Source organism: Equus przewalskii, chromosome 28 (genome assembly GCF_037783145.1).
Source record: "Equus przewalskii isolate Varuska chromosome 28, EquPr2, whole genome shotgun sequence".
NCBI lineage: Eukaryota > Metazoa > Chordata > Mammalia > Perissodactyla > Equidae > Equus > Equus przewalskii.
Genome location: NC_091858.1, coordinates 4,533,056 through 4,605,144, shown reverse-complemented (window position 1 = coordinate 4,605,144; position 72,089 = coordinate 4,533,056). Strand labels below are relative to the sequence as shown.

General features: G+C 39.6%; 1 protein-coding gene across 1 annotated transcript; it reads left to right on the top strand.

Annotated features, from left to right (window-relative positions):
* Positions 1–30,781: 30,781 nt before the first annotated feature.
* Positions 30,782–32,079, top strand: TCIM (transcriptional and immune response regulator). The gene has a single exon (XM_008525294.2). It carries the CDS (start codon positions 30,841–30,843, stop codon positions 31,159–31,161), a length of 321 nt encoding a protein of 106 aa, XP_008523516.1. The 5' UTR covers positions 30,782–30,840; the 3' UTR covers positions 31,162–32,079.
* Positions 32,080–72,089: the final 40,010 nt, after the last annotated feature.

Below are 72,089 nucleotides of genomic sequence, written 5' to 3'. Positions count from 1 at the left end.
TCAACCTGTGGTTAGACGGGTGGGGCTTTGAGCCAGGTGAGGTCAGCCCAACCTCTGACCTCAGGAGAGGGAAGGTGAATAGAGATTGAGCTGAATACCATGGTCAATGATTCAACCAATTGTACCTACACAATGAAACCCAAGAACAACTCCAGATGTTGAAGCTTGGTGGCACTTCTTGATGGATGAACGAATCAAAACACATGGTGAGCTACACCAGAGAAATTTGCTCCTCTGATTCAAGTGATAAAAAGGTATATTGGACAGTTTGAAATAGGAGACAGTGTGCTTCTTTTCAGCAAAAAGAGGTCACTCTTGTCTGTGTTTCTCAGATCCTTTCTCCTGAGCTGAGACCCACTCTGTTTTAGCATTGGCAATTCAAATCACGTCAGTGAGAGAGACTTAATGACGACGAAATCTTTTCATCTTAAAACTTACTTTGGTGTGAGAACAAGAGTCTGCAATATATCAATTATATGCAAATGACAAAGAGAACATGTGAACTGAAACTTTGGAACCCGAAAGGTCACACACAGCCAAAACGTTCTCTAAATTAGGAATGAAATCACCATTTCTTTTTCAGGTTGAAAGAAGTTATATTCACAGTTTTGACCTGGTTATTACTCAGATGACTGTGTTTTTCATTTAAAGTCCATGAGTAAATGTATTTCATATAGTAATAAAGAAAATTATTGAAAATGATTGTAGTTGAACCAACCAACTATTACTGTGCATGCCAAGAGTTCTGACAGATAACTCTGAGTTATATCCACAGATCTAACAGATAGATGTTGGAATATTTTCTAATATTAGATTGCTTTCAAAATGACAGAGGAGAGTCAGGTTTCACTCAGTGTCAGCACCAGGGGAAATAACCAAGGTACCAAATAAGAAAGATTAAATCCATCAAATTTTACAAGATTTAAAGGATAGTTCATTGAACCTGAAAAAAATAAGCAGTACTATGCTAAACAAAAATAAACTAGGTGGGAAGGGTAGAGGGAGAGAAATAGTAACTTACATAAAATGAATTCAAAGTTATCAAATAACTGGACTTTGGGCAAAAATAATTGACAAGTGTAAATTGTTTTTTGGAGCAGCTGAATTGAAAAACAAATTATGGGATGGACATGAGCACCAAGTTCGGTTTATTACCATGGTGTTTTTAATGACATCCTTACATGTACAACTTTGTCAACATACTACAACCTAGAGCATAAAACCGGAGTTTACTATGTTAAAAATCTCAATAATTCACAATAACTAGTGGAAAGACCTAGTTTAAGTTTAAATTACAAGTGTTTTTAAAAAAATTAAACTGTGTGACCTGCATCAGGCTATCTATGCCAGTGCGCATTTTTTTTTTTTTAAGATGATGAGAAACATACTATAGTGAATAGCTGAGAGGAAATTTTTCATCAGAAATGTTATAGGATTGAAAGAAATAATTGCTTTTTTTTGTCCTACTGATGCGGGGTCGGTGAGCCGAGGAGTCGAAAGAAAGATTTCTTAGACTCTCAAGATCTGGCAGTAGTGCTCTTTTATTTAGAGAATAGTGTGGAATAGCATGGGGACAGGACCCATGGGCAGTCAGAGCTTCTGCTGCTGCCCGCTTCTGCTGCCCCGCTGGCATGGGGACAGGACCCATGGGCAGGCAGAGCTGGTGCGTGGGGACAAGACCCACGGGCAGTCAGAGCTCCTGCTGCTGCCCCGAGTTGAGGGTTAGGGCTAATTTTATAAGGCATGGGTACGTGACTTATTTTTACTGGAGAAAAGAAAAGATGATGTAAAAAGTCATTAAATGATTTCAGTGCAGATGGGGTCTGGTTATTGTGCAGTCATATAACTTTAGATACAAATCTGGTCATATAGATCGGCATGTAGGTGAGGATGCCCTGGGCTTCTCTCCCTGGGGCGGTCCTAATTCATACCATAAAAAAAGTCCACTGGGTCGTATAGTTTGGCATGTAGGCCAGGTCACCTTGGGCTTCCCTAGCTGGGGCAGCCTTAATCCACATCACTACCAGTTTCATTATTCTGTCATCTGGACATAGCATCTTAATTCTCCATAAATAGATTCTTTAATGTAAGTAAACAGCTTATCCTTTTAAGTAATTTTCAACATCCCTACATTAAATTTTAATATTTATTTTCTTTGTAAGCATTATATTAATAATTAATGAACACTTGCCAAATGTTCTTGAACGTCGTTTCACCATGTTCCTTAGCATCTCTAAAGGCTCTCTGTTTCCTGGTGGATCTAGCTCACTGTCCACATCGTAGGGTCGCCTAAACAATTTAAAATGCTGCTACTTCTCTTTGTAAATCCTCTTCTTTTCAGACAGCATTTTAATTTACTCTTTTCTGACAACATGTATTCAATCTTGATTCCAAATGTTTGTACACTCCGATTCTCACTGGAATTGCTTCCCCCTCCCCTTCTGTTTTGGAACCTACATAAACTTTAACCCCTCAAGTCATATATCACCTTCTTAGCGGATTCCTCCCTGACTACAGCTTCTCCTTGAATCCTTATGGTTTTCAGTTGCACTTGTATGAGGAAGTGGTTTGTTCTAAGCCATACCATTCTCAAGGTGTCTTATTCTTTTTGTCTATTTAAGGCAGACATTGTGTCTTAAACTTTTTTTGTTTCACCCCTGTAAATTGAGGAGAGTACTGTTGGGCTCATGATATTAGAAATGATTGACAATTTATACAGTATTTCCTTAATATGATAAAATAAATAACTGAAAATTGACATAGAGATTTCCTAATATGATGAAAAAGCTGAGATTAACTCTTCCTGAGAATGACAGGTGAACATGGGAGGGTATTCCCATGAAGATCTAGCTGAATTGTCCCAGGTGAGTGGAAAGATGTACACATGCATGTAAACACAATGCTACCCAGTGTCAAATCAACAGAAGAGGAAAATGTCGCCAAGTTCCAATGACATGATTTATGGAAGTGACCTGAAACTTGGCACAATTGTGTCTGGAATAGTGGCACCAAGGCTCCAGTAGAACAATAAAGCGCCTGCCTCTCTTAAGCAAGATTAAACTGAAAGCCCCAGAGAGGGAAATACAGGATTTCCCTTCGCCATCAGGACAGTGAGTCAGTGTCGCCTGCACTAAACAATAGATGGATACACAGCCACTCGGGGACCTTTCATCTTTATCCTTTTTTAGCAAAGCTTGTGCATATTTTCATAGGTAAGATCACTGACGCCTCACCCTCTGCCCCTCTTCGCTATCATTTGTTAAACAGGAAATCTGCAACATTCTTTTCAGTAGTTGGGAGGAGGCTGCTGTCATCCAAAATTAAGGCAAAGGGGCAAAATGTTTTGACTCAGGCTGGTCTTTCAGAAACCGGGTAGAATTCATGGGGATATGTAAAGCAATTCCTGGAAGAACTGGCGATCAACTCCGGAGAATAACTCATCCTTCTAAGTGAATTAAACTTTATCAGGAGCCCATGCCCTGGATTGCTTAAACATCTGTTTACAAAGGACATGTTAGATAAGATTATCCAGAATCACATATCTGACCCTAAAACCTGGAAACTCATTTTTCTAAAAGATATATGTGTGCCATAGTTTTCAGCAGGAATCGTTCTATGTTCAACCCAAGATACAAAAGAAGAAACTGTTTCTTAAACTCATATTTTCATTGACTCGATGCCGTTATCTATTACCACCCAGCAATGATCATGTAAACGCACATATCAGAGCAGTGGAAAGACCCGCAACCTATTGTTTTTATTTCCTAAGAAGATCAAAAGTCCTGAGTATGTTCCACACAGGGACCTACTAGATACTCCTGGGCTCCAGTCAGGGCTATCATCTTTGGGTCTGTCTGTCAATTAGGAATTGAATTGGCTGCTAGTAACAGAAACCCCAAACTCAATGGCTTAAAGAACTAACGATTTATTTCTTTTTCTCACTGGAGGTAGGAAGTCCAGTGTTGGCATGGAGGCTTGACAATTTCAGCAGGTAGTCAGTCTCCTTTGAGCTTTGGGCTCCTCCATTCTTAGGGTCTCACACTCTCAAGATGTCCTCAAGTGCCATCATATAAGCGAAAAGGGAAGGAAAACAGTATGCCAACCGTGTTAGTTCCCTTTAAAGAGCTTTCCCAGAAGTCCCACTCAGTGACTTCCAGTTATACCTAACTCCCCAGAGCTCAGTCACATGACCACATTTTACCACAAGCAAAGCTTGGAGTGTCCTGTTTTAGTCATACTCTGTTAGAAAGGAAAGGAGGGAGATTAGGTTTTTCACAAGTAACAGTCTCTGCTACAATGGAGAAGTCCACTGCAAGGCGTTTTCTGGGTCAGAAGCCCACATAAATGAAGTAGTCTCAAAAGGTCCTCCATTTCCACATAGATTATTGTTTGGCTCACAACTGGGGTGAAAATATTAGTAATTGCCATATATTAAACATTATCTACCACTTTATGTGTCTTATTCTTAATTTTTGCAATAATCCATTTATACGACACCTTTAACATCCCTTAAAACAGCAAAATCCTTTTAGTATCAAACGGGTATAAAAATATCTCATTATTTTTCTACCTTGCCTTATGTTCATTGTTTTCTACTGCATTGTTTAGCATTTTCAGCAACATTTGGTTACAAACTGCTTGGCCTAGCTAACATGAGCTCTTTCAAATAAAGTTCTGTGCTAAAATTTATTTACTTGGACTCTTCAAGACATTAATTTGGGGACAGTTCTATTTCTTTGGATATTTTTGGCCTTACCTAAAAGCAAGGTCCAGATTCCCTGTAGTTCTGCCCATTTGCTTTTTCAGAAATGGTGTCTGATGGTTCACACCAGCCCAGGGACACTTCAAACATCACTAAAATAGCATTGGGCATAACTTTCCTCAAGAGACATCATTGATGGTTTCACTTGTCAGCTCACCATTTAATACTCTCCAGTCATGCCATTGGGTTTTAATTCATAGGCATTTTTTCAGAATTCTCTTTGCTATGTCAAGTGGGTAAGCCTCTCACTCAGCACACATTTAATGAGAAAATACATCTACTAGGAAATGTGTCCTAGGAACCATTCGGTTCTGCTTACTCTTGAACCCATGTTGATGCATAAGAGGCTTAATTATAAATGTAGAACACTGGTTAGGATTCATTTTAAGGGGTCTCTATATGCCCACTAATGTGTACAGTCATGTGCCATATAATGATGTTTTGGTCAATGATGAACAAGATATACAACAGCAGTCCCATAAGATTAGTACCATATATAGCCTAGGTGTGGAGGAGGCTGCACCATCTAAGTTTGTGTAAGTACACTCTCTGTTCCAATAATGACGAAATCGCCTAACGATGCATTTCTCAGAATGTATCCCCATCGTTAAGAGATGCACGTCTGTGTACAGTTAGTCCTCATTATTCTTGGATTCCCTATTTGTGAATTCACCGACTCACTGAAGTTCATCTGTAATCCCAAAATCAATATTTATGGCACTTTCATGGTCTTTTGTAGACATGTGCAAGAGGCAAAAAACGTGTGTGGCCTGACACACGTGTCCCCAGCTGACGTGGAGCAAGAGGACACTGCCTTTTTGTTCCGGCTCTCATACTGTAGACAAGTGTCATTTTTGTTGATGATTTTTCTGCTTTAAACGGGCCCCAGATGTAGCGCTAAGTGCCTCTCAGTGTGGTCTCCCTGAGGGAGACGAGCCTCGTCCAGGCGTGAGTTATAGTGTTGCTGGCTGTGGGGTCAACTTTAGTGAATCAACAATGCGTGTTAAAGAAGATGTCTTTAAGCAGAAAGACACGTAAAACACGGTATGTGTTGATCGATTGATGAAATGTTGTGACCAGAGGCTCTCAGGAACCTACCAGTACATTCCCCACAGAGCGACGCTTCGATATTCACTAATTCAGTGTTCACAGTAACTATGCAAAACATAACTACCACGAACAATGAGAATCAATCATATTCTGTTCCAATCAGCTCTTACAGTGGCTCTTTCTCTCCACAGTCACACCAGAGTGTTTAGACTCTTATTGTTCTTGATTTCCTGCCTCCATGATCTACCTACCTATGCTGTTGAACCCTGAAAGTCATTACTGTTTGCTATCGAAAAAGAGCTGAGGGGAAAAAAAACAAAGATTTTCCAATCTCTCTATTATGAATAAGAAGAAAAAGGAGTGAGAGCGTGTAATTTCGCGCTCTATTGTTGGGTCTATCTTTTTACCACTTCAGTTTTTCAGCCATTATCTATTCGGAGCTGATTTTCAGAGAAAAACCAAGTTGCTCTCTAATAGCAAGCATACATACACTCTGGTGGCCAAGGGCCTCCAGCAGTTCTAGCTGGTGGTATCACTTGAAGCAGACAATACCAAATTTTCTCCTCTCTCCCTTTCTATTAAATACTCACACACACACACAGGAACGCACACACAGAGAGAGAAACACACAAAGGGTTCTGCCCATTTAAGACAATTTATATTCAACTTCATTAATTCATTTAATGAACGTTTATCTATCTGTTGTGAACTATGTAATTCATTGTGGGAGATAAAAAGATGCCTGTGATCCAGATGAGGTCCTCAGGGAACTTCAGGTCTAATGGAGCAGTAACTAAGAGAAATTGGGGAATACTAAAGAAAAGAAATAAATAAAAACAGTGGTTTGTGCTTATCCCTGGCCCCCTTTACATTACTGCTTCTTGGCTAGATGAAACTAGATGCCTGTAAGCAGAAATGCCTGCAAAATGGCAAAGGAGGGGTGGGGGAAGTTTGCGTGTGTCCCTGTGTATATGTATCCTCAGCTCCTCTGTGACCTGAGGGGGACCTGTACAAAAATGTTCTAGGCAAGGAGACGACTTAAAAAGAACATGAAGTAAGACCTGTGTGTAGGCTCCTGGTTGCCATTTTCTTCAGCTTTGATTGGAAGTTCTTTCATATTACCTTGTGAACACTTTTAAAATGTCACACATTTCAGCTTTGCTTCTAAGATCAGTAAAACTCTGTAATTTACTTAAAAGCCGCTGGCAATTTATCTTGTCACGTACTGCACTATTAGGAAATCAAGAGATGGCACTGAATTTATTGGAGATATCAGACTATTAATTCTCAGTAAGAATCTAAAATTCATCATATTCTTTTCTTCCTGATTTTGCATAATGCGGTTAACTTTCACTTGTAGAACATTAGGAAAAGCTGAAGACTGGTTGGCAGAACCGAAGCCTCTGGTTCATGGAATTCGCTGGAAGAGTTATGCTTCTTCTGGGGTTTCTACTGTCTTCCTCCTTGTATGTAAAACTCTGTTAAATGAAATGAGCCCTTAGACCTTGCCCCCTTGAAAAATCATCTGAGCCCATCTGGACTTGATGCAAGATGTCCTTCTCAATTCTAAGAACTCAGATTTGCACACAAGAGAGAACAAAAAATACAAAGACAAAGGAAAACAGAGAAGAGTCCATCAGACAGCGTTAGGGAGAGAGAGAGAGAAAAGCGTGGGTCGCAGCTGTACAACTGCCACAGTAACACATTGTGTGTACACTCAACCTACTTCCAGAAGTCATTTGAGACGACCTACAAAGTTAAACATTAAATAATTAAAATAGCGATCAAAATTTGAAAAAATTAATAATAAAGGGGAAGAAGTTATTAAAGCCGGAAAACACTGACCAAGGATAATTGTGAAAACGGAACGTCACAATTTAACTGAGCTTTCTGCGGCCAAAGCAAAAGTTGGAAATCCATAAAACACAAATCTTTTGTTAGCCTGTTAGTGCAGAAAAAACTATTACATTTGGAGATTTCTCTTCCTCTTAGAGTTTGGTCCCATAATAAGAAGTGCACTGTATGAAGCGTGATTACAGCAGTCATGTTAAATCAAGTGTCCTCCCACTGCCTTCAGCCGTGTGAACAGAGCACAGTCACTGTCCATCGAAGCACTTTTTATTGGACGGTGGAAGTGACACAGTGGGTATTACACTCTGAAGGTGCAGGTGCCAGGTACCACGGCACCTCAGCACTCGTGATCTCTGTCTCCCGACTTACCCTGTGGGCCTGGGGCAGCAGCTGGTCTGCAGCTTCTCCAGCTTCCACTGGATCTTGTTTTTCAGCTTCTTTGCATCCTAAATCAGGCGTGCGTGTGTGTGTAGTTCTGTGGCAAAGGACACGAGTTTCGATTGCAGGTCACCAGTGCGGTCAGAGTCAGAGGTGGTGAGAGATATGGGTTGTAATTTATTCTTGTGGATTCCGATTTGTTCCTGTAAGTTTCAGTTTGTCTACATTCTTCCCCACTTTGCTTCTAGTTTTTCTTCCTGACAGTTGGTTTGACCTGGAGGAACTTTATTCCCACCACCAGAGTCAGAGTAAACAGTCTTCTATAAACTTCTTCACCAGCTCCTATAAATGTATAAGGGCTAATTCTTATAATAAATCCCTTACTTAATGTCATTCTTAGTTCTTCTTGCTTGATCAAACCCTACCTGATACCTAAGCTGGTGCCTGGAATTGGGATACTGTCAAAATTAAAACATGTGGCATTCTGTCTAACATTAGCTAATGTGGAGGGGGTTAGCTAATGTATTTACAGATTTACAGATTTAGAGAAAATGTCCTTGAGTTACTGCATAAAGAAGCCACTTCTATACCTGTACTTGATTTGGATGAAGACATCCTGGATTTCATGATGATCCTGTAATGATATGGTCCCTCTCAGAATCATGACATTTTAAAAATAGTTTTAATGAATTGCCATTTAAAATCTTATGGATTTGTGTGTGTGTGTGTGTGTGTGTGTGTGTGTGTTGTGCGTGTAAGAGAGGAGATTTGAGGAAATGTTCCAAAGATCACCTGAAAGAAAAAAAAGAAATAGGATTGGCCAAAAAATTTTTGAAAATATTAAGCATAATGATGGAGGAATTTATGAGAATTGAAACATATGTTAAAGCTGCAGTAATTAATATGGTGATACTAGCACAGGTCAATAAGGCACAAGAGAGAAACAAACCAAGAGAGAGGAGACTTCATCTTTCACTTGAAGATGGAGTAAAAATTAATCACAATAAATAGATTATTTTCAAATAACTATAAATTTAGCTAACTAAAACCTTAAAAAAAAGTCTATGGCTGCAACCCTAGACTAATCTACCATAGTCTCTCACTTCACATATCTCACATATCTTTCATATCACTTTCAGGCTTAAAACTCTCCACAAGATTCTGTTTTTTATTTTGAAATCCAAACTCCTCGTGATGAGCCATAAAGCACCATGGGATGTGATCCTGTTATCCCTCTGACATCACTTCCTGTATCATCTGACATGTTTGAGTCACACTGGCCTTCCCATCATGGGACACACCAAGCTTGTTCTCATTTCGAAGTCCTTTCATGTGCGGTTATTCTCTCTACCTGCCTCGAGGCTTCCCTAGACGTGCCTGGGGCTGTCTCTGTCTCATCATTTGCCTGCATTTCCAGTATTCTCTCCTCAAGTCTTCCCTTGTCACTGAGTTTAAACATGCACTCCGTCACATGAACAGGCACACAATTTTCAATTGTCCTATTATATTTTCTTCATGAACTTATCACTATCTGAAAACAATTTAGTTAGTTAACTGTTTACGTTGTTTATTGTGAATCTAGCACCACCAGATTGTAAACTCAGTGAGGGTAGGGACTTCGTCTCTATCATTTTTACAACCCCAGGACCTAGAACACGGTCTGCCTCATAGTAGGTGTTCAATAGAAATTTCCTGAATCCTTTCATGATAAGGATAGTCTTTCCAACTTACAAACTGAAGAGAATTTAATCAAAACGATTGAGAAACTTGATTGTAACCTTTTTTTAAATTAAGATTTTACTTTTTTTCGAGTAGTTTTAGATTCACAGCAAAATTGAGGGGAAGGTACAGAGATTTCTTCTATACCATACCCTCACACATGCACAGCCTCCCCCATTATCAACATCCCCCACCAGAGTGGTACATTTTTTACAATTGATGAACCCACGTTGGCAAATCATAATCACCCAAAGTCCATAGTTTATATTACAGCTCACTCTTGGTGTTATACATTCTATGGGTTTGGACAAATGTATGATGACATGTATCCTTCATTATGATACTGTATCATATAGGGTATTTTCACTATCTGTTTATCCTAGAAATAAAATGTATATGTATATATTGTATATATAGAGACATTAAAAATACTTCTGGAAGGAATGGTAAATTGCTACAAAAGCCTTAAAAGTGTTCATATACTTTGACCCTACAATTCCACCTGTATGAATTCACCTCAAGGAAATAATCAATGATGTACCAAAGGTTTATAGACAAAAATATTTACTGAAACATCATTTATAAATTAGCAATAGATTAAATTTTCAACAATACACTGCTTGTTAATTTATAGTGCATTTAAGTATTTAAATGTTGGGCAGACATTTAAAGTCATATTCACAGAAAATTCACAAAGAATGTAAATAAAAGAAACCAATTTTATATAGCTCCAAAGGAAAGCAGGATACAAAACTGTATATTGTATTTCATATGTTCTTAATTTTGTGAGAAACACATCTGTATTTCCACGCATGTATTTTTCATGAATATGTGCACACAAAACTAACTGGAAGGAAGTAAACTAAAGTGTTGACAGTCATTGTCTGAGGCTGGTAAGACTGTGACTAATTTATATTTTTGGCATTATATTTTTTGTATTTTATAAATTGTTAATAAACCCCTATTACTTTTATGATAATTTTTAAAAGAAAACAAATAATGTGATAAACTATCTGTCCTGCTAAAAACATTAGAGTTATTCACCCATGATTACACGGTGCATCATGACAGAAATCAGAGAGTTTTGATTCTTGAAGCCTGAGCTTTAGCCACTGGAACAAACTTGACTTTTCTGCATTAGGACTCATCTATGATTCCTAACACGTCTGCGAGGCTTTATACTTAGGAAACGGAAAGTGACATCGGTACAAACTTAAGCAGATCACATGATGCGTTAGAGGGCAAACTGCCACACTCGATTTAGCCAAATCTAAACTCAGATTCAAAAATGAACTTATTTGTAGCAAGTCATAGGAAAAATCACAGCTGTATAGAAATCTCCTGTTTCAGTACGTAAGCAATGGGGACAGCTAAAAGTAAATTAATTGTATCTTTTCATCTGATATATTTGATTTAATTTGCCTCCTCAATTCTTTTGAGATTAACTAGTTATTGTTATAGTTTGGAATCCAGACCTTTGCTGTAGGAATCAATCCGAAACCTATATTTTATATCCTTTAACTGATATAAAATCACTTCATAACTATTCTCATTTCTCTTGGAGTTGGAATAAATGGAACAGAATTTGAGTTCAGAGCTCACAGAATTAGATTTATCAAATAGAGTGTTGAAATAATGTTATGCATTTGAGATAACCCGGGCTTCACGGAGGAGAGAGGTCGCAGCGCTTAGGATCGAGGCTGGTTCAGAGGCGGTCTAACCGTCTTCTATTACTGCGCTCACAAAGCTCAGGTGTTCGTTCAGCAGACGCTCATGTAGCCTTGCTGTGCAAAGACGATCCCCTAGGTGCTGGGAGAACTAGATAGATAAATTTCGTGCTTTCAAATATCCCTGTATTGTACATATATATAGATAGATAGAAATACTATAAATATGTAAGCATAAATATTATGAACGTATCTATTAATTACATACATAATAACAATAGTAATTTTTGGAGAGAGATCAATGCTATAGATAAAGTAAAATAGGGTTATGGGATAGAGAGTTAGCTGGGGGGAACTTTCGATCAAATTCTGTATTAATTTCCAGCATTGCTGTATAAATTATCACAAACTGAATTGTGTAAAACAACAGAAACATATTCTCTCATAGCTCTGGAGGCTGGAAGTCTGAAATCAAGATGCTGGCAGGGCCGTGCTGCCCCCACAGGCTCTGGGGGAGGATCCCTCCTGCCTCTTCCAGCTTCTGGTGGTGGCCGGCGGTCCTTGGCTTGTTAGATGCATCACTCCAGTCTCTGCCTTAGTCTTCACATGGCCTTCTTCCTTGTGTCTGTGTCCAAATTTTGCCTTTTCTTGTAAGGACACCATCAATGGGTTAGAGCCAAACCTAATCCAGTATGGCCTCATCTTAGCGTGATTATATGTGCAAAGACTCTGTTTCAAATAAGGTCACGTTCACAAGCTCTGGGAGTTAGGACTTCAACATACCTTTATTGGGGACACAATTCAACCCATAATAAATGCTAAGAGAAGGCCCTTATGGGAAGAGGACATTAGAAATGGAATCTGACTGATGAGAAAAAGGAATGCACATGGTGGTCTGAGAGGAAAAGGATTCTATGCAAAGGGCAGCGTAAAGCAGGAGCTCTGTTAACACAAGAAGGGGCAGAAAGGCCGGTGCGGACAAAGGAGAGAGAAAGAGGAGGAGACAGAAAGAAACAAGGCCATATATATGAGCAGGGACCAAATTACAGTGAGCTTTGAAAGCTCACATAAAAAACTTCAAATTTTATTCTATTCAGTGGAAAGCTGCTGGAAGATTCTATCCAGGGAAAAATTATGATGAGATTTATGCTTTAAAAGAAACATTCTAGGTGTTGTGCATGAGAATAGTAAAGAAACTTTTGTGGTAGAAATGAGGGCTTTGGATTCAGGTAGATCCAAGCAAAAACTGAGACCCTGTGCATTTAATTATTAAGCAGCCTGTTTCCACACATATCCAACTACCCATCTCAAAGGACCCTGAAGACAATTTGTGAAGTGTATGAATGATGCCTGGAAGAGGGGGACTCATGAAATATGACTTTCCTGTCCTCTTTCCTCTACCCGGACTTGGAGCGCTGCTTGCCAGATGCTGATTATGTACGGTAATCCTTTATCTAGTGTTAAATTCCAGACAGTAATTTTTCAGACTTTAACTTTCCCCCAGAATTTTTCTTAAAAAGAAACGAATTCTCCCTCTCCTATCAATATCATCAAAGCAAAAATAAGTGAAAAGTCAAGAGAGAAGCTATGCCCAGGAGTATAGGAACAACGTTAGGAGAACTTCTTTTTTGTCTGCTTAAAAAGATGATTGTATGTCTGAGCCAGAGGCCGGAGGCGGACAATGAGGCATTTCACTGTCCCTTGCAGTTCTGGGGGTCTCTGAAAAACCCAAGTCCTGGGTCCACTGCAGCCGCTCAGGCCTCAGAGAAACAATAGCAAACGTGCAGAGAGAGGGCAAATTGAGCCCCATGGCCCAGGACTCTGCTTTATCCCACATCGTTTTTCTAAGAGACCACAGCCCTTCTCAGCTCTAAAATGCAATGATTATGGTATTTGGTTTTAGTGTAAGGGGTCCAATAACAAGGCCATTCTCAAAATACCTGTTAAATAGATGGTATCCTTCGTGATTTTACTGGCTTCTAAGCAAGCAGAAAACTGTGAACTAAGCTTGAGATTTGGGCGGCATTCTATTCTTCTTCTTTTTTTAAGTGTCATCCTTTATCAGTGACTTCCTGCCAGGAGTACAAAGAGGAAGGGAGGTGAGGACCCTAGAGCAGCCAGATCCCATTTTTGCAAAGCCTGAACCTTTCCTGCAGCCCCAGGGACTTGGGACTCAGCGAGAAGCCTCTGGCTGTACTCGCCTACTTCCTTCTGGTTTAGGAACTGGGGCTGAAGACTCGTGCCAAGAACTGCGGTGCCTTTGGGACACAGAGCTGGATTGGACCAGAGGAAAGTCCAGGAACTTGGCGTTCTGAAGTGTCTTTAAGGTTAGACAAACAGAAAGCTGGAAATGAGCTGGGAACTGGAGATAGAAGCCACCGTAGTTCAAGAGAGTGTAGCTCACTACGGGGCGAGGCACATTTCTTTTGAAAGTCAAAAACAAGAAGGTGTCACCCTAGACACTTAGAGACCCACTACATATACTTTGTGACTTATTGATAACTCCTATTGGTCAGGAGAATAATCTTGTAAGGATCAATAGTTAAGCTACAGAGCAGAAATTGTGGCCAGGAAGGAGAGCTGGCTGTGTGCTTTCATCGACTACAGAAAGCTGAAGGTCTGCATTGTGCTAGGGGAAAAATATGGCTTCAAGACAGATATCCTCTCTACAAGCTACCAGAGAAAATTTGTCTTATTTGCCTTAGAGTGCAAAGTGCCGATTCTTGCTTCTGCTGGACAGTAAGTTTGAATGACAGGGAAGGCATTCCTCACCTGGACAGAAACAGGAGGAGGAGTCTGAGACACTCAGGACAAATTCTGTCCACTACCCCAAAGTGCAGGAGGTCAGCTGTTGGTTTGTTTTAACCCTTGCTGAGCTGCCAGAACACAGCTTGTGCCCCTCAGAAAACTGCCTCGCCTTCCGGAATCTAATCTGTAAACGGGTATGGTGGTGCCAATCTGGTCACAAAATCTATATGATAGGACAGACAGTGTGGCTCTGTCAAAGTTTCAGTTGAATTCATTTTTATTGCTAGAGGAATTATTTAATGCACAGCAAAACTCAGAACATAATTAGCTGGAAACAACATTTAACAAGATTTGAGAGCATGTGTAGAACACTATCTCTTGAAAAGAAAAAGACAAAAGACAACATAGGAAGTTGACATCAGGAACTTTTCAAAAAGAAAAATTATAGGAAAGTTAATACACTCTAATGGCTCAGTAAACATTTGTCAGTATTGTTCAATGACCATGGACCAACTCATCAATGTTCAAAACAAAAACAGGCAAGGTTCAGGGACCACGATCCATTTCCTCTTCATTTGAGCCATAAAATTCATAATGAATTCTTATTGAGTGCTAATCTCTGAATGATCCTGAAACACATGAATATGTTAAAGGCTACTTTTCCTTATTTCCAGGCTATCTTAGGTTTGACATACTTGAGCAGAAAAGTAGGTTTACCTATAGCAACACAAGCTTAGATTTTACAGCAGTTGTGCAATTTTCCAAATATTTTAGGAACTGTCATATTCATGTGTCAACAAATACTAAGTTACCTAAGGGTCAGTTTTTCACCCCAAACTTTTGAAAACAGGTGCCTGCTGAGTGTCTTGGGAGTCTAGATGCACTTTGTCAACTTTCATGACCTCCAAACCATACTCAATATTGCCATCATCTCTATCCTGGCTCCCTTCTTCTTACATTCCTCTTTTCTTCAGTCAGAAGGATGCTCACTGATCTTGGGAGAAGAATGGAAGAGCTCAGTGAGAACTTCAACAAATAATTGGAAATATAAAAGAAGAACCAATCAGAAATGAAGAATGCAATGCAAGAAATGAAAAATTCACAAGAGAAACTCCAAAGCAGATACAGAAGAAAGGATGGGTGAGCTGGATGAAAGACTAGAGGAAATCACCCAAGCTGAACAGATAAAAGAAAAAAGAATTGAAAAGAATGAGGACAATCTAAGGGACCTTTGCGACAACATCAAGCACACTAACATCTGTATTACAGGTGTCACAGAAGGAGAAGAGAGAAACAAAGTGGCAGAGAATCTATTTGAAGAAATAATAGCTGAAAATTTTCCTAACCTAAGAAAGGAAACAGAGGGTCTGGCCTGGTGGCGCAGCAGTTAAGTTTGCACGTTCCACTTCCTGGCAGCCCAGGGTTCACTGGTTCAGATCCTGGGTGCAGACATGGCACCACTTGGCAAAAGCCATGCAGTGGCAGGCATCCCATGTATAAAGTAGAGGAAGATGGGCAAGGATGTTAGCTCATGGCCAGTCTTCCTCAGCAAAAGGAGGAGGATTGGCAGTAGTTAACTCAGGGCTAATCTTCCTCAAAAAGTAAGAAAGGAAACAGACATCCAGGTACAGGAAGCACAGAGAGCATCAAACAAGATAAATCCAAAAGGCCCACACTAAGACACGTTATAATTAAAATGTAAAGAAACAAAGATAGGGCCGGCCCCATGGCCAAGTGGTTAAGTTCTCATGCTCCACTTTGGCAGCCCAGGGTTTTACCAGTTTGGATCCTAGGAGTGGACATGGCACCACTCATTAGGCCATGCTGAGGCGGTGTCCCACATGTCACAACCAGAAGGACCCACAACTAAAATATACAACTATGTACCGGGGGGATTTGGGGAGAAAAAGCAGAAAAAAAGAAAAAAAAAAGAAGATTGGGAACAGTTGTTAGCTCAGGTGCCAATCTTTAAAAATAAAAAAGAAAGAAAGATTAAGAAAGAATCCTAAAAGCCACAAGAGAAAGGCAACAAATTACATACAAAGGAAACACCATAAGGCTATCAGCTGACTTCTCAGCAGAAATCTTACAGGCTAGAAGGGAGTGGCACAATATATTTAAAGTGCTGAAAGGAAAACACCTACAGCCAAGAATACTCTACCCCACAAAGTTATCGTTCAGAATGGAAGAAGAGATAAAGAGTTTCCCAAACAACCATAAACTAAAGGAGTTTATCACCAAGAAACTAGCCTTACAAGATACACTAAAGGGACTTATTTAAGTAGAAAAGAGAAGACCACAAATAGGAATAAGAAAATTACCAAAATAAAAAAAAAACCAAAATCACTGGTAAAGGAAAATATACAGTAAAGGTAGCAGATCAACCACCTATGAAGCTAATATGAAGGTCAACTGACAAAATGCTAAAATTATCTATTTCCAATATAAGAGAGTAACAGATACACATGCACAAAAAAAGAGGTTAGATACAGTATGATATCAAAAGCATAAATGTGGGAGGAAGGGAGTAAAAGCATAGAGCTTTTAGCAAGAGGTCAAAGTAAAGAAACCATCAACTTAATACAGATTGCTATAAACATAGGTTATTATATAGGAACCTCAAGGTAATCACCAATGAGAAACCTATAATAAATATACAAAAATTAAGAGAAAGGAACCTAGACATAACACTAAAGAAAGCCATCAAACCACCGGAGAGGAGAGCAAGAGAAGAAGAATGGAACAGAGAAGAACTACTAAAGCACCTAGAAAAAAAGTAACAAAATGGTAATAAGTACATTCTTATCAATAGCTACTTTGAATGTCAATGGACTAAATGCTCCAATCAAAAGACATAGGGTAGCTGACTGGATAAAAAAAACAAGACTCATCTATATGCTGCATACAGAGACACACTTCAGACCTAAAGGCACTCACAAACTGAAAGTGAAGGGATAGAAAATGATACTCCATGCAAAAGGCAAAGAAAAGAAAGCTGAGATAGCAATATTTACATCAAACAAAACAGACTTTAACACAAAAACTATAACAAGAGACAAAGGAAGGCACTACATAATGATAAAGGGAACAAGCCAATAAGAGGATATAACAGTTGTAAATGTCTATGCACCCAATAGGAGCAGGTAAATATATAAAGCAATTATTAACAAACATGAAAGGAGAAATAGACAGTAACACAATAATAGTAGGGGACTTTAACACTCCACTTACATCAATGAATAGATCATCCCAACAGAAGATCAATAAGGAAATATTGGCCTTAAATGACACATTAGACCAGATGGACCGAGTAGATAAATACAGAACGGTCCACCCAAGAACTGCAGAATACCCATTCGTTTCAAAAGCACATGGAACATTCTACAGCATAACCTCACATTAGGCCTCAAAACAAATCTCAATAAATTTAAGAAGATCAAAACAATACCAAGCATCTTTTCTGACCACAACAGTATGAAACTAGAAATCAAGTATTGGAAGAAAATTGGAAAAACCACAAATATGTGGAGACTCAACAGAATGCTACTGAACAACAATTGAGTCAATGAAGAAATCAAAGGAGAAATCAAAAAATACCTGGAGACAAATGAAAATGAAAATACAACATGTCAAAATTTATGGGACACAGGAAAAGCAGTTCTATGAGGAAAGTTTATAACAATACAGGCCTACCTCAACAAAGAAGAAAAATCTCAAATAAACAATCTGACAGTGCACCTAAGGAACTGAAAAAAGAAGAACAAATCCCAAAATCAGTAGAAGGAAGGAAATAATAAAAAATCAGTGCAGAAATAAGTTAAATAGAGACTAAAAAAACCATAGAAAAAATTAATGAAACCAACAGCTGATTCTTTGAAAAGACAAATAAAATTGACAAACCTTTAACTAGGCTCACCAAGAAAAAAATAGAAAAGACCCAAATAAATAGAGTGAGAAATGAAAGAGGAGAAATTACAATGGACACCTCAGAAACACAAAATATTATAGAGAATACTATGAAAAGCTATACTCCAACAAATTAGATAATCTAGAAGAAATGGATTAATTCTTAGGGTCATACAACCTTCCAAAACTGAATCAAGAAGAAATAGAGAATTTGAATAGACCGATCACCAGTAAGGAGATCAAAACAGTAATCAAAAACCTCACAAAAAATAAGACTCCAGGACCAGATGGCTTCCCTAATGAAGTCTACCAAACATCCAAAGAAGACTTCATACCTATCCTTCTCAAACTCTTCCAAAAAAGAGAAGAGGAGGGGAAGTTTCATAACTCATTCCACAAAGTCAACATTGTCCTGATACCAAAACCACACAAGTACAACACACACACAAAAAATTACAGGCCAATATCACTGATGAACATCAATGCAAAAGTCCTCAACAAAATGCTAGCAAATCGAATATAACAATACACTAAAAAAATCATATATCACGATCGAGTGGGATGTATTCCAGGGATGCAGGGATGGTTCAACATTTGCAAATCAATCAAAGTGATACAACACATTAACAAAATGAAGAATAAAAATCACATGATCATCTCAATAGATGCAGAGAAAGCATCTGACAAGATACAGCACCCATTTATGATGAAAACTCTGAGTAAAATGGGTATAGAAGGAAAACACCTCAACAAAATAAAGACCATATATGACAAACTCACAGCTAATATCATTCTCAATGGAGAAAAACTGAAAGCTATGCCTCTAATAATAGGAAACAGAAAAGGATATCCACTTTGCCACTCTTATTTAACGTAGTATTGGAAGTCCTAGCCAGAACAATCAGGGAAGAAAAGGAAATAAAAGGGATCCACATTGGAAAGGAAGAAGTGAAACTGTCACTATTTGCAGATGACATGATTTTATACATAGAAAACCCTAAAGAATCCATCCACCAAAAACCTTTTAGACATAATAAATGAACACAGTAAAGTTGCAGGATACAAAATCAACATACAAAAATCAGTTGCATTTCTGTACACTAACCATGAAGTAGCAGAAAGAGAAATTAAGAATACAATCTCATCTACAATTGCAACAAAAAGAATAAAATATCTAGGAATAAACTTAACCAAAGAAGTGAAAGACCTGTATGCTAAAAACTATAAAACATTGTTCAAAGAAATAGAAGACACAAAGAAATGGAAAGATATTCCAAGCTTGTGCATTGGAAGAATTAACATAGTTAAAATGTCCACAATTCCTAAAGCAATCTACAGATTCAATACAATCCCTATCAAAGTTCCAACTTACATTTTTCACAGAAATAGAACAAAGAATCCTAAAATTTATGTGGAACAACCAAAAACTGAAAATAGGCAAAGGAATCCTGAGAAAAAAGAATGAAGATGGAGGTATCACACTCCCTGATTTTAAAATATACTAGAAGGCTAGTGTAACCAAAACAGCATGAGACTGACACAAAAACAGACACACAGATCAATGGAACAGAACTGAGAGCCCAGAAATAAACCTACACATCTATGGACAGGTAATTTTCTTTTTTTTAAAAGATTGGCACCTGAGCTAACAACTCTTGCCAATCTTCTTCCTTTTTTTTCCCCTGCTTTTTCTTCCCCAAACCCCCAGTACATAGTTGTATATATATTTTTAGTTGTGGGTCCTCCTAGCTGTGGCATGTGGACACCACCTCAACGTGGCCTGATGAGCAGTGCCATGTCCGCACCCAGGATCCGAACAGGTGAAACCCTGGGCCGCCGAAGGCGGAGTGCGAGAACTTAAAACCATGGGGCTGGGCCCCTAATTTTCAACAAGGCAACCAAGAACATATAACGGAGAAAGGAAAGCCTCTTCAATAAATGGTGTTGGGAAAACTGGACAGCCACATGCAAAAGAATGAAAGTAGACCATTATCTTTCACCATACACAAAAATTAACTCAAAATAGACAAAAGATTTGAATGTAAGACCTGAAACCACGAAACTTCTATAAGAAAACACAGACAGTACACTCTTCAACATCAGTCTTAGCGGTGTACTTTCAAGTACCTTGTCTGACCAGGCAAGGGAAACAATAGAAAATATAAACAAATAAGACTACATCAAACTAAAAAGCTTCTGCACAGCAAAGGAAACCATTGAAAAAACTAAAAGACAACCTAACAATTGGGAGAAGATATTTGCAAACTGATAAGGGGTTAATATCCAAAATATATGAAGAATGCATGTATCTCAACAACAAAAAGGCTAACAACTCAATTAAAAAAGGGGCAAAAGATCTGAACAGGCATTTCTCCAAAGAAGATATACAGATGGCCAACAGACACATGAATAGATGTTCAACATCACTAATTATCAGGAAAATGCAAATCAAAACTACAATGAGATATCACCTCATGCTCATCAGAATGGCTATTATTAAAAAGATAGGAAATCAGTGCTGGAGAGGATGTGGAGAAAAGAAACTCTCATACATCAGTGTTGTGAGTGCAAACTGGTGCAGCCACTATGCAAAACAGTATGGAGATTCCTCAAAAAATTCAAAATAAAACTACCATATGATCCAGCTATTCCACTGCTGGGTATTTATCCAAAGAACATGAAACACGAGTGCATAAAGATACATGCACCCCTATGTTCATTGCAGCATTATTCACAATAGCCAAGACTTGGAAGCAATCTAGGTATCCATCAAGGAACAAATGGATAAAGAAGATGTGGTACATATACACAAGAGACTACTACTCAGTCATAAAAAAGGGATGAAATCTGGCCATTTGTGACAACATGGATGGAACTTGAGGGTATTATGCTTAGTGAAATAAGTCACAGGGAGAAAGTCAAATACTGCATGATCTTACTCATAAGTAGAAGATAAAAACAACAACAAACAGTTACATAGAGACAGAGACTGGATTGGTGGTTGCCAGAAGGGAAGTGGGGAGGGAGGAGGGAAAAAGGTGTGATTACGCATGTGTGTATGCTGATGGATTGTAATTAGTCTTTGGGTGGTGAACGTGATGTAATCTACACAGAAATCGAAATATAATGGTGTACACCTGAAATCCGGAATCTTACCTCAACAAAAAAAATTAACACTAATAATAAATAAATAAATAAATTACTCCCCTCTCCCAAAAAATGGTCAAATTCATAGAAAGAGTAGAATGCTGGTGACCAGGGGCTGAGGGGTGGGGAAACAGGGAGAGGTTGGTAAAAGGTACAAACTTTCAGTTATAAGATGACTAAGGTGTGAGGATCTAACGTACAACATGGTGACTATAGTTGATAACACTGTATTATGTAACTGAAATTTGCTAAGAGAGTAGAACTTGTGTTCTCACCAAAAAATTCCAAAGGGTAAACATCTGAGGTGATGCAGGTGTTAACTGACTTGGTGTTGAGAACCCTTTCACAATGTATACACATATGAAATCATCATGTTGTACACTTTAAATGTATGACAATTTTATTTGTCAGATATGCCTCAATAAAGCTGAAAAAAATAACAGAAAAAAAGGAAAAAAATTAAAACAAATAAAAAAAAAGTTCCCAAAATAATTATAGTGTTAGCAAAAGTACTGGATTGTCTGTCACTCCAGGGTGACTATGTGGAAGGTTTTTCTTATACACAATTGACAAAAATAACAGCAGCAACAAAGCAACAACTAGTTATGGAAAAGTTTATTGAAGAAAAAGAGGAGGATCTCATCTGCTCAGCATTGGAGGGGCGTTAAAATGGTCCACTCCAATGGTTTTCACACTGCAAGTTGTGACTCGTTCGTGAAGTTCTGGAGTCAGTTTAATGGGTTGTGACCAGCCATTTTTAGAAGACGAGAGGATAGAACACAATAGAATGGAAAACTTAGCGCATAAATCTAGCAAGTTTAACTGTCTTTTTGAAATGAGTGTTTCAGTGATATATATATATATATATATACATTATTTATATATATATCTCTGACATATGTATGTTTATGTACAATAACTGAAACAAAAATGTGACACACTTTTATGTGTGTGTGTGACTTGGTGACACAGGCTATACAACAAAGGCAAAAATAAAATAAGTAAAAGGGAGCACTGGTCTAGTCCCACTACCTACATGCCTGTACAATGTGCCTCCTAAGTGGTCGTCTCGACTGTCCTTGAACGTTCTCACTACTTATTCTCTCTTTGAATAAATGCCTTTAATTGTGCTGAGTCAAAGTCTGTCTTCCTGGGGCTTACTTATTGTATTGGCCTTACTTTTACCCCTGGGCACTTTTCAGACAAGCCTGACGTCTCTTCCACATAATAACCCTTCAATATTCAAACTGAGATGTGTTGTCCCTGCTAAGAATTTGCTTCACCTTGTGAAGAACTCCAAGGCTCCAACTGTCCCTCATTGGCTTTGGGAACCTTCGCTGGCAGATCACTCTATGCCCCCACAAGTTTCGGCTGCATATGGTTCTTGAAAAGTCATACAGAATTACGTCAGTCTGAAGAGAGAGGAGCCAGAGGCGACTGTACTCTGCTCTGGAAAAGAAAATAGAGGAGGAGCTTTTGGGGTGCCACGTGTATCATTTGCAGCACGACCTCTGGAATCTGGGCAGCACATGCGAGAGTCCTCCTTGCTTCCAGCAGCTCCACTTTGAGAATGACTGAAATATGCCAGTGTCACAACTCTCAGTCAGAAGCACGCACTGAGTGGGTGGGAACCAGGAGTATGAGGAGATGGTTCACAAAGACTTATTTTGGCTTTAGTCATAGATTTTAGAAACACACACGTTACTATAAATGCATACAAATATCTCATGCTCACTTCCTGAGAAAAACATGTTAGTTTATGTTCATAAGTGTTTTCTTTTTAAAGAAGCTATAAATACCAGGGAGTCAGTATCTGAATCTGAACAGCTAACTAAAATTTTAAAAAAGAAAAAGCTTATCTTCAGTTCCTTTTTTAGGAAACATTGCAAATATAGAGCGATGGCTTAAGCAAAGACAGCTGTTTCATCTCACGTGCAAAAGCATGATTTAAAAAGAGGCACTTTTAAAAAATGGTTTTGGCTGTAATGCTTTTCAATAAAGTTGTGAATTTTTCCCCATATTTTGACTGAAAGGCTTTGAAAATGTACTTCTTCACATTTTTTTTGGAAATTTTATTCCTTCAGAATTTATAATTAGTTCCTCTCTACAGTCAAAAATAAATGTCAGAATCAAAGTTTCTAAATAAAACTACCATTCTATCTCATCAGCAACAATTAAAGATTGAAAATACATTTAATAAAATTTACTGAAAGAAAAATATTTGCTGATTAATTTTAAAAAGGGATTAACCACAACTCCAGATAGAGTGGAAATCTAGATTAACTTTTTTATAAAAATATGGAATATAATAAAGACCCCCAAAACAATTAGTGGAGAGAATGTTTGGCATTTCAGTTGCCAAGTTTAAAAAATGGAGATTTTCACATCCACTGAAAAGAAACAAGATGGCCGCTGACCATGTTTCCTCCTTGTGTGTCACTTAGCCTTCTCTAGGCATCAATATTTTCCTTGTGTAAAATTATTCCAAAACTATGTATTTAAAGTTTATTTTGTGCCAGGCATTGTTGTGAGTTCTGGGTTTACGCATAGGTAGGGTAAAGAAATGTTGATTTTTGCAGTCAATGTTGATTTCTTGACAATCATCGCTGAGAAAGGATAAAGAATTAAAACTACATTTTTTACTTCTCTTCTGAGTTCCAGATTCGTATATTCAATTATCTTGTTGGCTGTTTCTAAGGCATTTCAGATTTATTGTGTGTGTAGCTGAACTCTTGACCTTTCTCCCAAATCCTCTCCACTTTCACCTGCCCCGATCAGCCTTCCCCACCAAGGAGCCCAAGACTTCACCTAGAAGCCACCGTTGACCCTTGCCCCTCCTCCATTCAATTCATTGCCAAGTCCCTTTGAGTTTATTTCCAAAATACATTTAGAATAATATGCTTGCTATCTGAAACCGTAATTGTTCTCTTTACTTGATATCTTTGACAACCCAACAGCCAAAATAATTTAAAAATTAAATTAAAAGACTCCAGCAGTTCATGTTCCATGCTTAAACCTTTTAGCGACTGTCCATTGCACTTAAGATAAAATTTTAACATGGCCTTCAACACTCTACATCATTTGGCCCCACCTACCAATCTAACACCATCTTCCTCTCTTCTCCTCATTGGTTTCTGTTTTCCACCTGCATTGTCTTTGTGTCTGTCTTCCTGCCCTTCAAACTCATTCTCACCTCAGGGCCTTTGCACAGGATTTCCTTCTGCATCCAAAGCTCCTTGCCATGCTCCTTTCCTGGTTAATTCCAACATTTACTTCAAGGAAGACTTTTGATGACTTGAACAATTTAAATGAAGCCACACTTTGTTTCCTTCTTATGTAACCTGGTGCTTTTTATTTTCTAACACTTATAAAAATTTTCTTCATATCTTTATATGTTTACTTATCTAAAGTCTCTTTTCTTCTCTAGACCTCATGTTCCACAAATACAGGGACCATGCCCATTTCTCCCAATGTGCTCTCAAGCATATAGCATTGCATCTGATGCATAGTAAGCATTCAACAATTTATTCGAGAGCAGGTCTATAAATCAGTGAATAAATACATGAAAAGTAAAATGAGTTGTGGTAGAATTTTCAAACTATAGGAGATAAGTACATAAATAATGAGCATAATCAGGAAGCTACGCAATGGTAGAAAAAGACACAGAATTTAGTATCAGAAAATGAGAGTTCCAGGGCCAGCTCTGTCACTGAATTAGCTCCAATATTTTGGGGAAACTTAACTTCTGTGATTCTCAGTTTTCTCATCTGTAAAATAAAGACAGTAATACCAGTGATGTTGTGAAAATCAAACGAGATAATATATATGAAAGCACTTTGTAAACTGTAATGCAGTCTAAAATTTTTGTTTTTTTAAAACGAAAATATCCAGGGATAATTCAGTTGAAGTTTAAGGTATAAATTTGCTGTGGCTGGCTTCTGTACTCATATTCAGGAAGTTACCAGGGAGATAAATTGGTACACAAAGGCAGCATTGACGTAAATTCTGTGTGCTTACTTTCTTTCACTTATTCATGTAATAATTGAATAAATATTCATGGGATGCGTTCTATCTATTGGCCACTGTACCTTTATATCTCTTGTGCTTTAAAGATGCAAATTAAAGTGTCATAATTTTTCATCTAAAAAGGTAAAACTGGAGTACTGGTGATGCAAACTAAAGAGGAGGCAACCCAGCAAAGCGTCAGAAAACCTTCCAAGAGGAGATTTGGGGAATAAAGAACTCTGGAAATGAATTCAAGTTCATCCCTTGGGCAGGTTGTTTAGCCTAATTTCTTATTTGTGCTGAAAATGGAGGTCAATAATATCTATCTCGAGTAATTTAGATAATATGTATAGAAAACTAAGTATGCAAGTCACTTAATAAGTTAGTTTTCTTCTTTCCCTTTGTTTTCTTAAATTTCTTCGTCAGACACAAAACTAACCAACCACATTTATTACTGGCAAACAGACATTCAATCTCTTTCTATGATGAAAAAATAACAGAAAACTGGTTCCCAGAAGAAAATACAGTAGTCCAGAAGCTGCCTCTTTAAATAGCCTTCATTATTTCCTGTCTCTACTGCAGAAAGCAAAAATTCTGTAAATTGCCTATATGATATGGTCCTGTGACAAGCAATTTGTGAATCTTGAATCTTTTCAGATCCCATTGTCCACATCATTCATTAAAGTTTTTATACAAAGAAGAGAAAAAACAGGGTGACATCAATAAAAAGTTTTGTAAGCACATATGGAGTTACCTTTGGCAAAGGGCATCAACAAATCATAACCTTAGGGCTTGTGTCACATTTCTGGGAAACAGAAGCTGACATTATTTCCCCATGGATGGTCTTGTTCTCTAAACAATTTTGAAACGCCTTAATCTCTCAAATTCATCTGAATGCTTCCAGGCAGTGCTCAAGGAGAGCTGCTCAAGGTCATGGAGAAACATTCTTCAGGCTTTTTGAAGGCAGAGCTTGTAGCTGATTTCAGAGCAACACAGTATAGTCTAAAAGCATGGGCTTTGGAGTTGAATAGCCCTGGTTTCAAGTTCTTATTGTAGGTGAAGGATTTGCAGGATGAGTTAGTTTCCTATTGCCACTGCAACAAATTACCACAAATGCAGTGGCTTAAAATAACACAAATCCTTCATCTTACAGTTTAGGAGGCCCGAAGTCTAAACGGGTCTGCAGTGATTCATTCCTTCTGAAGGATCTAAGGGACAACCTGTTTCTTTGCCTTTTCCAGTTTCTAGAGGCTGCCTGTATTCCTTGGCTCATGGCCCCTTCCTCCATCTTCAAAGCCACCAGTTTAGCATCTTCTTTCCCCTCTGACTCCTGCTTCTCTCTAATAAGGACTCTTAAGATTACATGGGCCAACCTAGATAATCCAAAATAATCTCCATGTCTCAAGATCTTCAGTTTATTTACACCTAGAAAATTCCTTTTGCCATGTAAGCCCCTTTTGCAATATCAGGTTCCTTTTTGTCTATATTCAGAGGTGCAAGGGATCAGAACATGACACTTTAAGGGACCATTATTTAGCCTTCAACAGGGAGTAAACTGTCATTGGCTCGGTTCTCTTATCTGTAACAAGAGGATTGCAATAGTTCCCACTGCATAGGGTCATTATGGGAAGTAAATAGAATTGAACACACTGTTATTTAACACTTTATGAAAACACATTAAGTGAACCAGAAGCTGTAGATGCATTAACGAGAAGGGTAGATTTGATCCCTGCTTTTGATGGAGACAGACTTTAAATGAGTAATCACAAAAATAAATGTATGTTTGAAAACTGTAGTTAAGTGCCGCTAAGAAACAGTAAAGGGTACCCTGGCAAGGAGACTTGATCTAATCTAGAAGGATCAGAGAAGCCCTCACTAGGCAAGTAGCTTTATTTGAAATTTTATGAATAAGTAGGAGTTACCTATCTGAGGTAAAATTAGAGAAGAACATTCCAGAAAGAGGAAAAGTCTGTGCAAAGACCCATGGCCAGAATGAGCATGTGCCCTCGAGGAACTGAAGGCCCAAAGGCATGGGTGGAGAGTGGCGGATTACGATGCTGCAGAAGCAATCAGGGACCAGAGCAAGTCGTGCTTAAAAAGTTATGTTAGGATTGGGGCGCTTATCCTAAGAGCAGGACCAAGAGCTGTCTGATCAGACTGCTTATTAGGAAGCACTGCTCTGGGTGCTGTGTAGAGAATGGGGGGCGAGAGGAGAACAGGGAATGCCAGGAAAGAGCCTTGGTCACAGGCTTGGTGAGAGAAGATGGAGTGTCACAATGTGGGCTCCCAAGGAAGCAAACTCCAAGAAGGAGGTCAGCAGGCGGGTGATTGATCATGGAGTGCTCTTGGCATCAATGCCTGCAGATGGGAGATGGACAGGATTGGGCAGAGGGAAGTCTCAGCTGACAGTAAAGGATGCTCTGAAGTGTCCATGGCCCTTCAGATTTGGGAGGAGAAGAGTGGGGTTTTACACCCTTGTGTCCATCAGTCACTAGATACCGCTGCAGCAGGAAGTGGGGCCAGCTTCTTCAGTAGTGGCAGTCCCTGAAGGGGGCTGACAGCTGAGCATCTGGGGAAATCTTAAACAGAGTTCCAGGTTGTGCATCGCAGCATCCACCACATGGAGGCTTGCCTAAACAGTGTCAGTAAGAATGGAGAGAGAGCGGATAGAGCCGAGAAACATTTTGTAGACAGACTTGACAAAAGTCAGTGGTAGATATACGGAGGGGATAAACTCAGATGGAGGAGGAAGAGAAGGAGATATCAAGGATATCAAAGATTGTAGCTGGGTTTCTGGCTTTTATAACTGAGCAAATATTTATATCATATTTATATATAGTATAAATACATATATCATATTTATATATGTATTGATTAGTTAAATAAATGAATATATACCTCACAGCACAAGGATAGACTGGGAATCAAAACTTAGGAGTAATTAATGAATAGGGGATAAAAAGCATGAGTTATATAGGAATCGTCTCAAGAAAGAACCATAGCATGAGAAAGTTGACAAAGCTTTGAGGAATGACAGCAACTAAGATGGATTATGCCAATTTCTTGGCACTTGATAAAAACTCAGTAAAAATACTTATTGATATGATAACTATTTTTTAATTTTTTTGTGTGAGGAAGATTGACCCTGAGCTAACACCTGTTGCCAATCTTCCTCTTTTTGCTTGAGGAAGATCACTGCTGAGCTAAATGTGCCAATCTTCCTCTATTTTGTATATGGGACACTGCCACAGAATGGCTTGATGAGCATGTATAGGTCCGTGCCCGGGATCCAAACCCACAAATCCTGGGCCACTGAAGCAGAGTGCGCGAACTTAACCAATATGCCACTGGGCTGGCCCCTAATAGTTTTTCCTAGTAGTGAGGGAGATGGGCTGCCGCAAGACATGCCATACATGCCAGTAAATCCATAGTCATAGTCACAGGACATAGGGTCTTCCATGGAAAAACTGGAACAAGCATCAGCTGCCATGTTTGGTGAGTTGAACACCAGCTCACCTAGAAATGCCTTTCAAGGCAGCATCCTTCAGGAAGGAGAGCATGCTGGGCTCCCGTCTGTCCTTCATTCCTCACATGGGAGCCTTCAGCAATCCTTTTGACGTAACCTTCTCAACATGCCCAGAATCCGCCCAGTTCTTCCCACCTGTGCGACGACTTCCTTCCCGGCCCTCATCATCTCTTGCCCGGACTCCTCTAAAAGTCTCCTACCCAGTCTTTTTGCTCCCCATGCCCTGCTTGCCTCCCCAAAGTCTATTCTCTACTAAGAAATGACAGCTATTTTTTAAAATTATAAATAAAATCTTGCCATTTCTCTGCTCCAAATTCCCCAAAGACTACCTATCTTCTACAGAGTAAAAGCTGAATCCATGACAAAGCCTACAGGTGTGCTCAACCTGGCCCCGCCCTCTTCCCACTGCCCTCTCACCCTGGCCTCACTTCCTCCCACTCTCCCTGGCTCTGCTCCAAGCACACTGACCTCCTGGCTCTTCTTCACACACTCCATGCATACTCTTAGCTTCAGGCCTCTACACTTGCTGTTCCCTTCGCCTATGGCACCCTTCCTCTAAACATTGACACAGCTTACTGCCTCACCTCCTTCAGGTCTTTGCACAATGTCACATTAAAAGAAGTGGCTCTTGAATATCCTAGGTTAATTTCAACCCTCCCCTTCTCCTCCTGTACAACTCTGCTTCATTTTCATCCATCATAGGTATTACTTTCTGACACGATCTGTATTATAAATGCCCATTGTTCTGTTGCCGATTTCCCGGTGGAACGTAAGCTACATTAAGGTAAGGCAGGGATTTCTTTTGCTGTTTGGTTTGGGTCTGGTTTACTGTTATATTTCCAATACCTAAAAATGTCCTAGCTAAAAGTAGACCTTTAACAAAAACTGATCGAATAAATGAGTGACTAAATCAATGAATATACAAGAAGAGTCTCCACCTCAATTTCCTAGTGAGGTACCTTCCTCACTCTCTCTCCTTTTGTGCGTTTTCTAGATCTGGCTTGACTAGATGAAGGAAAATGAAGACCAGCCCTTGGAGCACTGGAGACATCCCTGTTCTTAGCGTACTAGAAAGTGGACCAGGTGGAAGGGCCATAAAGAGAAATCTCTGGGGCCCTGTGAAGTTGACATACATCATTTGATTGAATGTAAGTGCTCTATACATCAGTAGGGACACTGGCTGGCTGAATATTGTGGAAGTTGGGAAGAACAAATTTAAATCCTTCCAATGAAGATATTGATTGCTCTATGTCTGCGTGATGCCAAAATCAATGTTAAACAAAAAAGTCAACTCATTCCTTTTGAATACTATGTACATAAAGCAGCTGATTAACTTTTTCTCCCCACTTTTTTGATAGTATTGTTGTTGATAAATACGGAAGCCTAAGGAGATATTGTCTATTATTATTATTATTAAATTATAATTTTATTCAATGATTATAGATTAGCACTATACACTATACACAGTCTCTGAAAGGTGACAGTTTCCGGCAGTGTCATGTCAGCGTTTTGTAGGTAAACTCCCTTTCCACAATCAGGTTTCCTCGAAATTGACATCCGTGATTGTTAAGCTTTCCCTTAACAGCTCTGGAGTTTTCCTGGATAGGGACGTCCAAAGGGCACTGGTGTGGGCTGCCAAACATCTGGAGTACACTGTAATGACTTCTCTGGAAATTAAAACTCTCCCGCAGTTAGCAGAACGCTTTGTTTTGCTGTTTGGAAAGATTTCAAGAGTTTAGGCTACCTTGTTTGTGTCTTATCTTTGTACTTTCCTGGTTTCAGCTGTTTTTTAAAGAGGGTCCCAAGTCTCTGTAATGTTTTGGCCACAAATGAGGTAAAAAGAAATCCCCACATCCCTGCCGCCTTACCAAACACAGCTTTCCGTCACATTTTGCACAAGAACAGGATATTGGCAATTCAACTGTTAAACTTTTCTGGGATTATTCTTCCTTGAGATCACTCTGATGTCACCAGTGTAATTTGAGCCAGGAGCCTTTGTTCACGCTTTAAATAGCAGTCCCGGAATGAGTTTGCTACAGACTCTGGAGATCCAGAGCTGAATTCCTGAAGATCTCCCATCGATGAAAGCCAAGCCCAGCCGCCAAGCCGTCACCATGTCCACCTCGCTGCGAGTGAGTCCATCCATCCATGGCTATCATTTCGACACAGCCTCGAGGAAGAAAGCCGTGGGCAACATCTTTGAAAATATAGACCAGGAATCCCTACAGAGGCTCTTCAAAAACTCTGGGGACAAGAAAGCAGAGGAGAGAGCAAAGATCATTTTTGCCATAGATCAAGATTTGGAGGAGAAAACACGAGCCCTGATGGCCCTGAAGAAGAGGACGAAAGACAAGCTTTTCCAGTTCCTCAAACTGCGGAAATATTCCATCAAAGTTCACTGAGGCCAAGAGAGTGGATAAGGACGTTATCCAAGAGTGGACATTTAAAGACCAAGTGAGTCTGTGAGACCCAAACACATGCAGCATTTTGTTGCTGCCTTGCGAGCTTCTGTTCCGTCGGGACTCTGGAGGCTGGAAAGGAACAGAAGAAACTAGTTCCCAGGTCTCCAGCTAATTTCATGCCTGTGCTGTTACAGTGGAGAAGAAAATGCTTTCAGCAAGGATTTGAAAGCTCTTCCTGTGGGAAAGGACTGATGCTGGTGTCAGGAGAAGAGTCTGGACAGATGTAATGAGAACTGAAACCGAAGATAACAGACGGCTGGGGAAGATTGTAGCCAGGGTCTTTGTCTGGCCCTGGGACTTAAATTCAACCTGAACTTCTTTTCCTTAATCAAACTCAGTAGAGGGAGGGAGGAGGGAGAGGGGGACACCGAGAGAGAATACTATGCTCCAACTGTTTACGGAACTCTTATTTGAATGTGGCCAAGCTTCAATGTTGTCTATTGGTATAGATTTTTAGAAATAAGTAATTGATTATTTATTTGCATTTATTACAATGCCTGAAAAAGTGCACCACATGAGTGTAAGAACAAATTCAAGAAACTGCAATACTTTCAGCAGCTCAGTAAAACCGTACGCCACCTTCTGGTTTGTAAAGGGTTTTTATACATTTCAAACTGGTTACACAAAATTTGAAATAATGGGGTCCTTTATAAATCTGAAGTACTGTGAAAAAATTTTATAAATTTTTTATCTTCTAACTAATGATAAAATATAACCTAATTAAATTTCTTACAGTTACTGCAGTAAGCATTAGGAAATGAATATGATACACTAAATGGTTTATGAAGATGTTATGGTTTCTATAATTTATTATACATAACAAATGATATGCAACCGTAATAAATTATTATAAACTTAGCTGCTCTTGGTCTGTGATGATTGGTCTCAAAGGAAAAAAATAGGATGGTAAATTCTTCTTATTATAAAATATTATAAACTTTCCTAAGGATTTTACTCTAAGAGTGAAAGGTGCCTTTAGAGTAGCTTTACATAATTGCCAGACTTTTCAAAACAAATTCTTATGTAAAATATCTAGGCAATTTCTCTTTCCCAACTTTGAAATATAAGATATAGACATAGAAATTCATGAATTGACTCATCAACATTATTGTTTCTGTATCCATTGAGGGTGAGTTTTAAAAAAGTATTTTCTCTCCATATTTTTGAAATTTTTCCTCTGTGGCTACAGTAGCTGTGTATATTTGTACATTTATTTTTTCCCAAAACAATATATTTTGGGGTTAGAGTCTGAATTATGATCAAGATTCTGTGGGTTACCAATGTTTATTGAATATAAACCAATATGGGAATAACATGACAGTCTTTTGGCTTATTTCCTCATAAAACTATAATAAAATATTTTTAAGAAGGCGTGCATCAATGCCTGCTGCACTTTCCTAGCAGAAAGAAATAAAAAATTGCCTAGAAATCAAGCATTTCAGAACCTTCTACCAAGATTTCTGAAGCTGCTGATCATAGTAAAACAAAAGAAGTGAGCGATCTAAAATCTTTTGGGAGAGTTAGAAGTCAGGATTTTAAACAGTAAATTTTTAAAAAGAAAATTAAGTGGTCAAATCTGTTTTCAAATATTCATTTACTGAAGATAATATAAAATCACTCCATTAAGAAGGAATTTTTACATCAGAGCATCCACGGAAACCACAAGTGAATGTGCATAATTTTGCAGTATGTGTGTGTGTGTGTGTGCATTTTTCTGGGAGGAACATTTATAATTTCCATCAAATTTGCAAAGTCATCTATGACACCAAAATAAATTAAGAGCAAAAGAGGCAGAGTTTTGACAGTGGGAGGCTCAGCTGGTGATGGTGTTTTGAGATTATCAAAGTGAAGCTTGTAAAGAGGGCTTCTGCTCCGTGACCCCATTTCTCCATCCTTGCAACCTGAGCTTGCTTAAAGATCTAAAGTCTTCTTTGCAGGTGCTAGGAATGAGCCTCCTACCTCTGATAGGGCCTGTCAGTGACACATTTTCTCTGTCTGGAATCCCCAAAGGACATTGATAAATGGTTTGGGAAGAAAGCAACTTATTTCTCCAGAATAACTATCATACTTCATGCGTCCAATGAAAATGCTTAACTTATTTTCTATTCAAAGACTTTAAACACATCTTGGACGTTGAACATAGTTCAATGCTTGAATTTATTAAACATACTCAATAGCTATATACTCTGCCTCTATTTTCAATAGAGTACAATGCGTATCTTTTCCGCTTGTCACATTAGCACATATTACCTTAGTTGTCTTGCTAAGAAAACTGATTGCAAGATCATAACACGGGAAGCAAATTAAAAAGCAATTGGGATATGGTCCTCAACAGTGTGGAGAGTAATAACTCCCAATAGACTGTTACACAAACATGCTGTCTTTCCCCTTCATGGAAAACAAAAGTTGCAATCAATGTGATTGCACAAGGATGATTTTTAACTTCATAATGCTCTTATTATTTAATATGAGGTGAAAGTAAACATCATTAGAACAGGTAGGATCAGTTGAGTTCAGAAATCCTTCTCCAGCACAGGGGTGGCCAAATGTATCTCAAGACCTTTCATTGTAATGGGAGAAATACAAACAGCAAAGGTGACATAGCTCATTAATAATATTTGTTTCATTAGGATCATAATAATAACTAACTTTCATTGAGTGTTTCCTATTCATCAGACAATGTTCCAGGTGTTTCTTGTGTATTAAATCATTTAACTAGTACTGTGACATAAGAGCATGTATATGTATGCATGTGCCTATGTATCTATAGCAATGAAACTGAAGCACAGAGAGATGAAGCAAATTGCCCAATAACACCCAGCTGATGAAGCCAGGAATCAACTCCAGAAAGGCTTGCTCCAAAACCTTCATTCCTACCCGCTAGGTTAGACAGCTTCTCTGCGAGAAACTAAACTTCTCTTTTTCCTTTAAAATAACAATTACTTACATGCTAGTAAGTCAAAAAGACAGGAAGCCATGTCCTCTGAGAAATCACTTTTATCTGATCTGTGCCTGTTTGTCTATTGATTTTGCACTGGTACGACATGAGGAAAGCTTCTAAGTTTCATCATTTTAATTGTATCAAAGTTTTCTCAGATGTGGACTCTCAAGTCTGCAGTTAAAGTAACACCTGGCTTAACACCTTGGAAGAAAAGACCACATCTAAGGTCTCTGCCAAGTTGTCAGTTAAGGCTTTCGGACTTGGTTTGCTCATTGCGGGAAATCAGAAACTATGGATTCATTATTCTATTCCCTCAGCCCAGTTCGTTGCCCTGACCCACATTAAAAGAAGGTTTGTAGTTGTAGGAGTCTCCAACAGATGGGATTTGCTGAGAAAGGGCCCAGGCTGGATGACTGCTGATATTTTTTCCCATTGTCAGAGAGTAGTCAGAAGAGGCAACTCATGTTCCCTTGGAAAGCCCTCCTAATAAACAAATGATTAAGCCATGGTCTAGGAATTGCGTGGCCTTTCAGAGGACCTCATCTACCCTTCCAAACTTCACATAAGGGTTCCCTGGAATGGTGTATACCTCAGTTAACTCCCTTTCTCACTCCTGAGGAGTTGTAGAGTGCAAGCTATTCATTCACGTAACGTAAATACAGTAAGCACCGTTATGTGTGGGCCAGCTTGGCCAGAATGGATCCCTATTCTCCTTGTCAGAGGAGCCAGAAAGTATTTTAAAATGAACAGAATTCAGTGACATGTATGATTAGAGTTTAAACAAGACGATATGGGAGCACAGGTCTGTGTGTGTGTGCGTGTTTGGAGAGTACCAGGAGGATTGGAGGAAGTCTAACCCAACCTGGAGAGATCCTAGAATATTCCACAAAGAAGTTTCAAAGTAGAGTCAGGAGAGTGGAGAGGAAAAATTTCACTCCAGTGTTTGGTTGTAGCATTTGCAAAGGCAAAGAGGTAAGAAAGAATGTCACTTGTTTGAGAATCTCCAAGCAGTTCAATACGGCTCAGGGCCTAAGCATTCGGGGGCAATAATTAGAAAGGCAAGCAGTTCTTAAATGGAGAGGTTGTGTATTAGTCTTACTCTGAACGTAAAAGAGAATTATTAAGGACTTCAAATAGAGGAGGAACATTTACTTCTCAACTACTATGTATCAGGCTCTAGGAAAAGATATGATTAATATCTTGAAAAGTAAGGCACTGTCTCACACCTGGACACACGGTTAGATTCTATAGGGATTTCTCGTGGAACTCCATTGCCCCACAATTGGTCTCCTGAGGTGAAAAGTCAAACAGGAACTTTGCAACTTAGTAATAAATGAGTAACCACATGGAAGCTGAAGACGAAACACAGGTTAGAGATGACGTTTCAAGAAAAGTGTTGGGAGGCCAGATTGGGGGAACTACAAACTAATATATTCCCTCATTAAATTTTTAAGAAATTGTGACTATGCTTGAAACTTATGAGTCACTATTTAACAAAAATTATAATTAAATGACTACTAAGCTCTCTCTTCATTTAAATAACTGTTCTGCAAAGTTTCCAGATACTTTAAGCGGTTATCACAGACACACACAAATGTGTTTTATTTTAATGTATGTACATATTGACAGTGGATTTGGTTCAGTTACGTATTGGCAAAACTAACTTTCCGAATTTTGAGAATAAATATCCTGTCCCAATAAGGTTTAACAGTGGTTTAAAAAAAGAAGACAAGTAGTCGGAAGAGTTTTGTTGTAGCCACTTTCTTCCACCCTCCCCTTTATACACACACACACACACACACACAACACACATACACTAAAGACATTGTCCTACAAGGGGCACAGCAGTTTGTTTTCCTGAACCTTCATTTCTTCATCTGTGGGCAGAAGCATAGTGTTGAGCGAATACCACCAGACTGAGTCTGAAGTTCTGGGTTTTTCCCAACTCTGCCTTAAGCGAATTCCTCTTTTATCTCTGGATTGCATCTGTAAGGAAGAAGAAAAACAGATCTGACTGGACAATGTCTTCGACCTTTTCTGGATCTCATATTCTACATAAATGGGAAATAATAACTGTACCACTTACATAACAGAATTTCTTTCTGGATCAATAGGATCAGTTGGTATTCCATTTTAAGAATTTCTCTTAAATAAAACAAAAGCCTAATTAAAAAGTTGGGTCACTGGAGGCTGGCCCAGCAGTATAGTGGTTAAGTTTATGCTCTCCACTTTGGCAGCCTAGGGTTCAGGAGTTCAGATCCTGGGCATGGACCTGCACACCACTCATAAAGCCACACTGTGGTGGCATCCCACATACAAAACAGAGGAAGATTGGCACAGATGTTACCTCAGGATGAATCTTCCTCAAGCAAAAAAAGGAAGATTGGCAATAGATGTTAGCTGAGGATCAATCTTGTCGCACACACAAAAAAGTTTGGCCATTAATAATCGTTGGTGAAGGCAGAATGTGAGGGAAATAACTTTCTGTATATCCATCTATGTTTTTTAACAGCCTGCCTTTTTTCTGGTTGGTGAGTGCCCATGCCAGGGCCAGCTGTTAATATTATGACTATTTCTTCCACATCTAAGCAATGGCAGAGTCACTGAGACAATCTCCACTATGGGTGAGAATCACAGTCACCTGTGGAGTTTTAAAAATATAGATTCCTCGTCCCAACCTCTCTGGGCATTGGGCCCAGTAGTGCGTATTTTTGCAAAGCTCCGCAGTTAACTGTGAAGGACACTGGGTGAGGGAGCCATTCCCTATGTGACAGTTACATCTTCTTTTGGTGGTACTTTTTTTTTTTCTTTTTTTTTTTTTTTAAGATTTTATTTTTTCCTTTTTCTCCCCAAAGCCCCCCCGGTACATAGTTGTGTATTCTTCGTTGTGGGTTCTTCTAGTTGTGGCATGTGGGACGCTGCCTCAGCGTGGTCTGATGAGCAGTGCCATGTCCGCGCCCAGGATTCGAACCAACGAAACACTGGGCTGCCTGCAGCGGAGCGCGCGAACTTAACCACTCGGCCACGGGGCCAGCCCCTTGGTGGTACTTCTTAATATAAGACTAAAAAGGATTTGATTTGATGGCATTAGCTAGAGTTTTTCTTACCATATTAATTGTCATTAATTAAAATCATACCCTAGGAGCTGACCACGTTGCCTAGTGGTTAAATTCAGCACACTCAGGTTCAGCATCCCGGGTTCGGTTCCTGGGCACAGACCTATGCCACTCGTCGGTGGCCACGCTATGGTGGTGACCCACGTACAACACAGAGGAAGACTGGCACAGATGTGAGCTCAGGGAAAAACTGCATCAGCCAAAAGAACAATATCATACCCCCAAAATGACATATTTTGAGGAGAGTATAATTTCTCTTGAATTTTAATAACTGCAGTGTGTATAGATTCTGTCACTTTTCTGGAATTTCTTTTCCTTGAGTTTCAGTCTGATATTTGTCTTCTTTGATACGTATATGTTTTACCATGAGAAAAGCTTCTGTTTCCCACCACTACCTTTTCTCCTTGCTCCTGCAATTTGTCATGTTTCTCATCTGTGTCCAGGTTTGATTATCTGAAAGACGTTGGAGAATCCTGCTGATGCCAGAGTCATAGGAGCCACGATACCTGAGGCGCTATTTATAAGAGCATCTGCGCCGCCAGAGACGGCAGAACACATCCAGCTGGGCGATTGGTTTCCAAATCTCCTGTTATCAGAATCTCCTGGGGGACGTTTTAAAATCCAAGCTCCTGGATTTACTGAGTCAGAATTTCCGGGGCTGGTCACGTGCTATCTCTGTTCTGAAACCATTCCCTAGGTGATTTTGCTGCAAAGTCAGATTGAGAAACACTGACCTAGATTGAAGTCATCCCCTGTGCTCAGTGTGGTGACGTGGCCCATTGTCATTCATCCGTGTCTCTGCAGGCACATTGCAGACCTCTATACACTTTTGAGTAAACAAACTGTGAACCCAAGGTATAACTAGTATCTCATCCTGAAATATGTTGTTCCTGTTATCTCTCATTCAATCATTGCCATTATTTTGATTTTGCTCATAAATTCTATCTGTTCCAAAAAATCTTACCTCATCACCATTAGCTAAACTCCCATGAGGCATGTAGTTTTAGCAATTAAAATACATTTTTCAAATGGATGGAAGGCCTTTCTCCCGGCTAAATATACTTACCACTTGCCTGCTCTCCTGGAGAAATCATTTCCTAGTCCAGACAAGCTCTTCTTTTAAAGTTAGGCTTTTAAAAGGGAAAGTTTGGCCCTAATCACTAACAATCACTTACACAAATTAGTGAATTAGCACCTAAGAAAACGCTTTCTTCCTAACAGCAAGTCCCCTCCACTGAGATAACCTGATTTTAATGATAAGGGGAGAGTGGGCAGAAGAGGAAAATTGAAACTGAGGATAAGGGGGCACCTGAAATTGATGAAGGAGGAAACATTTGCAGGTGGCACGGCCCTGAGGAAAAACATCTGCTCCCCGATTTCTCCAAGCACTGGCCTTGGCTGATAGGTAGCTAGACAGTTGGATGTGCCCTGCAGTAGACAGTGGAAAGAAACAGAGCAGTGTGCAGGGTGTGCAAAGAACTGGATTCTAATCCTGCCTCATCCATTTACTAATTATGTGTAAATTTTGAGTAAATTATTTCATCTCTCTCAGCCTTACTTTATCAGCTGTAAAATAAGAACGATGATACCTCCCATATTACTTTGCTAGGACAACCATAACCAAACACCATAGACTGAGGGGCTTAAACAGCAGAAATTTACTTCCTTACAGTTCTGGAGGCTGGAGTTCAAGCTCAAGGTGTGGGCAGCACTGGTTTCTTCCGAGGCTTCTCTCCTGCCTCGTGGATGGCCATCTTCCCTCTGTGTCCTCACATGGTCTTCCCTCTCTGTGTCTTAATCTCTTCTTCTTATAAGGACACCAGTCATCGTGGATTAGGACCCATCCTAATGACCTTATTTTCACTCGGTTACCTCTTTGAAGGCTCTATCTTCAAATACAGTCACATTCTGAGGTCCTGGGGGTTAGTACATCAAAATATGAATGCAGAGGGGGCACAGTTCAGCTCACAACACCTGCATACTTATTTCTCTTGATTGTTACAAGCGTGAGGTAAGGTAATGTGTGTGAAAATAGCCAGAATTTAAGTGCCTTGGGGACAGGGATGGTGCTTTGCTCATGGTTGAACATTACAAAGCTCTGGCACAGAGCCTAACATGGGGTGGGTACTTAGCAAGTGTTGAGTATGAACATACCCACTTCACGTAAGCAAAGGTATTTGTTTGACGTACCAACTTACTAATCTCTGAAATCAACATGCCACCATCCGTATCCTTTTTGTCTCCTCAGCATCTCAAAGGAGGGCTCAGTCAACAGCAACCCATTAGTGCTGAATAACTGAAGCCTGGCGTGGGCCATTGCTCACGTGGAAGGCATCGGGGGCAGAAGGCGTTCTGCCAGGGTGCGTCTCTGCCACTAAGCACCCTGTTTGCGTTTCATCTCGCATGAATGGCTTCAAAATGTTCTGTGGAAGTGAACATGTTCTCTGGACATCTATGAACTGAGTTTGCTGGCAGTGTCTACTTTTGTTGTTCTTGACATGATGTTTGTATCTCTGGTTATGGATCTAAGACTGAAAAGTATTGTTTTCTCCTATTGTCCTTCCAGCTTCAGAGTCATAATATAACCAGTCACTGCCGCAACTCTGGCATTTCATTCGGGTGAGTGGGAAGAAGGAAAAGGACAATACTGGCAAAGTTTAAAAGCTTCAAGTGGTATACAAGCTAAAATAAGACTGTGTTGATCACAAAAGTAATTCTATATATCTTACCTTATATAGCAAGAATGTCAGGGTGAATGGAACAGGTTTAGAGAGTTCCATAATCTGTGCTTGAGAAGTGTGGGAACATTTGTCATATAAAGCCTTGCAACACGTTTTTAGCAACCAAATGCCATTGGCTATTATCTCATTTCAATTGGAAAAAAAAACCCAACCTAAATGTATATCAAACCAACAATTAAGGTCATATTAAAATGACATCGAACAATCATTTAATGAAATAAATTGACTAAAATAAGTCAGCCAAGCAAGAGTGGGATAATATGTAGGAAAATTGACAATCTGAGTGTCTGGTTTTTAACTTAAGATTGACCATGGTCACATGGAGGAGGCATGAACTAGCATTATCCTTCTATTCCACATGCATTTGGATGTTAACGACATCTACACCTTCACCATTCTTATGGGATCAGAAGATCATGTGAGTCTTCCATGATTACATAGCCCGGCACATGGATTCTCCATCATCATTGAAAGATGTTAAAACTGGGATCCTGTATCCCATTGATTAGATTTCACATCTATTTCAGTGACTCTTTATTCTTTTCTAGTTTTTTCTTATTTTGAATCTGATAGAGGAAACTGATTAGTTTTTCTCTTTCAACTTTAAAAGCCAAATGTTGCCGTCAGGTTTGTAAAAGTTCTAGACAAATGAGACAGAGCTGGTTGCTTGGGCAAGACAAGGACATGCTGGATGCATTACTGCCTAAAATTCTGTTCCTCAACTAAGAAAGACTGGGAATTCAAGATTGTGGGCTCTAAGGTTGAGAAACTTAGAAAGACTTGCTCACCTTAACAAAATCACAGTCTGCAATATAAACAAGGACCACTAATTTATTCATTTATGGAGAAATTTACCTGCCAAGCAGGAGGACAAATTATAAGTGAAAGCAAAGGGGGAGGCAGTGGCTTGAGGATAATTTTACCCTGGCTTACTTAGGTAAGGTTTGAAGAACTAGTCCCACGGCAGACACCTCTTCCTGACAGACCACAGCAACCTTTAGCTTTTGCTGCGTAACAAACGGTGAGGAATCAGAATTGGCCACCCCAAAATGTGTCTCTTTGGCTTGATCATTTTTAAAGACAAGAGACTCTGAAGGAAACTCTGACCTTCCCCCTAACTGCCTAAAGGAATTTAAGATAGAAGGCCTGTCCCAGAAAGGAGCTCTCACCATAACTATAGTATAATATAAACTAAGTGAGATAGGGAGGAACCCAACCAGGGCTTTTTAATCAAAGTCCTCTTCATCTCTGATTGTCTTTGCAAGGCATAGTCAACATTTGCTTTTCCATCTCCATGTCAATTGCCTGCCTCCCCTTTGAAGTCTCAAACCACTACCCTCAACATCCTTCTTTGTCTTTGGCTGAAGATGGTATTTAAGGTGGTGGCTTTGGCCATTTCAGCGAGTTACTCAGTTTTCCTGTGTTTCTCCCATGTACATGTGTTATTACACTTTGTTTGATTTTCTCTTATTATTCTGTCTCATGTCAGTTTAATTCTTAGGCCAGCCAGAAGCACCAAGAGGATAGAGGAACGGTTCTTCCTCCCCTGCAAAACCTTCCCAAAATTTAGTGACTTAAAATGACAACTACTCCATTTGGCTCATGATTCTCTGGGGCAGTTTGGGGATTCTTCTGGTCTGGGCCAACTCAGCTGTCCTCTGTTGGGTTCTCTCATACATCTGTGGTCATCTGGCAGGTCACCTGAGGGCTACATGATGTAGGATGGCCTCACTCACATGCCTGGTGATTGGCAGGCTGTTGATCAGGGCATCTTGATTATTCCCTACTATTTTTTATAATCTACCATATTCGCACTTAGAGGCTCTGATTATGAAAGAGCTAGATAACTATTTGTCAAATTCCACCATTCTTTCTGTCTCCCATATTTGTACACACCACGCTCACCATCTACCTTCTTTGTAACGTTATCCTTTCCAGAACAGGGGTGTGTATCAGAAACTACACTTTACCTTATTAATGATAGTCCTACTCCAGGACTGCTTCTCTGAGATCACACCCAGACTAGTTCACAAAACTCAGCCACTCATTTGGAAATACTCTTTTAGTTCTCCCATGGCTGGTTAATTTGGTTCACAAAACTCAGATATTCATTTAGAAATACTTTTTCACTGACTTTCATGGTTAGCTAACTTCCTCCATAAGGTGTGAATTTTACCAATGTGAGACTCAGAGACTGTTCATTGCTGTTTTTCTGTAATTCCTTGAAGGTCTGGAATAAGCAGAAACTTCACTGTTCTCTCCTTTACCAATCACGGGGCCAAAGTGGTTGATGGGTATAAGCAGAATTCAGAAAAATCATAACTGCCCTAGCCACACTCTTTCATTCCTCATGAAATATAGGAGTACATATCACCAAACATCTGAGCTAGTTCCTCTCGTTAAAAACCACACTGTTTGGAAAGAGTATAAAATTAACTGCTAAAAATGCCTGTCCTGTTCTCTGGGATAGTGGACGCTGAGAGATGTTAGCCTGAGGGAGACAGACCGACTCAGGGAAAAGAATTAATGGAAGCACATGGCTCCCACGGGCAGGAAATGCTTTGATAGCCCTTTTCCTCTTTTTGTCTACCGGGAGAGCCTGACAATGGACTCCACCTTGGAGCAGCTGCTCTCTCCCGGTGTGATGACCACAGCACATTTTCCTTGTCAGACTTGGAGTCTGCACCAGGAGTGCTCAGGAAGGGACACACATGATGTTGGGGATCTGCCCTTGAGCCTCTGAGCTGCGCGATGGGTGGAGACCCTCATCCCTCAGACACACGTTGAATCCCTTTGGCACACGTTTCAGGAAGGCCATCTGCTTCTGTGGTTCCTCTGTCCTTTTGTTAGGACCCACCTGAATTTATAAAGAAATTACCAGAAGAACACTAAGCCTAAGGCAGTGCTCTTTTAAACCCTGTTGCTCAGTGCCATGGTCACCCTACCTGGACCTCTGTCACCGTCCACTTGAGGATTGTTGCTGTTGATGGAGTTCAGGGCCTTTGCCTCTTGCCCTTCAATGTGTCATTTACATTAAAGCTAGATTTAGCTTCCTAAAATGCCAGTCCACACACACAACTTCCCCAGTCAAAGCTTTCAAAGCCTACCCACTGCCTCCAGTATCTAGTCCAACTTCCTCAGCCTGGCATACAAAACACTTTACGATTCGGTCTCTCTTAACATCATACCCATAACGTGGACTCAATCAAAAAACATTTATGTAGCATCCATTATGGGCCAGATTAATTCCTACCAGCAAAGTGCTCTAAAGCATGCCCCTCACTCCCCTTTGACACACTGTCTTCATGGAATGCCCTCACCCTTACTGCTGCTTATATAGGTGCTACTCGTCCTTGTCCTGGATCAGAACTCATGTCTTAGGAAGCTTTTTGAGGCTTTAACTCATACCAGGCACAGCTAGACATTGTCTTCACCACCCATGAGTAGTGGCATGTTCTGCCTTTAATCGTCAGTGACCTCTTTATAAGTCAGTGGAAGTGGAAGTCTTATTTTCTATTGAGAAGGTGCTTAAACTGCAGTTTGTTGCTGATGATGTAATCAATAATCCCATGTTTTGTTCAGAGCAGAGAAACGGACTTAGGGACTGGGGATGCTAAGAGCCAGTGGAAGGGAAAAATGCTCAGGCACAAGAAAGGGAAGGTAGAAATGCCTGGCATTCAGTAAATAATTATTGAATAAATGAACAAATAGATAAATGATTGACGACTTTGTCTAGCTACAATATTGAGCTATAAGTAACTTAGGAATAAGCTATGGCTTCACTCTTAATGATTGCATAGCTACGACTTAGTTCAGTTCAATGATTTCTTGGTTCAGGAGATGCAAAGATGAATAGGTTCTGTTTTAAAATATTAGTGGTTGGGTTGAGGGAGGGAGGAGGGGAGGAGGGCAGACACATAAACAAATTATTATAACATAGGGCAGCAAGCACAGCAACAAAAAAATACACAGGATCACACGATAGCAGTAACTCAGAAGAGAAAGCCGTTAATTCTGCCTGGGGAAGTATTGATTGGCTGGAATTTGTTCATGCCCCAGTTTGATTGAAGATTACTGACTTCACTACAACCTTTTCTCACTCTCTGACCAGCCAGTCTGCCATCCATACCCTGCTCTGTGCTCCAATCACATTGCCCCAGGTTGCTGTCTTCCTACAGGCCCACACTCTGCTCCTGTGTTCTAGCCCAGTGCTTCTCAAACTTTGATATGCATACAAACCACCTGGGAATCTCGTTAAAATGCAGGACACTGCAGGGGTCTCAGCATGGCCTGAGACTGTGCATTACCAACAAGCTCCCAGATAATAATGCCAATGCTTCTGGTCTGCTAAGCCAGCATAGAACAGCAAGAGTACTGTTGCCTCCCTGGAACACCCTTTCCCCAACTTATTCAAATCTGCATCATCTTTTATGGCCTAAGTCAATTGTCTGCCCTATGAAGGTAGTTCCTAAGCTTCCGGCTTGCTCATCAGTGCTTTCTTTTCTGCACTCCCTGGTGGTATTTCCCTCCAAGTCTTTTCCTCCAATTTTCCCTAATTGTTAGCTTCTTGAGGAAAGGACTTGATCTAATTGCTCCAAACTCCAGAATCGTGTCTGTTACAGAATTGAGCCTTAATAAATAGTTGCACAGTTGAATTGGAGTTGAACTTGAAATATGATTGCATATGCAATAAATGTGTGTATGTCTGTGTGTATCCCCTATTCGATGTAAACAGACCAGATCAGTTTAGTACTGTGTCTCCAGAAATTATAATAAAACATGGATTATAGTTATAAGGTTGGGGATAGTCACCTGCAATATAAACATAATGACAGTAAGACTTTTTTTTTAATTGAGGTCATAATAGTTTACAACATTGTGAAATTTCAGTTGTACATTATTATTTGTCCGTCACCATATAAGTGCTTACCTTTATCTTTTGTGCCCACCCCCAGTCCCCTTCCCCCTGGTAACCACTGAACTGTTCTCTTTGTCTGTGTGTTTGTTTATCTTCCACAAATGAGTGAGATCACATGATGTTTGCCTTTCTCTGTCTGGCTTATTTCACTTAATGTAATACCCTCAAGGTCCATCCATGTCGTTGCAAATAGGACGATTTTGTCCTTTTTTATGGCTGAGTAGTATACCATTGTGTGTGTGTATATATCTTCTTTACCAACTCATCAGTCGATGGGCACTTAGGTTGCTTCCATGTCTTGGTTGTTGTGAATAACGCTGCAATGAACATAAGGGTGCATAGGTCTCTTTGAATTGCTGATTTCAAGTTCTTTGGATAAATACATAGTAATGGGATAGCTATTTTTGATTTTTTGAGGAATCTCCATACTGTTTTTCACAGTGGTTGCACCAGCTTGCATTCCCACCAGCAGTGTATAAGGGTTCCCTTTTCTCCACACCCTCTACAACATTTGTTATTTTTTGTCTTGGGGATTATAGCCATTTTATTGGGTGTTAGGTGGTATCTTAGTGTAGTTTTGATTTGCATTTCCCTGATGATTAGTGATGTTGAGCATCTTTTCATGTGCCTATTGACCATCTATATATCTTCTTTGGAGAAATGTCTGTTCATATCCTCTGCTCACTTTTTGATCAGATTATTTTTTTGTTGTTCAGTTGTGTGAGTTCTTTATATATTATGGAGGTTAACCCCTTGGGCAAGACATTTTCTTTCTTGTAGGACACCGAGTCCACAAAGCCCAGGCTTCTGCCTTGCACATAGTAAAAAATCAATAAATATTTGTTGAGTGCTAAATGAACAGAGACAGAAGGTACTGAATTTCAGCTCTGTGAATAATCACAATGTTAACCCCTAGAAAATCAAGTAATTAAAGCCATATTAAGATCTTCATTTCTCTGGCCTAAAGTAAAAACAAACAAACAAACAATATTCCAGGCATTTCCATTCAAGAAAAGAAGGGCCAAAATAATCTGAAAATCTTCCCCCATAGTGAATACACATTAAATATATTTTTTCTCTGAATGTATCTTCAGATATAGCAAGAAAACAAAATCTAAGACATTTTTCCATGTGAATTCTCTTTTCCCCTAAAATATCAGATTGTTTTAGATCAACAAAAGGCTTTGTTTTTTTTCCATTAAATATCAAAAAAGTCACTTAATTGCAAACATAAAAGCTTTTTGCTTGCCTCGCCCTTCAATTTTGCTGATGAGGAAGATTTTGCAGCCTTACTTGGTACCAAAATAGCTCTGTTTTGCTGACCATTATCATCTTCACAGGGCGGAGCAATGATAATGAACTTAGAACACAGGAAGTTTACCATTCCACAGGATTAAAATAGAATTTCTTATTACAAAGATATCTCTCCCACAAAGAAAGCAAGTAGAATTTCTATTTTCTTGAATTTCTTGACATTACTATGCTGTATTAGTATATTAAGATATTCATACAATTCACACTTGAGAAACATTGCTTCCCTGTATATTTTTACTTGAATTATTCCTTGAAAATAACTCAAAAGTTTCCATTGCCTATTAATCATTTTGGTCACTAAGGCTTAGCTGAAGCCACTGTTATAAATAATAAGCTTTTAGGACTCCACGTTTTTCTCTAAAGAATTCAGTGGTAAAATTATTTTTAAACGGTGATTTCAGATAGGAGATGAGCCAGGAATAACATTTGCTGAGTGCCTACTGTAAAATTGGCTCAGTAGAAATGGAATCTTATTCCATCCTCAGAATAATCCTTGTAGGTATCTATTGTCATTCCCATTTTACAAATGAGGAAACTTGGGACCACAGAGGAGCAACTTGCCCAAGGTCTCACCTAGCAAGCATGGGAAGCAAACATCGACTTGTCTTCGTGACTCCAAAGCACACATACTTTCCTCTGCACCAAAATGCCTTTAGAAAGCTACTATCTAGTTTATTAAAATGTTATGTCTCTGGGTAAAAAGTGCAACATGCAAGGATGTCTGCATCTTGGATAATACAACTTTACTTTTTTCATCCTTCAATAAATATTTACTGGATTTCTACTATGTAATTGGCTTTGTGCTAAGTGCTAAAAATAGAGATAGAACATAGTGGTGTCAGGAGAGAGAGACAATCCAAAGACAAATGCAATTCGAAATTGCCAACATTCAACCACTTTTGAGTTACAAAAATGTCAATTTCATAAGATATATACTAAAGCCTGTCATCCATTAAAAAGAATTGCACACTTTATTCCAACTATTCTAACTTAATATTTTAGAAAGGAAAACATTTCCATGTTATTTCTCAACATTTTGATTATATTGGATATGTAAATAAACTGTTTCTTTTGGTTAAATGGAAGCCTATATCCCCCTGAGAACATGGCACTCAGAGCAGAACAGGACTCTGCATGAGCCCACACTCTGAATTTCCATCTTGGCTCTGTCACTCACTAGTTCTGTGACATTGGACAAGTCATTTAACCTCTCGGCTTCACTTTCCTTATTTAAATAATAGAGAGACTTTCACCTGTTTCGGAGGCTCGTTCTCCAATAAATGAGTGAATGAGCACTTGTTCAACAATTTCCACCCTTCCTGCTCCCAATCCCTTGTCCTGATTTAAATTTGAAGACATTGGAACAGAAACAACCAACTTCTCAAGTTCCAAATACTTCAATTTTCTTCTTTTACTATTATTAAAATTTCTTCTAAACTTTTTTTGTAATATTACCATTGCTCTAGGGGGGAAAAAAAGGCAGTTTGATACCATGCAAAATATTTTTCAAAGATCCTTTCTTTGGCACTGTTGGAGTCAGTCTCAAACTGACTCACCCATTGCCAGTCCCAGGGCTTCCCTGAGAAATGCACTGGGATCGTGGAGGTCCTCTCTGCAATGCAGGACTGACATCACAGAGCCACACCAAGCTGCTCATGGCTGAGATCCCTCCCAAGTAAGTCTGATACTGCACTCAAGGCGTCTCCGAAGCTAGCAGGAAATGATTCAAAACCAGGGCTAGCCAGAACAAGTGTGGCCGTTTCCTGTGTGCATAAGATGATAAAGGGCTTGCATCATGGACCTTCCCTGAATAGCCTCTCCGTGATTCAACAGGTTCCAGATATTGTGAGATAACGGATATCTTTTGCGTGGTGTGCTTTTGTAGTCTCCATCTGAGGACAAGCGGTACCCAGGAGTATAAATACTCCACTTTCCTACACCTCCCCCTTAATGTTTAAATGAGATGAAGCAAACTCAGTTTAACTAATATACATGCAGTTCTTACATATTAGTACATATGTAGTCAGATACTGTCTTAGGCTATGGGTATAAAGCTGGGTTTGTAGGAACAAACATTAGTCACAAATATAAAGAAACATGTCATTTCAGAATGTGGTAATGGGTCTGAAGTACAGGGTGCTATGACAGAGAATATCAAGGGAGATCTAAATTACATCGGTCCTTAGTGAGAAAGATATTTGTTAAGTGAGATCAAAATGATGTCTCAGGCAAGTGAAGAGTGGGAGGAAGAGGCAGAAGGGCTTGGGTGTGCAAAGAGCCTGGGTGTGTGCAGGGTCTGGATGTGCAAAGGCCCTGAGACAAGAGAGGTGACTTGGTCGCTTAGAGGAGTAGAGAGCAAGCCCGGTGCCTTAGGTCACGCTCATGCTGTTTGGATTTTATTCTTATAGCAAACAAAAGTCAGTGTTTCAAAGAGAAGGATGGCAAAATGGATCCATATTTTAAAAATCTCACTGTGGTTGCTGAGTGGAAAGTAGGTAAGATAAGGGGCAAGAGCAGACGTGGAGAGAATAAGAGAAAATGCTGGCAATGAGCATAAAGGGAAGCCTTAATCAATCATGTGGAAGAAGTGGCTAGAAGGGCAGAATGGGAAAAGAATATGTCAAAGAGAGAGTAGCTGTGCAAAGACCTTGGGATATAGCAAAAAAGGTCAGCAGGGCATGAAGCCAGAGAGGTGGCCTCAGCAATGACTTGTGGCAGTTAGAGGATAGGAGTGGTGGGGAGGTGACATGCAGACTGATGGTGAGCCTCATACTTTCTTGTAAGCTCTAGAACAGATACCCTCATTGTCTTCCTTACACCCAATGCCACACTGATCAAATAGAAGCAAATCTGGCTCATGGTGCAGCTCTGACTCCCACCCAAAAATTCACCATCCAATTCGCTGTGGCCCTGACCCCCATCAGCCGCCATGTACCCTATGGTCAAGCAGTAACACTCGGACGTTCAATGCCCAAAAGTATACCCTTTGACAGTTGGGTCTTCGGAGGGAGCAACCATATGTGAATAGCAGGGACTCTTCATTGTTCTCTACAGATCAATGAATATGCCTCCTTGGTCACTCATGGAAAGAGCTGATCTTACTGAGGAACACTTGGCCCTTTGAATGTGATTTGTAAGACAGAGATGACTCTATTCGTCAAAGGTCTCCCTATGACCAAATTTGGCCTTTGAGAACCGGTCAGAAACATTTCATATGAGTCATGCCTGTTTGCCTCATTTTCTGTCATTAGTTGTTATGGAAACCACACAACACAGCTTAAGGGTTCAGAATTCCTGCAGTTAGCCTCAAACTTACCGGTGGTTTACACAGCAAACAAGTTTGCTTACTTTGTTAATCTTTAGCTACTTCCTGCCCTGTTCAAATGGGAAGCTGAAGAACTCAATAGTGCCTAGAGCCCATGCTGCTCTTTTCTCTTGAATCAAAATAATAGACAGGCCCTGTGTGCTGCCCTGAGGATGGTACGGATCTTTAGAAGAGTTCCCAGCTACTTCCTGGGTTATCTGATCATTAGATCAAAGCTGCTCCCTTGCTAACACAGAAACTGCGCATGTGAAAGGAATTAAAGAATTCTTCACACTGTCTTTTTTTGGGTTCCTCCCAATCTCTTGGCAAAATCTCCAGTCAAATCTTACTAGCCATCGGGTTTACTTTGGGAAGTATGCACGTCAGAGAGACGCTTGACAGATTTTTGCTACTTAGACTTCTTTGATGATATCTACGCATCTCTGAAACTCAGACACAAGAAGGATTTATGTTCATAGTGCCTCCTGATTATTCAAAGACCCATGGTATGCTTTGTGGCTTCTTCAGCAAGGAATTTTAATCAGACAGATCTGGATTCATAAAATAGTGATATTAACATCTATACCACAGTTGTTATAAAGAGTAAGCAAGTTAAATGGGCAAATTACTTAGAATAGTTTCTTATCCGTAGTAGGTAATCGATGTGAATTACCTTTCCTTTTCCATTAGACTAGCTGCTTTGTGGCCATTTTGCTGCTTACTAGCACTTCAGTTCCACGTGGACAGGACAAATAGTGAACTAAGAGAACGCAGAATAATGAAAAAGAAAGATCCAACAGTTAGGAGAGCCTGAATGCCATTACAGTGGCCAGCTAACTTTAGCTATACGATTTAACTCAGGCAAGAAACTTAGCTTCTGTGAACTGTGACCATAAACTGAAGGTTGGAGTAAACAATCCTGAAGCCAGGCATTTTGAGCAACATGTATGACTACTAGCCCCAATGAATTTATGTTTACCTTTAAAAAATTGCACAAAAGAAAGAGAAAAGGTGAAGAAGAGATGAACATGGAGGACCGTGACAGATAAATTTGGTGGAGTGGACAAGTCAAATTATAATTCAATTTTCCCGTCATCTATAGCCCATGCATGCTGATGAGTCACAGTGACGATAATAAATTCAGTTTGACTGACTTATGCCCTCTCACCTTGTGGGAACTTGGTCTCTTTCGACGTCACACGTTTCTGTGAGCCTGCCGTGTTTCACCTGTGCTCCCTGTAGTCTCTCACGTCCATCGTTTCATATTTCTCGCTAATGTTGGCCACCTGTGAGGTCACATAGGGGAGGTCATTCCTCCCTTATAGTGGCATTCTGTGTGAGAACACTTGTGTCCACATTCTTGGGCGAGGCAGCGGGCAGGGGCGGGTGTTTCCTCCTGGTGTTTCAAACGCAGCCACTGCAGGTGAAAGCTGAAACAGTGTTGCTGAGTTCCAGCAGGCCTTGTTGGGGCCAGGCCCATGCTGCACTCTGCATAGTTAGGGGAAGAACAGCCTCTACCTTATCCCTTTTAACAATGTAGCACTTGGACATCCAGGTGAACTCTTGGGCCCTGTGGCCTGTGGTTTCTCAAGAAAAGCGCTGTTTATTGCTTCTGTCTACAGACCTCTCTTGTAGAGCTCAATACCAGTCCATGGGGCCAGAAGGGGGACAAATACTATCTTCGACCCACCTGTTCTGGTTCTTCCTCTCTTCTAGACCCAAATGTTCAGGAAAATTAATCCTTGAGGGTCTTGCCCATCATTTAGCAACCATGTTCAGATAGGTCAGGATATCAACTTGACTTCAAGCTAGGACCTTCCACTAAGGAAAGATAGAACTTATTTAGGTGAAAAGGAAATTCTAGCTGATGAACAGTAAGAAAATATCATAATGGGTTTGAGAACTTAGGACTGAAATCCTGAAAGATAATAAGAAATAGGGCCAGATTAGCAGAGATACCAAGTGCTAGGCCGGGGAGTTTATAATAAATCTGATGCGCTATGTATGGAGTCATTGTAGAAATGAAGACAGAAATAGTTGAAACTCAAGTCAATTTCTACATTCTATTTTCTTAAAGTTTAATGACTTAGAATTAAATCCAAATCTACTGCGTACTATTGTGTACCTTTGTGCAAATAATGTACCCATTTTAAGCATCAGTTTACTCCTCTGGGTTACTGGGATAATCTACCTTTGTTAAGAGTTGCTGTAAGGAATAAATCCGATGGTATCTGTAAACTCGGTTGGTACAGAGTCTAGCGCACAGCAGGAGTTCAATACGAGTCCTTTTTTTTCTCCTTAGTAGAAGATTAAGGTAACATTGTTTTCACCTTAAAAAAACTAAAAAACAACTTTTAAAAACCAAATTTAAGAATTGCCTATATATTTTAATTGTTCATTTATCCATGATGTACAGCATCAATCATGAGAACAATTTTACTGTTAGAACTTGAGTTAAAAGGAGAAATGGCAAAATTAATCTTCTGACCCAAAGAGCTTTTTTTCTTTCATTCTCTGATGCATTATACCTAAATCCAGATTGGGTATATTACTGAAATGCAACAAATAAAAATGTTAACAAAGATATCTTCCCTTTTAATGGATGTTGTTAGGGATGTTGTTAGAAAATGAGTTTATCACATTCACTTCTTCTGAGCTGTTACTATATTACTTAATTCAATGTGTTCTCTGAGTTTTTCCCTCTAATTTATACACAAAAATCATAGATAAAAAACAGCATTATTGAAATCTAATTCACATAACATACAATTCTCTGATTTAAGGTATAAATTCCATGATCTTTAGTATATTCACAGAGTTGTACAACCATCACCACAATGAATTTTAGGAGATTTTCATCGCCTCTCAAAAAACTTTCACACCCTTTATCAGTCACTCTCCTTTCCCTCCCTACTCGGCTCTCCTAGCCCTTGGCAACCATGAATCCACTTTCTGTGTCTATGGGTTTCCTTACTTTGGATTGTCGTAGAAATGGAAATATACCACATGCGGTCTTTTGTGTCTGGCTTCTTTCACTTCGCATAATGTTTTCGAGGTTCATCCATGTTATAGTATGCATCAGTACTTTATTCCCTTTTATTGCCAATAATATTCCATTGTATGGATATACTACATTTTATTTATCCATTCATCATTTAATGGACATTTGGGTTGTTTCCAGCTTTTGGTTACTATGAATAATGCTGCTGTAGAATTGTAGAATTTTAAACTTAGAAAGTATCACATGGTTTATCCGGTGCGTTCCCTCTCAACTTACAGATATGCTAAAGAAGCATCAGGAAAGGTAGGTAAATAGGCCATGTCTCACTGCTCTTCAGCACAAAACTTTAGCTAGAATTCAGATCTTCTAATTATTTTATGACTGCGTTTCCTCCCTCCATCAATAGTTTGCAAAGTTTTGGAAAGAGAGCCTTGTGCTAACTGTTATAATGAATGCAATGATAGATAAGAGCCATCCTCTGCACCCCCGGCAATATATAATTCACTGAGACGGTGATTGTGTCTGATTTTACTCATCTCTGAAACACTTATCTTACTGTGGAGCACATAATGAGTCTATAACAGGGAACAGTGTAATTGGTGCATTGAAAGAGCTGAATTCACCAGGTATAAACATACAAGCAACTTCGCGTTTGATTTTTATTTTCCCCTTAAGCTTGTTCATTGTGGTAGTGTTTTTTGTTCCATACTCCTAGATAAAAACTTGGATAGGCCCCCCAAAGTTAAAAGCCCTAGAGTTTCTTTATGCCACAAAACAGTCTCAACTCAGTCCTTTGAATGCTGAAGCCTTGCAATGGTGACAGGTTCCATCTTCACTGGAAGCAGAGTTTTCTCTCCCACCTAAGGCTGCAATAGGCCAGCAGCACACAAGGGTTAGGGAGAGACAGTCCCGGGGAAGTGGAGTATTCCCACGTGCTGTTATAGGGTGGCCCTGTGCTCTCTGGGGCTGGCAGGGGACTCCACACCTCTTCCTTTCGTGGTTGCCATTGCAGGCTCTTTAGATAACCTCTCTGCCACATCACTGGGGGGCCACAGTTCCCTTGACACGGACAATTTGCATTTTTGTGACTTGTCACTTTCTTCTTCCTTAGCCACTTAGGTGGTTTCGGCTTCTCTCTGTTGAAGCCAGATCGCTCCTCCTGGTGGCCCAATTGGAAAGTTACAGATATTTTTTTTTTTTTAATAGCTAGACCACTCTGGTTCATTGGAAATACTCATGTGTTCTTCTCCCCAAAGAAGGTCAAACCCAGCTCATCTCTCAGCATCAGGCAGCCATTTCCTATTTTACCCTTTTTATTTCTCAGACCAGTTGATTCTGTCCCTCTCCCCCGGGCTACATCCTGTAGGCCACACGTATTTAGCACGCTAACTAGTTTCCTTAAAGTTCTTCTCTTGATTTGAGACCGTAGAAGAATGCTCCTCCCACCCGGGTGTTTATATGTCTGAGGTTACAGCTCTCTCCATGGAAATACTCCTGAATATCCTTTCTCAAGCCTTTTACTTTAAGTACAGGCAAGTGGTTCAAGAGGCATGGATCTGCTTTAAAAGAAACAAAATTAAAATATTTGAAATTTTGCATCTTGGTTTGTTACTTTACCTTGAACTATCATAGCTACTGTGTTTTGGTGCCTCAAATGTAATTTCCAATTTAACATCTGGTTACACTTCTAAATTGTCTAGAAGGCAGGGTGATGCAATAAAAGAAACACCGGTCTAGGGTGATACTAGCATCATGTTTGGAACTCAACTCCACACTAAATGCCCTGCTAAATAATTTGTAAACATCATCTCATTAACTTCTTGTAACAACTCAATGATATAGCTATTTTGATCTTCATTTAATATAGAAAGGAATTAAATCTTCATAGGTTATCATTTAGAATGACATGCTGAATGTACCATATAGTTAGAAGGAAGAAACAGAACACCACCACACCACCCCGCCGAATGCCTTAGATAACAGAAGCAAATACTATCTTACATAGTGGTTACTCCAGAGGTAGGGCAACTCCAGTGTTAGTCAACTTAATGGCTCAAAGATGTGCCAAGAATCTGGGTTCTTTCCATATTTCCATTCTGCATCCTTGGTACTTGAGCCCATCCTAGGCTCATTCCCTTTCATGATCAAATGTTTGCCACATTTTATGAATCACATCCAATAAGACAATGCTTAGCAAAAGAAGAGCCATTTTTTCCCTTTAGGAAAAACTTTTCTTAAATCCTCACTCCGGCAACTAAGCAAAATGGTGTTCTGCAGCAAGGAAGACAGTGGAAGATGCAATCCAGGTGTAGCGTGGACACCATGAACCACAAGGGCTTAAGTAACCCGCCTCAGGTGAAAGAGTGGGACGTGAACCCAGGTTTGTTTTGCTCCAAAGTGTATGCTCTCGTGCAGTGCTCTACAGTATGCTGTGTAGCCTATACATCCAGAAGGATAGGTAATTTGGGTTACAGTTCTTGCTGTTATGACACTTTAAGTGAGTATTAACTTCTCAGATCCTCAGTTCTCTCACCTGTAAAATCGGAGTCATGTTCGTGTGATGGTCCATTTGCTTTTTAATTACAGTGGGACTAATAGCACTTTTCGCCATCCTTTAAAATAAGAAATATCTAAGAGTACATGACTTTAGGTCTTCAAGAAGACGCCATTGTCTTGTAAGTAAAAATGCCTATGTTTCAATTATTATTATTTTATGTGTACTTTCTGTGACAAATTACTACATAATGTTGCCAAATAGCTACTCAGAAGATTTAAATATTTACTTCTAGAGACAGCAGTTTTGTGGTGGATGAAACGAATCTCCAAAGTGGATGGATGTATCAATCAATCAAAATGGACATACGGAGAGTGAGGAGAAATTTGGCTTCAGCAGGCTCACACTGTGCTGACTACCATCACCTAGGCCTGTTGCCAAACTTAAGCTGCACTCTTGAGAAAATGCTCGAAGGAGTGCCAAGCGTGTAGCCAGTGAACCACTGAGTCAGACCATCTGAGAATACTACTTTTTAGTTACATTTCTGCTAATGACCTGATCATATTCACTGGTTTGGCTGAACTTTTAGTGTATAGAGGTGTTTGCCCAATTATGGGTGAGGACATGGTTGAAACAACCTCTTATTTCTAGCCAGATCTTTCTTTTAAGCTGCTAATTTCTATATCAAGCTGAAGAGTTCATAGTGTAATTCTCAAATTCATAAATCAAGAAAAGAACACTCAAACATCCAAAATAAAGCTTTTAGTTGTAACTAGAAGTATAGAACCCCTACTTATCATTCACATCTCATCCATTTTCTCAGAAAAGTCTCTCTCACTGTCCTAGTCTTCATGAAGTCTGTCTGTTGCACACTTTCTCTCTCACCATACTCATCATACTGTGTAATTGTATGTGCATTTGTGCCACTCTTTGTCTACTGCCTGACACTTCACATCTTTGTACATATCAGTAGGGCAATGACTGTGTGTCTCTTTTGTCCACCATTAGATGGGCAGGCACGGCACATGGTGGGCACTCAATGAGTATTTGTTGAATTAATGAAGGACAATGCACTGCATTTCTGGAGTTTGGAGATGCAACCTTTGTTATTTCTCAAGAAACCCACAATCTTTTGCAAAAAGAAATTGCTGAGATGTTTTACAACTTCTCTGCTAAAAGAAAGTTGCCTGTCTAATGAATTTAGAAAGAGTTTAAAACAGTTGAGAGTGAAGAAATATACTATACTATTAAAATAGTATATTTTTAGTATATTTTATATAAATAGTATACCATTTTTAATTCCTGAATATAAAGTTAATATTTTAAGATAAGATCAGAATGACAATGAACAAAAATTTCTAGACAATTCAAAGAAATTATTTGATATTTATTTGTCATGAGCTATAGGTTTGTGAACTAGAATCCTAGCATACTGGGGACACTAAGCATCTTTAAACCCCTTATTTTACGAATTAAAAATTTCAGTATAAGTAAGTGAGTTGATCTGATCCCTACTAAGTGTCAGATTGAGCAGGGAATACTAATCCTAGGTCTCATAATTCTTAGTCCAATACTTATTTTCCTTTTGCTACACTTTTAAGAGAAATTGCTCTGAGGACATAAACCTATATTATTTTGTCATCCAATTACATCAAAGGGTCAGAAACAAGATACTTTATTGATCTTATTGTAAATAGTTAGAATTTTAAAAATGACATTTTTAGTAAAATTAATTTCTCTACTTCAAAGGAAAACTTATATTTTAACTTCAGAATTTAAAAAATGTTGCTATAAACTGTGGTATAGCTATTAAGTGGAATATTATCTAGCTTTGAAAGAAATGAGCTTTCAAGCCACAAAAGACATGGAGGAAATTTAAATGCATATTTTCAAGTGAAAGAAGCCAATTTGAAAAGACTGCATACTATATGGTTCCAGCTATATGACGTTCTAGAAAAGGCAAAACCATGGATTTGATAGTGGCTGCCAGGGGTTGGCGGGGAGGAAGAGATGAACAGGTGGAACACAGGGGAGTTTTAGGACCCTGAAAATATTCTGTGTGATGGTGTAATGGTGGATACATATCATAATACACTTGTCAAAATCCATAGAATGTACAGCACCAAGAGTGAACCCTAACGTAAACTATGAACTTGAGATAACAATGATGCATCGTTGCAGGTTCATTGATTGTAAGAAATGTACTACACTGGTGCAGGATGTTGATGTTGGGAACGGCTGTGCATAAGTGGAGGGAGAGGGCATGTGGCAATGCTCAGTACTTTCTACTCAATTTTACTTTGAACCTAAAACTGCTCTAAAAATTAGAGACTATTAATTATAAATAAAAAAGATAAATATTGCTCATTCTTTTTGTTTTCATTAGTGGTCATCCCCATATTGCAGATCAGTTTATGGAGTGCACTGCTTTAAGATAGCATGAAGCAGCATCAGACGGAAGAGCCTCAGAGTCAAATCATGGCCAGCACTTAGCTACGCAGGCTGTACACTGCCCCACTCCATGGGCACCATTAACTCAGAGCATGATGTGATTGGTCTCCTCTAGAGTTTTGCAACATGGCAGCCCTTGTTCAAATACATCCTCTGTTAGACAACAGACTGTATGACTCTGGTCAATATAGTTACCTTTAAATACTTGCTGTCTCATTTCCTGTAAAATTGGGATAATATATACTTCACAGAGCATATGAAGAGATGTCCCTAAATGAATTGTTTCTATGTGGGGCAGAGACCTATTAAGACAAGCAATGTCCACTCGAAAGTTTGTCAGGTATGTGATTTACCCATTAGGGTAAATCCTTCAGGTTTCCTCCTTAGGCTTGAATTGGAAACTTCTTGGAAGAAGAGACTCAAATTATCTGTAAAACAAACAAAAAAAGGCTATGTTTGATAAGCTGTATCATCAAGAATAAGGACAGAAAGCAATATTCGAAGTGGGATTCCAGTTGCCAGTGTAGAAGTCTGAACTACAGACCAGGGACCAAGAGTTCTAAGCCATGCTCTAACTTCTCTGTTGTTTGTTACTTCTGATGTTTTCTGTTGCTTTTTCTTGTAGAGAGTAGCAGTATTTATCTCAGTGCCTGCTTTAGGAGAGTTGAGCACATCACAGCCCATCTTGGAGAGAACAGACCCACAAAGATTAGGTCCTGGTAGCCTGGAAAGAGAAGGGAAGCAAGCTCAGTAAGAGGCAGTCGTGTCTGCAGCTGAGAAGAAAGAAGCGCGTTGGTAGCCATCCTGGTTCTAAGAAAGGAAGGGCCACGGCAGCTCAAGCCACAAGCATATGGAAGTGCCCGACACTCAGTGAGGTCTCAGTAAAGACAATTTCCTTCCCTTGGAAGACAATATTATCAAGTTTCTTAGAAAACGCTTTTATTTCTTCCTAAAAATTATTTGTAAATATAAGATAAAGCTCCTTGGTTTTGGTAATGTCCCAAATACAGTTTTATATAGTGTTTTCTCTGACTCTTCAGAATAATGGAGCAGAGTTGTGTTATCTACAATCCAGTGGCAAATATTGTTTAAAAATTAATCCAATTGGAGGATAGATTTAGTGACTGTTTGGAGTTGAATTCTTTTAGTGTAATCAGCTCACACTGGAGAGAGAAGCAAATCGGCAGCGTGAGAAAGATAGTGTCTTTCTTGGTTGGCTCAAAAGCTCAGAATCCTCCCTAATTATCAGCTAAGGAAGTGTCGAAAGGCAGCCTCTCTTCTCATCCCGGTCTCAAGGAACTTTATTTATTATGCAGATATTTCTTTCCTAGGAGAGATGATTATTTGTTTAAAAAGACGTCCTGCTAGGATGAATTCTGCTTGGACTAACTGAGCAAGTAAAAAGTAAATCCATACAATTTTATCAAAGACTTAAAGCAAGATTTGCCAAAACTAATTTACCCACAGATAACCAAGAGTTAACTATAATAGAAACACTATGTTGAGTAACCTCCAAATTATTGCAAAAATCATTGAATAATATTGGTATGGGTGCCATTCAGTCCTTACCACTGGGTGAAATCTCAACTTCTTTTATAAACAAAAAAGGAAAACTAAGACTAGAGAATTTCAGAATCTATCAAATCTGTATTGATTCTCAGGAACCTGGAGCAGGCATGGATTTTAATATGAGCCAAACCATGACCCTCAATATGAATCCTGTCCTCCTTCAATCCACAAACACTTTTTGACGATAAATACATTCTTAAGGACATTTGTCCAATTAACAAATATTTACTGAACTCTACTGCGCACCAAACACTGTGTTGGAAACTAGGATAGATACAGTTGTCGGTTAAGACCAACTCCATCTCTTCTTGTGGAACACTTATCTTTCTTGGAGAGACAAACAAAAAACAAGTAAACGGACTAAAAACAATAAAGCACGTATACATTGTGATTTATGAAGTTAATAAACAAGGAACTAACATTAAAAGCGAGTCCAGGGGAGGTCGTTCTGATGATTTGGCCTTTCAGAGATCTAAATTATCAGAGGAAGCTGAGATTCAAAGGAATTTCTTAGGTAAGTAAAAGGATAATTTTAACGATAAATCATAAGTTAATTTACACAATTCTAAAAAGTCTCTTAAGAGTGTGCTATCGGGTGACAATTCTTAAACTTTAGCGTGTGTCTGGTCATCTCCTACAGGTATTGTTGCAACACAGATTCCCGGGGTCCACCTTCAGAGGTTCTGATTTAGTAAGTCTCAGGTAGAGTCTATAAATTTGGGTTTTTAACAAATACCCCGATGCTGCCGTTGCTGTTGGCGTTTGGACCACACTTTGAGTAGCACTGTTGTAAGCCAAATGCTTTTTGTCAACAATTGCACAGAAATATGGGTTAACAAAATTGGCATATTTTACACTTACATTAACATAGCCTATGAAACATTTGCATATATGTTATCTCATTTTATCTGTATAAGTACCATATGAGCAAGAAAGAGGAGTTGATTTTATCTCTGTATCACTCATTCAGTCATTCATTCATTCAACGCATATGCTTTGAGATTGCACTAGGGGATCAGCACTATACAAGGTGTGCTGGGGACATGGTGGTGAGCAAAATGGACATACAGCTCAGAGTTTAGAAGAACAGGAGGACATTAAGCCATTATCACATAACATATATGATAGTTCTAAAATATATATAACAATCACATTATATAGATGACAAGTGGCATGAAGAAAAGGTTTTAAGAGAAAATAAACCAGAAGGAAACTATTTTACATTACAAGGTCCAGAGATGCCTCTCTGAAACTTCCAGGGTTATGCAGTCAGTAGGTGAGAAAGCCATGGCGGTCTCAAATCCCAGTGCTGTTTCCCCTCCACCACGCTGCTTCTCAAGATGCACAAGGTCAAGGAATCACAAACTCAGGAAAAGGATAAGGCCCTCTGATCAGGAAGTGCCCCTGTCTGGGACTGAATCTAAGGAAGACCCACACCCGCTGGATGGGCCTCACTATGTACAGAGATCTACCCAGCGCAAGGCATCACACAGAGCAGCAGACACATTGTCAGTGAGTTCATGGTCTCCTACCTCCTCAGGAAGCACTCATCCAAAATGCCATCAAAAGAGGGAGGAAACTAGAATTCTTTTTGAGATTCTACCACATATTAGGCACATTTTCTGCTACATTGGTGCTTATCGTTCCCTTTATACAGTTCTCAGGTTCACAGAGGTTTAATAACTTCGCCAATATCACACATCTTGGTAGAAATAAGGTGAAAACCCATCGTTGTCTGACAATAAAGTCAGTCTGACTGGTAGCTCTAAGTCAAGTAGATTCAGAGTTCTAGGGGCAAGACAAGGACTGCCAAGGGAACTGGCTTTGCGGTAAACTCTCGCAGCTGATGCAAGCATTAGATGCAGACAAGTTTGAGCATTTATTTTAGGGCTTTTCAAGAATATTTGAACCAAATCACAAGGATGTTCTTAAAAGTGATGTTGAGACCAATGGATAAAGAATTTGATCCAGCAAATCTGGAGTTTGGCCCTGATATATACACATACGTACGTACACACGTGTACACACATGCACATATATATGCGTATATGTATATATATACGTATTTTTTTTTAAGATTGGGACCTGAGCTAACAATTGTTGCCAGTCTTCTTTTTTTTTTCACTTCTTTTTCTCCCCAAAGCCCCCCAGTACATAGTTGTATATTTTAGTTGTGGGTCCTTCTAGTTGCAGCATGTGGGACGCTGCCTCAGCGTGGCTTGATGAGTGGGCCCATGTCCATGCCCAGGATCCGAACCAGTGAAACCCTGGGCCTCCGAAGCAGAGCGGGCAAACTTAACCACTCGGCCATGGGGCTGGCCTTCATATATGTATTTTTCTAACTAGTTTCCTAGGTCATCCAAAGGTCAGTTAGGTTCTGTTCCACCAATTTGGCTGTTATTAAGCCTGAGGGCAGAGCAAGAAAGCAGGTCAATATGGCTAGAACAAGTATAGGAATAGAAAATAAGGAAATGTTTTAACATTTTCATGATAAACTTATTATTTCAATAATAAACTTATTTCAGTAAACATTATGTCATATCATACAACTCATTTGTTCAAAAATTTCATGCTTATCAAACTTAGAGATAACATTTTTGAGAATGCTTGAGACTGGGAAAGACTGCCCTAGCTACTATCTCTCAATTCTCTTGTCATCCTGACGAATCTGTCTCTATAAATTGATTTTTTAATGCATTTTGTCCCTGGGACTTTATCTCTTACTACCTTGTTACCCTTGAACGTAGCGGCTGAGGCCTGGCTGCAGCGCTGTGGTCTCCATGATCTGAGGCATGGTGGATAGATAGGCTTGAGGAAAACCTCAACGAACCCTCCTTGTTCACTCCTACGGCCGTGGAATAAGAAGAGGATGCTAAGGAAAAAGCAAGCTATCAGAGAATGTGTCAAAGTTCTCGCAAATAAAATAGCTGATTGCAAAAATGAGAGAATCTTATGGAAGAATTAGAACATTAAAATTGAGGAAATTTCTCAGAAAACAATAAAAAAATGCACTAAAAACTTAGACAGAAAAAATTTTAAAAATTAGAAAATCAATCTAGGGTGTCCATTATCTAACTAATAGGGGTTCCATAAAGAGAATGGAGGAAACGGATGGGAGGAAATTTACTGAAAGGAACAATTTAAGAAAATTTTTCCGGAACTGAAGAACACGAGTTTCTAAATTTACATGACTCACTGTGTCAAGCTCAGTGCACTAAAAAACAAACAAAACCTGCCACATTATTACGACAAGTCACTGAGGATAGAGATCCTCCAAATTCAGAACAATAAAGATAATTTAAAAACAAATACCATTGACAGAAGAGTTGCAAACTCCTCAAAAACTAGAAAATACTATCCTGAACATTCCGAAGGTAATAATGTTCAGCCCAGAATTCCACACATAGCCCATGCTGTCAACCAAGTGTTATGATGGAAGAAAGGCAGTTCCATACAGGCAAGGTGTGAAAAATGTATATTCCATGAACACTTTCTATCGAAAGTACTGGAAAATATGCTCCTAAAATGAGAAAGTAAAGAAAAAAGAGGAAGACATGGAATTCACAAAACAGAATCCTGCAAGACTAGAGCATAACCAATCCAGATGGAACATTTTGCCAAACTTTTATTTTTTATGTAAAGGGTCATTGGTTAGGAAAAACTCCCTTGGAAATACAGTTTTTCTGTAGGCATCACTCAAATGATAATATCATGACAAGAAAGAAAATGAAAAAGAAATGAAGGTATTATTAATTTCTGGAAAGTAACAAATAGCTGGTCAAGAAAGGAAACATTGGAGGAGTCATGTATATGTAGCTCAGTGTTCATAAACGGTTTGGGATCATAATTATGTATGACGACTAGAGATTTACTTATAAATGTAGAACTGGGTGAATGAGGAGAAAGGAGAAAGGCAGGAAATGCCACACCCTCATCTAAAAATATCTTCTATTTATTGAGCACTCACTGTGCGAGGGAGACTGTTCTAGATGCTATCGGTGTCCTCACCCGTTTAACTCTCACAACTGCTCAATGAGAAAGGCACAGTCCTTATGTCCATTACAAAGCACCTGAGCTACAGCGATAAAGCGAGTTCAAGGTCATACAGCTGAGAAGTGGTGGCCCCAAGATTTAAGCCCGGGGCATCTGGTCGCACTCTTCTTGCTTTTAACTTCTACCCCGTGTTGCCCCTCAAGTCAGTTAGCATAACCAGCAAGCAGTGGATTCTGTCCAAAAACGGAAATCAGAAAATTATTACGTAAGCATCTCATTTAGAATTCTGGAGGCAAATACCGAAAGAAACAGCAGTTCAGCTAAAGTGTTTGCTTCTGAGGAGCATGACTAGACGGTTGGGAGGGTTAAGTCAGGGGAAGATATTTTATGTTAAAAGCCTTTTAATATCTTTTTAAATTTATATGCTTGTATTACTTTGATGAAAATTAAAATTAATTATTGAAAAAAGTTTTCAACCTGGATTTAGGAATCTTGTTTCCAATGCTTAATTTCATTTATAAATAGGCGTCACTTAAAATATCTGCACTTTAGTTTATCCACATAGAAAACTGTCAGGTGCTTTCCAGTCATACCTACTCACGATTCTTCCAAAATTTCACGATGGGTTGGGAAAGGGGGGGAATGGGTGATAGTCGTAGGGATGTTGGTAGATAAATTCATCCTATGTAGTGAAATCTAAAGTTTGGAAACATCATGAACATGGCAGCTGATGGTGATGACGGTTGTTATCACTGCCCCTGCCTTCTCCTCCCTTCCCATCTCCCATCAGTGCCATATCTTCTCCACTTCAAGTTCCTTGGTGCCATGTTTGAGGCAGTAGTTTGGGAAGGAGGACATGGGCAGGTGCCATGTCTGAGGTGGCACTTGGCCAAGCTCAAAGTGACAATTCTTTAGTTCTTGACCTGAACATACAAACTAAAATTAGACTGACTTAAAGTTGTGCACTAGAGAACTATTTTGGGTGACGAAATCCAGTTGAGAGAATTATTCATGTTTGAAACATGAAAAATAGAGTTAATAATCTGCTGATAATTTGGAAAAAACTAGGCAAGATTTGTAGCCACAAATCTTTGTTTAAAGATTTGTTTAAAAAATCTTCAGAAAAAAAGGAATTTCTCTTAGATTCCTATACCTGAATTATTTGTGCCTCTTTCACGGAATTGTTCAAGCATATTTTTAAGCATGAAAAACAAGCAACAAAGTAGAAAACACACATTATGATGAAGCAGCCTTAGTTGAACAAATTCTAAGAGAGGAACCCTAAGGAATAGAAATGATTCATAGGCAGACAATTCAGAACTATTAAAATGTCTAGGACTAGAATAGAGCTGAAACTGATTAAAAATATTGGTCTTAAGACACCAATTTTCTTTTAACTAGGGGAAAAATGGCAATATAACAGATAATAAAAACTTTCTAAGACAAATCCAAGAGCATCCAAATTTTTAAAATCAAAGAAAATTGAGCAAGAGCTTGTAGAGACTAGGCTCTTAAAGAGACAGCCTACACTCTAACTATTTAAGGAAATGAGACACAGAGAGATGAACTCACTTGCCCAAGGTCACAGTTAATGAGTGGTAAAGCCAGAATTAAAGCCCAGCTCTTCTGATGCTCACGGGGCTGGACACATTTGTGAAGAGTTGAAGATGCAGAGGATGCTAATTAGGGCCTCAAAGCCCTGGCCTGTACCAGCCCCTCCTGGAGCTGGGAACTGCTGAGATGTAGAGTATTCTGGGAGAGGGCAAGCTAGAATGCAATCAGGAAGCTTTTTTATGCAAGCATTTCTGGAAACTTGACTACATTGATATTAGAAGAAAGAGACTTGAATTTGCAAGACTCTAATACTTTGTTGAGATTATTTTCTTCTTGTAAATAAATAATTTTATGCCAATTTTTTATTGTATATAATTGTATACATTATAAATTGTATAATATTGTATACAATTTATAATATTGTATATATTATAAATTGTATAATATTGCATACAATTGTATAATTATTGTATACAATTCAGGCCCCACAGAACCTACAGGTGATCCTGCACATGGGCCCTCAGTGAATGCTACTGTTATTTTTGTTATTAACTCCTTGAATGCTACTGTTTTTGTTATCACCTAGTTATGACCTAAATTTATCTGAAAAAATGAAAATGAAAGTGGTTATTTACATTAAAAAAATGCTGTTTCACTCTCTTTAAAGATCCAAATCATAAACCTTGTAGGCTTTGTGGGTCACACAAACCATGCCACAGCTACTCAACCATATCTTTGTAGCATGAAAGCAGCCATAGACAAGACATAAATGAGCAAGCTGTGTACTAATAAGACTTTATTTACAAAAACTGGCAGAGGGCCAGCCTTAGCCCATAGGCTGTAGCGTGCAACTCTTGATCTAAAGTTACTTTAAATAAGATTTCTCTCTCAACCTTGCCAAACCAGAGGTAAGTCTTTGTAATGGATAGCTGCCCCAAGCATGTATTTAGCAGCATCCCTGATGTCTATCCACTAAATGCCAGCAGCACCCCGACCCTGCTCCACAGTCACGACAACCAAAAATGTCTCTAGACGTTGCCAGATGCCCCCGGGGAGACAAAATCACCCTCGGTTGAGAACCACCGCTTTCAATCAATAGAGTTTCAAAATTTGTGCGTGGATGGGTGGAGGGGTGAGGTGAAGACATTCATATCTGAACAACCGTGGGACTTTCTCTCCGTACTTCCTATAACCCAACCTCTCCCCTTGAAGATTCTAGAACACCTAGTGGGGGAGAGTGGGCAGCAATGAGGAAGTCTGCCTGGAGATTCAGAAACATAATCCTACCTTCACCTATCAATTATAACTTCAGTTTTATTTTACAAATATAAGATGTGTAGCAACTGTTTAACACTTGTATTGTGTAAACTGAGGCTCCCCTGTTTGTAGCTAAGATGTGACTGCTCACTTTGATATATTACATAATCTCCTCTAAAACTCTAAGGAGTAGCTGAGGTAAATTTCCTGTCGATGAATATTTTATATGGTCTCACTTTTGAATTGAAGATGTTATAGTAATAAAATTTGTGATGGAGTGTGTGTGGAATATCTCAGATTCTATAATTATTTGATGCTCTGCAAGATCCAAGGCAATGTTCTCGGTAATTCTGCATCTTTAAAGAAACAGGAGGAGGCAAATAAAGGGCTGTCACAGTTGTCCCTTTTATTGGGAGGATGCAAAACATGGACAGTGAGAAAGCCCTCTCTGGGATAATTTCTATGCTCCTTTCACGAGGGAAGAGCAGCAGGGCAAACAAATGCTACGGTAGTCTCCGACCACCTTCGTTCGCTGTCTGCTTGTGAGGGCAAAGGTCTTAGGTTTGCACGTCATCGCCAACTGGCAGCCAGGGCGCGCGGGGCAGGAGCGGCTGGAGGTGGTGGCGCCGCCGCGGGCGCGGGGCCTGCGCAAGGCCACCTGCCCCGACTGCCTGAAGCAGGTTTAGCTTTTTAACGACCCTGCTCTTCACAGGCGTTTCCACCACAGAAAAACTAAAAGCTTTGTTCCTCCTGCTCTTAAAAATGTCCTTTCGTAATAAATCTTTACACAGTTGATTGCAGAACTCTGGGCTCTCCATTTCCTAAGTAAATAAATTAGAGATAATTCAATATTTGATTATCAGATTTACGGTTCCGCTCCTTACAGTTTCTCAGGTGAGTGCTCTATAATTGAGCCCGAGTGAACAGCTCCATTAATTCTGATCCCGGTGTAAAATGGGTCCTAACAGCACGGAGGCGAAAGCCGACGCAGGAGAGCAGAGCAAAGAAAGCACAGCCCCCTTCTTCAGTCCTGAGCCCCGGGCTGCACAGCTGCGCGTCCCCCGCAGACTTTCATCTCTAGAGAAAGCGTGCTTTCCACAAATTTAAATTAAGCACAGCATTTGTGTCTAAGCCAGCCCAGCTCAATCAGATAAACAAACTGTTTTTGAGCTGCAATTCTGCTGAAGAGAGGACGGGAGGCTGTTTCTCCTCGGCACGCCTCCCGAAGAATCCATTTCTCTCTGCAGCGTGCCCGAGATACGAACCGTCTACACGACCCGGGGCTCACCAGCCGGGTCAAACAGGAGGCCAGAGACGTCTGTGTCAGCTATTACGTGGCACTGTTGAGACATCTGGGAAACTCTTGAGGAGCTTATTTGTTTTTCCAGAAAATTCTATTCCTTGACTTGTGTGGTTACAGCTTTGGCTAACGCTCAGTGCCAGAACCCTATGACTAATTGCCCTTCGAGGGGCAGAACTTCAGATAAGTTTAAAGCAAACTCATTGAATGAGTGCTACATGAAAAAAGTTTCCTTGTTTTGTGCCTGAAGACCTGGTAACAGAGATTAGGTTATTTTTAGCTGTGAAAATTATGCCTGGTTACATAACTTGCCTCTTTATAGCCATTAATAAGAAAAAACTCACAATTGGAGCCAGGTGCTAACACAAGCATAGGTGTTTCTTGTTGGGCAGATTTTGTATGAAAAAATGCTAAAAAGAATCCTCATGGAGAAATATATCCTTAAGAAACGTATTCTCTTTGGGTAATAGGATTGCTGATTGGATGTTTCATAAGCCAGCAGCAGAGAAACTCCTGGTTGGCGTTACGGCTCTTGTTCAAAGATGCTCATTTGAAAGGTGCCTACAGAAAACCCTGTTTCCAAGGGACCAGATGCCTCTGAACTTGTGGTACAGTTTTTTCCTAACCCATGTACATAGCAGACCAAGAACAGAGTTTGATCACGTGCACCCGAATTCATCTGTATCAGAAAGTGCACAACCTATATGCAACTTGGCATATGTATGTATTTATGTATAGACACATACACACACATACATATTTACAAACATACGTGTGTGTGTACAACGTGTGTTTGGCAACTGAATTTGTCACCCAGTAAAATACATTCCATTGATTATTGTTTGGTTTTTCAGCAGCCATATTGACTGCATTGTGGGCTCGCCCCAGCTCTACATAATGTCTTTCTTTAGCAACTTAGGAGAGAGCCTTTCTGTAATTGAAGAAGAGTGAAAGAGAGAGAGAGAAAGATATGGGAGTACAAGTTCTATTCCCAACTTCACCATGGACTCTCTGCTTAGTTTCCCTACGTGTAAAATGAGGTTGGTGATGTCATTTTGCCATATGTATTGGAGAAGAGGATAAGATGAGGTGAGAGAAAGGGCGTTTAAAACTACAAAGTGTAGGGGCCCGCTTGGTGGCGCAGCAGTTAAGTTTGCATGATTCGCTTCTCGGCTGCCTGGGGTTCACCGGTTTGGATCCTGGGTAAAGACACGGCACTGCTTGGCAAGCCATGCTGTGGTAGGCGTCCGACATATAAAGTAGAGGAAGATGGACATGGGTGTTAGCTCACGGCCAGTCTTCCTCAGTAAAAAGAGGAGGACTGGCAGTAGTTAGCTCAAGGCTAATCTTCCTCAAAAAAAAAAAAAACCTACAAAGTGTAAGTATAACTCTCAAACTCAAAGTATAAGTATAGCCCACTGTAAAGAATGGTGTACTTGTACCAAATGTCATAAAACCAAAAGTCATGAAAGGTAGGTAAAGTAAAGCTTGCTCTTGTGTAAACCTTATTCTCAATCAATTCTCATCAACTCTGTCCTAGAGCCTCCATTCTTATACCACTCAAATGGCTCTTTCAGAACTTCTGTGATGGTCTCTCTAAAGTGTTCATCTTACCACCCTTTTCCCCATAAATACATCACTTTTAACAGAAACTGGCAAGCGTTTTTTATTTGTGAGGAAGTTTGGCCCTAAGCTAACATCTGTTGCCAAAAAGAGGAAGCTCCTTTTGCCTGAGGAAGGTTGTCACTGAGCTAACATCTGTGCCAGTCTTCCTCCATTTTGTATGTGGAATGCTGCCACAGCACGGCTTGATGAGAGGTGTGTAGGTCCACACCCAGGATCCAAACCACTGAACCCTGGGCCACTGAAGTGGAGCCCGTGAACCTAACCACTACACCACTGGGCTGGCTCCAACGAGCAAGCATTTTTAATGTGGCTCACAAGGCTACTTAGAGTTTGACTCATACCTGATTCTGCAGTTTCACCTCCTTCCACCCTCCCTTGAACATTGGTCTCCAACAATACCAATCAACTTTTAGTTCCCTGAACACACTGCCATTGTTATCCCTGTACAGTTGCAAAACTTTTCTTTCTGCGTGCAGTGCCCTTTCTCCCTAAACTTGCCTGGAAGATTAGTAATCACCCTACATGTAACGTCACCACTTCCTCCTCTGTGAGCTTCTAGGCTCTAGACAAGCGGAAGCATTCCTCCTCCCTCTGCCACCGCTCTATTCGGCATATGCTTGTTCTTTTCCATTTGTATTTGTTTACCTGTTTACTTTCCTGTCCAGACTCCAATAGTCCTGAGACCATAGGACATCTAATTGAACCGCAGTGCCAAGTGCCCAGCACAGTGCCTGACACATAGAGGATGTTCAACATCTACCAAGAGAACGAATACATGAAAGGAGGAAGGAAGCTCCTTCTTTTATATTATGGCTATGTATATTTTCCATTATTTTTCATATGCCTCTTCTTCCCTTTATCCCCCAAACCACTAAGCCACTGCATTTTTGTCACTTTCCCCCAGAAAATAATCTCTTGATTTCTCATCCTTTCATATTCTTTCACAGTCTCTAATTTCCTCCACAGGGTTAGTGAGGCCATTTTACTTAGAAAAGATTTCTACTGCTTGATAGAGAAATGCAAGATTCCCAGAGCTCAAGAAAGAAAGAGGACAATGTGAGGAAGGTGGTAGGAGAAAGAAGAAGGTCCCACATAAAATGGGTTGGAGAATGAACATCGAGAGCTGGCCTGATGACTACATCCATGGACTGGGGACAGGACAGAAGTCATTTAGCTCAACATTATAATCATAATGCTGTCTACCCCTCAATTAAGATACTTATTATGTAAGACCTTTAAACAGTATTTTCAATCTTGTGAAATTTTGTTTACTCCTCTAAATACAGACACTTAAAAAACACTACTTAGGAAAAAAGAAAACTAGCCATCACAACCCCAGACCCTACTGCCAACAAATGAAACCATTTCCTTGGATCAGTTAAACCAATACACTAATTGAAAAGATCAAGTCATGTCTTTGCGTATTTATAGAACTAACCAAGTCACCGAAACTGAGTCACCTCACGACCGGATGAGTAATACACTTCTGCAGAAAATTCACAAAAAATATTTTGACTTCGAGTTTAAGTAGCCCCTCCTGGTTTACTAAAACATTGTGCCTTCAATATGTTCAATTTATACTGGTTCTTTAATGAGGGACCTGGAAGTTCGATATCTATGGCTTATATCCATTTGATATCCATATCCCAAATATTTATCAGACTTAATAAAACCATCATAGTTCCTAGACCCAGAAAACTATTTAACCTGGAAACAACCTTAGAAACCGTCCAATCCAAACTTCTGATTCTACAGACTGAAAACTGGAAGGAAACAGTGGTGAATTATCTTATCTAAAGCCATACAACGGGAGAAATAGGATTAACTTCCCATCTCCTGAATCCTAGCCCAGAATATTTTCCCTTAAATCACAGGGCACACAGCCAAAGCACGAAATGCTAACCAACATGCACAGTTTACACACCTACATATAAGAAAGGATAAATATTTCCTACTAAATAAGAGTAATTCAGTTGTTGCTCCTAGCAGAAAATGGAAGAATAAAACTTTAGTGGAATATTTTTGTTACATACAGTCTAAACAAACTTCTTGATAACTCAGTATGTTTTGTCTTATATATATTTTTATTTTGCATGTTTTTCAATTTCAAAAAGGCAAAACGTTAACACAAGTGTTTGTGATGCGTCGTGAGGGGTGAGGGCACTGACGTGTCTAAGACCAATGGCAGCGGGCTTCTTTCTGCCTGCATGGGACAGGGCGCCCTCCTGTGTTCCCCCATGTGATAGATTCTTCTGCCTTACAAACTGCCCCCCTGCTTAAAATATTCCCTCTGTTCCTCTCCAGAAAGGAAATTGGATTCTGAAACATAAAATAGCCCTCCTGTCACTCACCTCTTTGCATGCTGCATGTACCAAAGATACATCGAAGGATAAGTATGAAGAGTGAGTCTTCATATTTATTCTTTTTTTTCACATGATTAGTTGTGCATACACACCTATATTTATTATCTTAACATTTTTACCATTTATTTGTTTAGAGAAATAAAATATTCCTGACTGAGTGGAGGTCTCCTCCCAGACGTCATATTCCTGCCTTCCCCCATCCCCTCAGGGAACCACTCCCTTACAGTTAATATTGGAGATCCCTTTTTATTCTTTTCGACATATTTGTGCATCCACACACTTATTTGGGAAAGTACTCTTCGCAGGTTTAAAAACTTTATACATAGGGCAGCACACGGCGTACACATCTTTCTGCAACCGGCCTTTTTCCTCCAGTTTTGAGATTTTTTCATATCTGTACATGTGGCTCTGGTTCATTTGTTCTGACTCCTGGGAGGTGTTTCATGGCTTGTTGGCTGTGTTCAGCACGGTGGCCAGCCCTGGTGGTCTAGTGGTTAAGATTCATGCTCTAGCTGCCACAGTCTGGGTTTGTTCCCTGGTGAGGTCACCACACCACCCGTCTGTGCTGTGTGTTGCTGTGATGCTGAAAGCTCTGCCACTGCAATTTCAAATACCAGCAGGGTCACCCATGGTGGACAGGTTTCAGTGGAGCTTCCAGACTAAGACAGACTGGGAAGAAGGACCTGGCCACCCACTTCCAAAAATATTGGCCATGAGAATCCTATGGATAGCAAGAGAGCATTGTCTGATAGAGCACCGGAAGGTGAGAGGATGGTGCAAAAGACCAGGCAGGATTCCACTCTGCTGTACATTGGGTTGCTAGGAGTCAGAATCTACTCCACAGCACTAACGACAAAAATGCAGCATGGTAATTCATTACCTCCCAATCCAGAGTACACAGTACAACTGTAATTTAAGGAAAAAGG

Bases quoted from the DNA above. Each gene is read 5' to 3' on its own strand.
- TCIM (XM_008525294.2), top strand. From the start codon at position 30,841: ATGAAAGCCAAGCCCAGCCGCCAAGCCGTCACCATGTCCACCTCGCTG.